General features: G+C 43.0%; 2 protein-coding genes across 4 annotated transcripts; one reads left to right on the top strand and one right to left on the bottom strand.

Annotated features, from left to right (window-relative positions):
- The first annotated feature begins 11,182 nt into the window (after positions 1 to 11,182).
- Positions 11,183 to 40,646, top strand: SMAD5 (SMAD family member 5). Of its 3 annotated transcripts, none has more exons than XM_064672178.1 (7): positions 11,183 to 11,352; positions 28,947 to 29,552; positions 30,732 to 30,983; positions 32,132 to 32,251; positions 32,829 to 33,050; positions 34,703 to 34,959; positions 35,833 to 40,646. In XM_064672178.1, exons 2-7 carry the CDS (start codon positions 29,150 to 29,152, stop codon positions 35,974 to 35,976), a joined length of 1,398 nt encoding a protein of 465 aa, XP_064528248.1. In that variant the 5' UTR covers positions 11,183 to 11,352; positions 28,947 to 29,149; the 3' UTR covers positions 35,977 to 40,646. The 3 variants fall into 3 exon arrangements, with proteins under 3 accessions (XP_064528248.1, XP_064528246.1, XP_064528247.1); XM_064672176.1 differs by lacking the exon at positions 11,183 to 11,352 and adding an exon at positions 19,503 to 19,655; XM_064672177.1 differs by lacking the exon at positions 11,183 to 11,352 and adding an exon at positions 27,331 to 27,561.
- A 5,300-nt stretch (positions 40,647 to 45,946) lies between these two features.
- SMIM32 (small integral membrane protein 32) lies at positions 45,947 to 47,967 on the bottom strand. The gene has a single exon (XM_064672175.1). It carries the CDS (start codon positions 47,965 to 47,967, stop codon positions 47,647 to 47,649), a length of 321 nt encoding a protein of 106 aa, XP_064528245.1. The 3' UTR covers positions 45,947 to 47,646.
- Between the last annotated feature and the right edge of the window lie 22,872 nt (positions 47,968 to 70,839).

Genomic DNA, 70,839 nt, shown 5'->3' with positions numbered 1-70,839 from the left:
CCTCACAGATCTTTAACACCCCCAAAATTCAGATCCAGAAAGCCCCCAGCCTGAGCTGCTGCACTTTGCTGAGTGCAGGGGTTTCCTTGGGGCTGCCAGAAGTCCCAGTTGCTGAGTGTGTTCTATCCCCCATTTTAAAACCATTTTGCAGAGGTATCAGGACATGTCTAATCCTTGAAAAAAAAAATGTGGACATCATGGTCATTTAACAAGATTCTCCCTCTTCCCCTTTCCTTTTGTTAGAGCAGAATGAGGCTGGACAGACTCTTGTTTACAGTCCCTTACAGTGGGCTCTTTTGCTGCCAATGCCACAAATGATGTCATTTGTTTAGCAGGAGACTGACTATTAGAAATGCCAAATGTAATTAGGATCTTTCCTTTCAATTGGGTTTCACAGACACTGATGGTGAGAAATGGCTCCTACCTTTTGAACTTTCAGACTAGTGGTGGGATCCCTGCCCTGAGAGGGCTCTTGGCAAAGGTTTCAACCCCGGGTGAGAAAAGATTTCACACAGTGTTTGCAGTTCTCCTCTGAATTTGGAAAGTCCATAAGCTTTCAGCTGGGAGGGCGGTGATGTCACTCAAAAAACCTCCTCTCCTGGGTGAAAAAACCCCTTCATTAACCCCTGGAGATTGCAGAGCCAAGGCTCTGCCTGCTTCAGGTCCTCCAAGTCTGGGAGAAATGGGGCTGAGCCTGGCCTGATGCTGCCAGCTGGTTTGGAGCCAGAGCACTGGGATCCTACTCCACCCATGACACTTAGAGAGAAACAAAGGGTGTAAAGGGTGTGTTAGGGACAGGAAGAGGCGTGATGCTTGTGACTGTACTCCAGCTATTCTCCACTGTCAGGAGCCCCCTGAGGGAGGAGGTGGGAGGAGGCCAGGGGAGGAAGGCCAGGAGCAGATGGCATTAATTTAGCACAGCCCAAGGCTGCTGCACAATATGCCAAAGCTTGATCCTGGTTTAGAACCAGCCTTAAAAACTGCAGCCCTGGCCTTGCAGGCTGCCCTTTTACCCATCATGCCAGGAGAAGAGCCCTGGGCATGTGAGCCAGTGCTGAAATTTTCCCCAGGAAGCTCCAGCTGACACAAGCCATGGCATTGTCACCATGCAGTGAAGCTCTGGGGGCCCATCCAGTGCCTGCTGACATCAATGGAAACCTTCCAGTGGACTTCCATAGCCTCTGGATCAGGCCCCTGGCTTGTAACTGTGGGTGTACATGGTTTCTCTTCTTCCTTCTGCTGACCAGAAATGGTAAAACAGTGTAGGAGACATCTGCTCTTCAACAACTCTGATGTTCCAGCACCTTTCTTACCCCAGTGAAAGGAGTGTGTCACCAGATTACCTTGATGCAGACACTTCCAGACTCATGGCATCTGCTTTATTGTGGTTTAATTCCAGCCCACTCAGCATGGAGAATGCCACTGGCTCTGGCAGCTGGCACTGCTGAGCACTGTGGGCTCCAGCCCTGCCCTCTGCCCTCCCCTTCTCCAGCAAGGGTCCACTCCTCAACCCGACCTTGGAAAGTTCACAGCCAAGAAAACCCAAAGGATCTATTTGCTTTATTAGGTCCTATCTGTTCTTCTGAGAAAACAGAAGCAGGTCACCCACCAACCAGAGAGCCCAGCCTGTGACTGGGCAGCTTTGTACTGATGTGAAGAAGTTTAACCCAAAACGCTTTTGCTGCCTGTGATCCTCCAGCACCATCTCCATGTTCTCCTCAGACTGTTTCCTTCATCCCCCAGAGTCCTCCCAGCACGTCTTCCAGGGGTTTTTGTGCAGGTTATTTGAGGATATGGGTACTTGAGTGAAAATATGGTGATGAAGCACCTGTGTTTTGACTGTACACCCTCTTTTGCTGCCGGTTTTAATGTTCTGCACATTCCCGTGTGATTACTTTTCCTGCATTCCCTCTCTTTCATTGAGCTTGCAAATGCAAATCAGTGCATTTGGGATGTTATTAATTTTCTTCCAACTGATAAAATGTCTGTGAGGCAGGAGGGAGCCCCAAGTCTGGTCTGTGTCCCTCAGGCACAGGCTGCATGCAGCCAGCAATTTTATCTTGGGGTTCACAGTTATATCCAGAACAAACGGATCAGAAAAGAAATGCTGATTTTATTTAGAAAAAGTGGAAAAAATGTTTTTCTCCAGATTCTCAGAAAACTGAAGGAAAGGAGAGGGATTTATCAACATTGTGGAACTAATAAAAAAACAAGCCACTGTTACCTTCATGCTGCTAAATTTACTGAATTGCTTTTGCAAAGCCCAGCCACTTTGTGGAGTTCTTTAAAAGGGCAGCCTAGACACATGGTAGAGAACTTCCCTGAAACTTCTCATTGTTTTGTGTAAAGATGCCATTTTATTTTAGGGACCTCATTATTGCTTTCTTTGGGTTTTGAGTCTAAAGCTTCCTTTCAACTCTTCCCTTTATAGTAAATTAATGATGATTCAGCTTGAGGACAGATCCAAAATGTTCTACTGCTTTTCTAAAGCTTTTTGGTATTATTTTGGTGCTAGTTTGCACATCTGTGCCACTGAATCCACACAGCCATCTATTTTAATCAGTCCTGAATCTTTTTCTCCCGGGTCAATAGGATAAATGTTGTGTTAACCAATCTTAGGATAAATTCCTAGCCAGGGGTGAAAAAAAAATTTCCCAGGTCAAGTCAAAAGAGGAATATTGTTAATGAACTTCGCTCTTAGGACTTGCAAATCAGCACAGATCTGCAGAGCTTTAGGAAGAGGCTTCTCAGTTTGCAGTTACTGAGCGGGATGCAAAAGTCCAGTTCACTGCAAACTTTTTGAAGAACAATGGAACGATCTAAATACTCCTTTTCCCCCTCCCTGTTTTTTACTTTAGGGGTAGAAGATGAGATGTGAAGCCTGCCATTGCATTGTAACTTGGTATCCACTGCCCAGACTGCAGCTGGTGCAGCACATCAGCTGGGGAGCAGAGCTTTGGTTTCAGTGGGGGGGGGTGGGGGTGAGACCACTGATTTCTGGAGGTCCACCCCGAGATGGTCGTGACTTCAAGGCACAAGCCAGTACTGCTACAGTGTCTGTGCTTCATGACCTTGTTTTTCCAGCTGCTGGCTACCAGCATCCTGGGAGTGGGGATGCTGAGTGAAATGAAGGATCTTGCATGGGGTGCTCGAACCTGGGTCAGGTCTGGATTAGTTAAGCAGAACTCTGGAGGAGCTCCGTGCTCTTGATGCTCCTGATGCTACTGCCAGGCACCAAAGTGAGTGGTGTCAGCAGGGCAGCTCTGTCCCTCCCCTGGGTGGCAGCAGGAACTGGTGGGGCTGTGTGTGCAGGGAACTCCTTTCCTCTGCAAGAGCCTCGCTCGAGATGCCGCTGTGGGGCCACTCTTTGTTCCAGGCAGAAAGCTGGTGTAGGACCCACTTCCTGGACACAGGGAGGAAGGAAACCCTAGGGAAGGAAGATTAACAACCCTCTGAGTCATGACCTAAACCTCAGCCTGCCTCCAGGCAGCACCTGTCATGCTCACCACGAGTGGGGTTTAGGGCACAGTGAGAACAGATGCTCCAGGCTCGAGCACTGTGAAGAAATTGTTCATAGGTTTCCAACTAGTATTCTAGAATTTGGTGCCTAGACTGTGTTTAAAGGTGGACATCTGGGAGAACACATAATGTTGTGGGTTATTTAAGGAATGTTAACCATGAGCACAGGTCAGAGCATAAGTCAAGATACCAAAGGCTGTACTGCTGCTCATGCATCGTGTCAGTTTGGTGGACCAGCAGAGTTGGTGGCTTTGGCCAACCCCTGAGATTCCAAAAGCAAACCCAAAAGGGGGGGGGGGGTCAGCCAGGACACTATCAGACTGAGAATACTTTGCAAACTTTTTGTGACTTGACTTCATTTTATGGGTACAAAATCCTTTGTTTGAAGGAGGTGAGGAAGAGTCAGGAATACTCCGGAATAACTTCTGGCTTGAACTGCACTGTGAGGAGCTTTGAGAGGAGGAAGATGCCCTTTCCTCTTCTCCCTGACTGATGTTCCATCCTTGACCTGTGTCACAGTCCCTTCCAGGCTAAACAACCTTCACATGTTTGATATCACAAAAGGAGGTTTGAGTGTTTCACTCATGCCCATTAATAAAAGGCTTGGTGCAGTTATTTACTGAATTTGGTAAGGAGATGAGTTCCCGTAAGAGTAAAAATGGCCTATCTGACATTTTCTTTTGTTGGAAACATAGGATTTCTTGACAGAAGTTTTAAGATTATCAGTAAAAGGGTGCCAGTGGGGCTCTGACACTGGTTTGCCCCTTGCTCTTTCCATGCAAATTCTGACACATTCATCCTTCAAAGAAATCACAGAAGAGACAAAATTGTCACAATTTGAGATGAAATCAATACCCAGGTGAGATCAATGGATTTTTTTTTTAAAAAAGGGGCAGCTCAACATCGAATGAAGGTAAAAACTCTTTCCTAAATTTGGCCTCAGACCCCTGCAAAAAGTTCAATAACTTAATACAGAGATGTTCTGGTTTGTGGCTTCTCTCCAGTCTTTCATGGTCATTTGAAAGTCAAAACAGATCCTCCAGACAGTCTAGTACAGAGAAAGCAGCTTGTTACAAAACATGGTTAAGAATGTTTAAATAAAAATATGTAGAATAAAGAAAGAACTATTCAGGATGCATCAGTCCCCTGACAGGCTGTGAAGTTATTCCACCCTTCAACACAAGTGCTAAAACATAATGGAATCCCTACTGAGTGTTTTCATGCCTACCAGAACACACAAAAAAATTTAAAAAAAAGCATAACAAAATGCCCAGTGTGCCCCTAACTATGAGCTTGGATGAGTAAGGAGGCCAAGAGAAAACAGTGGCACTATGGGAAATATTTGTGGCAAGGGAAGGAAACAATAACTGAGAGTGATAAAAATGGATGATTCCCCCACAACCACCGGGCAGGGCAGGGCTTTGTGCCCCTGCAAGGGAGGGCAATCTGCAGGCACAGCATCAGTGTAGACCAGAAGGAATTTTAAAAGCCAGATTCAGACTTTAAAAAGACCTCCAGTTGGGAGAGGAGGCCGGTGTTTTGCTTACAAAGAGGGCCATTCTGCTTATGAGCGAGATTGTACGCGAGATACTCGGAATGCACCATTTTAATCTGTTCTTTTTGGCTTCTGATTTAACTGAGAACATGAAATGGGCACAGCTGCAGCACTGCAGTGTGCAAAAGTGGGGCACTATATGGGGCATTAACACAGAGCTGAATTCTGCTGTTGTTAATCAGGCCCTGTTGAGAAGGAAAGCAGTGAGGCTTCTGCCTGCATGAAGAAACCCATATGATTGGCCTGTAATACACAAGATTTCATTTAAACTTCACTGAATTCGCTGAACTTTATGAACTCAGAGTGGTTGCTCAGGTCCACATTAGTGGTGATCAGGCTGTAAATGATGATATGCCCCAAAGAAGCTATGAACTCTCACTGCTTTTCTTGTTTTCTCTCTGATTCACAGTTCAGATGGTGAGTGCTTCTGAAGCCTGGCATGTTGTTTGATGTTTAAATGCAAGGAACCTATGAAGAATTGTCCTGAATTATTATCATTTACAACAAGGAAGTGAACTTTTATAGGGGTTCCAAAGCCTTTCTGTACTCAGAAGCTGGGATGATTTAACTTTGTTCTCCCTTCACATTGATGTAGCTTCAAAACCACCCAACGGGAAGTGATGGTTATAGTGTTGTAAAACTGGTGGAAATAACAGGATTATTTTTGACTAACCACAGGGTTTTCCATGTCAGGAATTTGAACAGCCCAAAATCATTCTGCCCTCGGATTTGTTTTTCCTTTTAGAAGAAAGGACTAAATAATATCTGTAGGGCTTATACATGGCATTATGGTGCAAAGCCTGAAAAAGTAAGTGGAAAGGACAAAAGGCAGGCAGGGGGAGCAATCTGTCAGCCAGAGAGACCTCTTCAAACCAAACCCAGTATTTCTTAAAGTTAGGAAAAGGTATTTGTCAGTCAGATGAAGGGCAGGACCTGGGGGAGCCATCCCACCCAGCATTATGCTGTCTGTAAATTTTGGAGCCACCAGCAGCACCGATATGTTGCAATTTGAGAGAAAACCCCTAAATGTTCATTGCAAACTTCTCATAGTTTCACTTCATTATCAGTCATCCTAATTTCCTGCTGCAATACTGGCCTGGAGGAGGGAAAGTCCACTCTCCTTCCACCTCTCCAGGCTGGAGCAGCTCCCTGGAGCACAGGATGGGTATCCCCAAGGTGCATGTGCAGCTCAGGTGTTGGTTGTACCCACAGCCACCCCCCAGTTCTTGCTGCTGGTGGCAGCTTCTCAGCTCTCTAAACCAGTCATGAATCACTCAAAACTCTTCAAAACACTCAGTTTGGAAGGTACCAAGTTTCCTGTCCGAAGTTCTCCCAATAGCTGTTCAGTATTGATGTAGTTTTTTTCCTGTCTGTGAAAATAATGGCAGTGTTGCTCACAATATAAAAATGGAAGTGTGCTACATGCATTCAAGGTGTTCTTTCATACTGAGCCTTTGTTAATCTCATTATTCATGGGAGTCATTGTATGGAAAAGAGAAATTCCAATTTTGCTGGGCTTGCTTTTGGTCTGGTTCCACTGTCAGAAAACACTGAATGTCTTTTATTTCACGTTAATTGAAGTAACTATGACAACGTAACACAATCTATTTCCTTTAATGTTGAACAGTGGTAAAATTGGAATTGTTTTGGGTCAGTTCACAATTTGCATCAGAAATAACCTTGCCAGTGGTCTAGGCTGGTTTATGCTCAGGGCTTTCAATTCTTCTTTCCCTTCTTTTTGAAACGGTCACTTCTCTGGTGAACAGATCAAGTGTTAGTGACGTTTGAAAGGGGTTTTTTTTTGGACCCACGTAAGACTTAATAAAACCATAATTTTGCATTTTATTGCTTCAGCGGGGAAAAACTGTTAATTAGGAGTGCCATGGTAAAGAAAACTGCTTTTTGGCTCTGCCTACCAACTGGTTTATTCTGCTTATAAACAATGGGTCCCAGTTAATGACTAGACCATGCTGTATTTACTGGCTACCGTCAGGCATTCCCAGACCTCAGAGTTTTATGTCTGTGAAACACTTGCACATTATGATCTCACCTCATGATACAGAATCTCTCTATTCAAGTTTATACATGACGTGGAAAGTCTCTGAGATGTACTCTGAGGTGCAAAATTAGTGTAATTCCCCTGGAATGAAGGAGACGTGCCAACTTATACCAAGTGGAGCTCTGGCCCACAATGTCTCAAAGACATTTGCTTTTGTCTAGAAAACAAGCAAACAAAGGTTCTTCATTTCAAGGGAAAGCAACACTTATGTCTGTCCCTGCTCCAGTAGAGAAGGAGATCAAAGATGGCACAAACTCTTCTTGCAAGGCAGTGTTTCACTTCCAGACAATTAATATGATAGTATCAGGGAAATGGAAATCTATTCCCTGCTTAGGTGGTTCCCCTCATGGACTGGAAAACTACTGGGTTTACCATTTTCTGTCTTTAGGCAAAAAAGGTAACTCATATTTGCATGTTTGTCAGTTTGTGCTTGAGAGTACAAGATTTACTTAAAAACAAGCTCAGCCAGCTAAATGAAATGCCAGTGGTATTATTATCCTGAGAGAGCAAAGCACTTAAGCCCGTGATTAAAATGAAGTTAATTGAATTTAAGCGTGTGCTTAAAGTAAAACCCAGCCATAAATACTTCACTGAATAAATGGGAGATCATTCTCATGCTTAAACGTAAGCACTAATCCCTATTTTCCTAAACCCAAAGTTTACAGCCTTCTATCAGCAGTTCCAAGTGTCCCACCAACTAAACCTGGCACCAACACCAGAATTTTTCTGAGGAATTTGTTCAACAGAAGGAAAATCAAGGTTCTGCTCATATAATAAATTACAAGGGTAGGTTTGAAACAAGAACACAAATATTAAAATCTGGGTGTGATGAATTATGTACAAGAAAGGCAGGAAAGAGCTTATTTCAAGTTGAATTGTGTGGCTTTCTCAGAAACACCTCCTTGGCAATCTAGGATGGAAACACCTCCTTGCTCTACAAAACCCCAAAATTCAGTATTTAGGGGGTAGTGGGAACTGCAGAGCAACTACAACTGCTCTGTGTTTTTACACCCAGGATTCTCTGCATCAGATTAGTCTTTGGAATTCCAAGTTTGGGGTTGAATTAGAAATCTCAGCTCTGAAGTTGCCACTGATATATCTGGCAGATTTTGGACATGTGGCATTTTCTGCTTGAACTTAATTTTCTTTGTATTTCTAATAGGAATGCAAATGCCTTTCTCTTAGAAAGTGTAGTAAACAAAAATTCATACAGTGTTTTCCTATCCTTTTTAGCTGGACCAAAGAATTTCTGGCCTAAATCTGTTCCACTGGCATAGAAAAATTTGTTTATTACCTTGTGAAATATTTTACAGCTCATTTAGAGAAGGAGAAGAATGGGCAAAAGAAAAAGTTCTGCTCATCCCATCTCTTCACAGTTAAAACTCAAGGTTTGGAAATTAATTTTCCATTAGATGTTCCTCAATGGCATTCCTGTTTCAAAAGGAATTTTTTTCCTATCGAAACACAACTCTTCAAATGCCAGATGATCCTCCTGCCTGTTACCATTTTCCCTTCACAGAAAATGTAAAAAAGCCTTTTTTTTTTTTTTTTCCCTGTTTGGCATGAAGGGAAGTTTCACATTATTATTATTATGCAGTTCTGGTATCCCTGGAAGAGACCAGATGCCCATTTCAAAACACAACATTAATTGTTGTACAGAGTGATATAAAAATGTGGATGACAAGATGCTGTAGGGTTGGTTCACTTGAGCTCTGCACAGTTGTGCTCTGCCATCCTGAAGCTTCACTGATCTGAAACTTCTCTTTTAATTATTTTTAATGTGGAATCTTTAGTAATAGTTTCTTAATGTAGATTAGAATAACTAATGCATTTTTGAGTTTAAACCCACTACTGACTTTTTGGAAGCTTTGCTTCTGAGCATATTGAGAAAGCCAGAGTGGTACATAAAAACAATTTCACAAGTTTTGAAGTTTTCTTACTATTAACAGATGTGTTTATGTGTGTAATTTATATATATGTAATGATATTTGTAGAGTGGTGGAGAGGTTGAATTGGGCTATCACACAATTTGGAAAAAATGCAGAATTTGGGATGTTATAGGCAATAAAATGGGACTGCAGGGAGAGATGAGCTCCATGAGGAAAAAGAGTTCTCCTAACAGTGTGTGAAGACCATGGGTGAGTATCCAGGTGGGATCCAAGGCCTGTCTGGCTCAGTGTCCTGTCCAACAGCCAGAAACAGGGATGCCCAGAGGAAGGATGCACACCCTGGGCACACAGGAATGGCACAGAACCCTCACCCAGCAATTTGCAACCAGGGGATTTCCAGAGCCAGAGATCCATGTGTTTGTGTTTAATGACCTCTAATGGGTTTTTCTTTTATGAATTCCCTCTGTCACCAGTTTTGGGGTTTGACTTCATGTAAACATTTAATATCACAACGTTCAGTGGCAGAAATTTGAACCCCTTATCTCACTTTGGTGAGGCTTTTTCTTCTCAAAAGCCCGTAGATAAGTTCTCTTCCACCTCCTCCAGAATAGGAAGACAAGGTTTTCTTTCACCTTCCCTTTTCAGTCTGGGCTTTGTGCAGATGTCTGTGATATCACTCCTCAGCTGTTTCTTTTCCAGATGGAAGAGACTATTTAAAAATGCTCTGCATGGGACCCATCTGATGCTTGGGATCACTCTCTGTGGCCTTGTCTGCACCTCTGCCAGATGCAGCATTTCTTTCCTGAGCTGGAGAACCAGCTCTCTGCACAGAACCTGAGGTGCACCAGGAATTCCCAGCATCAGAGAAATCTTTGCTGTGTTTGCCATTCCTTTTGTAGCAATTCCTGATATCCAGTGCACTCCTTGGTGATCAAAAATTCATTCAACACCCGCATTGAACTATCACAAAATATAGTTCCTGAGCAAGAATATGTTAGAAAATTTTTATTTCACACTCAGTATGGGGAACTTCTCCTTCAGTTCTTCACACCAAGTCCTCATGTTCACTCTCCTAGATGACTTCTTCACGAAGAGCAAGGCCTAATGATTAGACATAATCAAAATAATCTCATTATTTTAGTAAGAAATGCTTTGATTCTGCAAGCATCTAATCGCATAAATTTTATTTTCTGTTTTAAGTGGTTCCAGGGGGTGCAGCTGTCAGACTGTTCCTATTAACTGGACTTTGAAACCTCTGTGAGCTCTGTTGTCAACAAGACTAATCAGCTTTCACTCTGTTTAGCTCAGTAGACACACAGAGAATGATCTCTCTTTACCAGACTTGTACTCTCACTTACAAATGTTACTCTCCATTTCTGCCATCTTTGTTTATGCACACACAGAGTAGTGAAATGCAAACATAGAAGGCCTGGTATGAAGATCATTCACACTTTATAATCATAATTTTGACATGGAAAGGGCCATTGTCCTAATTAATATGCCCCATTTTGAGGTGTGTGTGTGTATGTGAGCATAGATATACCATGTGAATATCTTAAATATGGGTATATATATTTTATATATATATATTTATATGTGTATATATATTTATGTATATGCATTTATATATATATATTTATATGCATATTTAAATGTATATATTTATATATATTTATATGTGTGTATGTATTTATATATATATTTATATATATAAATATATATACATACATATGTATATATTATATACATATGTATATAATGTATATATATGTGTATATATATAATGTATATATATATTTATACGTGTATATATATTTATATGTATTATACATGCATATATATATATTTATATTCATTAAATGCATTCAAATTGTGAGTTTTCTTTCTGTGCAGAGAGATGCAAAGAATCAATGCCCTGTGACTGCAGTTGTTCCCATTTTGCAAACTCGAGATAAATTAATCACCGAAAGGGATCAGCCTGCTCTGGCAGAGCCGGGATTTACACCGGGAAAACCCACGGATTGTAGGAAAGGCAGAGCACAAAAGATGGCTGCGTCGCATGGGAGCGAAGGGAGCTATTCCAGGATGAAAGGAGGGAGCAAAAACAGACCCGACACACGAGTTTCGCAGAAAGTTTGCGGAGCGGGGCCGGGAATTCTCCGCGGGCGGCTCCGGGGGTGTCACCGCCCGGACCCTCCGCTGGGCTCCTCCCCGGCCGCCACCACCATGAGAGGGAGAAACGGGGATCACTTGGAAGGGAGCTAGAGGAAAAAAAAAAAAAAAAAATCCCGGGGGAGAGAACCTGGAGCTGCAGTAATTGTTGCTGGCAGGTAAAGCTCGTCCCTCGCCGCTCTGTGTCGCGTTGGTCGGTGCAGAGCCCGCCCGGCGCTGCCTCCGCTGCGCTTTGAAGCGCCTTTGGCAGCGGGGGAAGGAGATTCGCGGAGATGGCGTCACTTTGGAAAAAGTTTCCAGATTTTACTGAGCTTCTTGTTTGTTTTCTTTCTTTCCTTTCCTTTCCTTTTCTTTTCTTTTCCTTTTTTTTTTTTTTTTTGGTGTATTTTTTTAAAGGGGGAGGGGGGCTGAACTATTCGTAACGCCAAGTGGGCGATGTGGCCGGGATCTAAATATACCCCTGTGCAAACAGAACCCCTGAGAGAGCGACACCGAGAGCTCAGGCTATTGTTAACTTTTGGGATTCCAATTAAAGCCTGCAATGTTAAATATTTATTTAATTACTGCAGAGAGAGCAGGAATTCTTTCTGATTACACTAATGGAGTCAGAATAGTGTGGTAAGGGAGAGATTTTCCTCCTGCCCCCCCTTTCCAAATCTAAATAGCTGTAGACAAGCACAGGCTGGAATATGAACATTAAAGGGGGGGAAAAGAATGTTTCAGCTTTGTTTTAGGGGTTATATTTCAGTCGGGTAAGCAAACTATATTGCATGTGTTTTTCCGTATCTACAGCTCACTCCAAACATAACATTCCAGAGGATAAAATCTGTTACAAAATAAAACTGACTTTGTGACAGCTGAACTTCTACGCCGAGTCTAAAAATTATCTAAAAGTGCCTCAAGAATCCTAAATGTCATTCCCAAGATGTGGTGAATTGTAATTAGGGCTGTGAACTATTTTGGTGGCAGTGCCTTACATGGGGCCCAGCTGAGCAGCTGGAGCATTTATGATCTTGGTTTTTACCCTTTACTCTGTGACATATGAAGGTGTTTAGACAATAATAATAATAATCCTAATTTGTTTCAGATTTGAAAAAAATGAGACCAAGTTTGAAAATGTGTTGTTTGCCTTTTGATTTTTCCTTCCTGTGTTTCCTTTTAAAACATATGCCATAGGGCAGTGCTTAAACAGGGCAAGAAAACTCATTAACAACAGAATAATGAATGAGAAATACCATTATTATTACTGTATTACTATTTTGTGATTTTCTCATCTTACTGGTTTTTCCAAAAACTTTTCATTTTTGTTTTAGGAAATGACCTGGTTCCCTCTTCTCCTAACAAAAAGCAAAGAAAGGGGGGAAAAAACCCAACAACTTATGTGGAAATTTTGGGAAGAGAAAGCAAATAGCTAGCAACACACTGTCCAAAACCTGCACTCCACTATGCCCAAAAGCACTTTAATTTTACAATAGACATAATTATGCTTGTGTATACAGATCTTGATACGGGAGAGGAAATTATTAAACCCAACTATTTGGTCATGAGGGTGGGAGAAAAAAAAAAAAGTGTCCCTAAGTGTGCCACAACATTTAAATGCAAGTTCTAAAGGCCCAGCCTCCTGTAACTTGGTGAGTCTGCCAGGAATACACCCAGAAGGAGAAAGTCAGGTCCTGTGAGTTCCTGCCTGAGAAAGGCTCAGTGCTCTGCACTGCCATCTCTAATTGGTTTGTGTTGGGAAATCCTGGGGTGATAAAAGGGCTGTTAGAAAGTTGGCTTGTGAGTAATTAAGTGTAGGTCTGGCTATTAAAACCTGATTTGTTACTCAGAGGTTACACTCATCTGCTGTGTCTTCTCTCAAGATACAGATAAACTCTGTTCTTTTCACTGGTCTAAGCCAAAAGTATCTGCATAATGAATGGAGAGATGGCAGCTCTGGGAAGGTTCAGCCCTACACAGCGGGAAGAATTACCTTTATTGTAACAGGTACAATTATTGCCGTAGAGCACTTCTGTTTCAGAGCATTCCTTTTGCCTTTCCTTTTGCCTATCCTCCATAGGAAATGCTGGAGGATGTGTACCTTTCTTCATGTAAAGTTTCAAATACTGATTTTACCCATAAGCAAAGGCTTCTCTTTCTCAAAAAAATTGAATTTCTGTTTTGCAGCGTCTCTGTTTATTATACTCAACCTTCTCCATAGAGTGGGTGTAACCAGGAGAAGAATTTGGCCCATGATGTGAGCTAAATTTTCAGTGCTTCCACTATTTAGAGCTCCGTTGTGCTAAAAATAGCTTTCCTGTGGTTTTGGCCACAGAGCCACAAATGCAAGTTTTCAGAGCAGAGTTATTGTGGATGTTGGTCCCTACTGTTGCTGCAAGGAATGAAACTCCAGCTCATGACTGTCAGCAGATGGTTATGTGGAGTGTGAGGCTGAATGTTAGATCTCCTCACTGCCCCAAAGTGAGGATGTGTCCCACCCAAAGGCCTGACACATCCACAAGGGACCACGCTCAGAAGGCAGCATTTTGGCTGGGGGGTGAAGAACCCCAGGAAAAACTGGGCCTGTGCAGGAGATAACAGTGGAGAACTCACCCAGAAATCTCCATGTTTGGCTAACAGTGTGGGCTGTAGAACAAATGGAAGGGAAGGTGGAAACCTTTGAGTCAATAAGACACAAGTTTGTTCACGGCTCATTTGGAGCAGAGTTTTCATCGAAGGTAAAAAAGCTCCCAGTGCTCCCGTGGTTATGGCACCGTGATGGCAGAGTCATCCTCTTTCTGTCCTGCATTTTCTGTCCCACTTCCATGGTCCAACCTCTCTGTTGTCCACAGGAAATTGGTCTGGTTGTTGCAGACAGCTTTTAGGAGGCAGGAGGTAACGTTTTTCTGAGCTTAGTAGTGGGTGTCAGACTCCAGAAAGTGTTCTCATAATGCGAGGTCATGTTCTGGAAATAGTCAAAAACCACTGATTTAGAGGAATGAGAGCATTCCATGTTTCTGTACTGCTGATGCAATGGGGAGGGCAAGCTGGGGATGGTCCAGAAAAACAGCAAAGCTGGAGGAATATTCAAAGGCATTGTGCCATTTAAAATTATTTTCTTTATCATTTCCTCTCTGAGAGCAGTGTAATACTTCGTGTTAATCAGCTGGGACATATTTTCCATTCCTCTGAGAAGGTTTCCACTCCCTGTTCCAAGGAGCAGATCCCATTTAGCAGAACTGTGCCCTGACTGGGCTCTGTCCACAGGTGTCATGGACGATGGTTCATACTCTGATGTGGACTTTACAACAATTCTCAGGAAAAGGCTTGTCTTACTCATAACTTCATGCACATCTTACTCTTCCTGCAGTCTCTTTTCCTTTCTTAAGATTTTGCCTTTTTTATGTGCATTTCAGGCATTTTTTTCTTGAGCTGTGTGTTCAGTTTTGCATCCTTAGTTGACTCTCAGATCTGTCCAGCTGGATACAGCATCCCCAGTATATTGACAATTCTATTCTGTAGAGTGTGAAAAGACATAGTGGAGCTGAACTTACAAAACCTTTGTATAATAATGTCTTTGTTTCCAGCATCCCATAGTTGTACCATTATTTAGTTACACGTCTCATCCCATTTATTCTTCCAGTCTGGGAAGAAAAGCTTGCATCTTTAACCTTGCTGGGCATTATACCTTTGGCTTGCCTTCCCTCCCTCCCCTGGTCTAAATTTCACATTAACATCTTCTATCTGTAGCTTCAGGAAACAAGACTAATTCTTCCCTCTCTTTCTCTATACTACTCTGAGGTGCCACACAAGGTGCCCAGAAGTGTGGCTGTAGCAATAACAATTTAATTTTAATTTCAACAATTTAATTTAATTTCAACAATTTAAATTTAATTTATTCTCTGAGAATTCAAAGGCTGTCACCAGTGAGTGTGACCTCACAGGAGCCTCCACCCCCGAGGGCCTCATCCATAAGCACTCTCCATATCTTTCCTCCAGACACTAAACTTTATTTTTATTTTCTTACATATGTGATGCAAGGTACACAATGTTTGTGTTGCCTTCTTGCTGTGAGGCAGCCACTTCCCACCCAGTGCTGTTCTCAGCCTGCTGTAAATTGTGGGCTCACTGCAGAGAACCAAATGGCCAGAGCACCTCCCTCTCTGCTGAACTCTGCTCCAACACAACACTCTTTTTCTGCCTCAAAAATAAATGTAAAGGTATGTATAGTATGTTAGCCCCTCCTTAGCCTTTCCCACCCTGAAACTTTTCAAACAGGGATGGCATGTTCCTCTCTTCACTGCCAAAAAAAAAAAAATAAAATTCCTTTTGCAGCATTTCCCCCTTCCCCCATTTCTTCTCAGCTGACAGCTGTGAGAGTGGAACTTTCTTCAGCTATCCTATCCATTGCCCTCAATTCTGTTTTTAAGCTAGATTTGGTTTAAATATCCAAGCCATCTTCCACACTACAGGATTTTTTTAACATAAAGTGGCTTTGTAAATGCTTAATGTGGGTAGAGACATGACAACTGTTTTCATATATATATATATATACATATATATATATATTTCTTTTTAAAATTACATTTCCCCCTCTTCCCCCAGCAATTGAGAAAGCTGATAGGGAACTAAATTGAACAATACAGTCATTTTAGAAGTCACAGGAAGGCCAAAGTTTCATAATAAAGCAACTTTTTTTCAAAACTATCTCCTTATAACTGAAACTATCTATTCAGTTTTCAAGCTGTTCACTTCTAACCAAACAAAAAATCTCATTAAGAAATATAGGGGTCATATTCAAAACCTGGAGAGTAAAGTGAAAATAGTGGAATTTAAGATACTTGTTGAACTTCCTGTTGTCAAGCATGCAAGGCCTGATACCTTTAGGTAGTTCTTCACTTGGTTGTTCTGCACTTTGCTCAGACTGGGAGGTTTTCACTCCCTCTGACATAAACACCTACAGTACCTTTATGAGAACTTTACAGCTTTATGAGAAGGCAGTTTTCTGTCCTCATTGCCATCAGCCAGTGCACAAAGGAATGTAAGACAGGTACTTGTGCTTTAGTTGACTTTACAAGGCAGGACCCAAAGTATAAACATGTGCAGTTGCCTCTGCAGAATCCAAACACAATTTAATAATTAAAACATCCAGGGAAAAGGGGAAGGTTAGCTAGTCATTTTTCCATGGATTATCCCAGCTGCTTGTCCATGTGTTGGGAAATCTAGGTTTGATGCTGCTAAAATAGGATTGATGGTTCCATGACTTGTGAAATTTGTGCATTCACAAAATCATGTGATTTCTGGAAAATGTGTTCGGGATGCTTTGAATCTCCCTGTTCTGAACCCTTTTTTGAACCTGATATGCTATTAGAGTGGCCCCACTGGAGCGTGGCACTAGAGATCCAAGGGATGGAAATCATGTGTGAACAGGTAGTGGTGAAAGTGGTGCTCATTTTCCTGTGACCTTACGGATAAACAGACCTGAATCAGCAGACAGCAAAGTTCCTTCGTCCTTTATCTGTGTCATTGACTACAAGGAGATAACTTGACTTCAGACATTAGGGGTTTGCCCATTCAACATTAGTCTGTGACAAAATGGCATGAAAAAAAAAAAGGAAGATTATTTTTTGGCTGGTGTATCGTAGTTCTTGCTATCACACTCCAAAATAGTCTGTGTTTTGTGCTTAAGAATCAGTGGGTTCTGTGGAGGGTGTGCTGCAAGCACGTCTAAATCATTTTAAATCGAGAATGTTTTGGAAAACTTAGGTTTTTTTGGAAAACTTAGAGTTTTCCTTGTCCTCTCCCATCCTCCTGCATGCACACCTTCAGCTTTCCTCATCCCTGGAACTCCAAACCCTCTGCAGCAGGAAGCACATGGGAGCTCTGCGTTGTAGATTCACCCACAGTGCACAACTGTTTTGTAACTCCTCCATCAGAGAACATTTTGTTTTGCAGAGACATGATGGCTGGCACATGAACAACACCTAAAATGCCTGCTGCCAATTTGTTGTTTGTTACTTGGTTTATTAATTAAGTTACACAAAAGATTTGGAGAAAGGCCAATAGTTGTGTTTCTTTTTTTTTCTTCATTTTTTTTTTTTTGGTCCCATATTTTGGACTGCCTGGCCAAAGCAGAACAATTGCTGGGGCAGAGATACAGAGGAGTCTCCAAAGGTTAGCTCTGTTCTGGGACTAAATTACACCAAAGCCTTGCTCCTTCACTGCTGCCATGAACTTTAGTAGAGATATCCTGTTGGGCTATTAATTGACCTCCTAAGAACCTCTGTTTACATCAAAAATGATGAGCCACGTAGTTTTGAACCAGAAGAAAAAGCTCAGATATATTTGAAATTGAAATTTCAGCTTGGCTTACTGGATATTTTTCCATATTTCTCTCAACTCCACATTGCTTTTTCTTCATATATTTTTTTTCTTTTTGGTAGATTTTTTTACCCTTAATTTACACAAATAAAAGATGGGATTTCATGTGGTTTCTTTTTAGCTTAATTATATACGTATTTGTATATATACATATCTATATATATATAAATCACTTTCCATTATGCTTTCTTGTTTCTATTTTTTCCAAAAGGAATGTGATAGCAAGATTCAGTTGGCATTCCAGATGCAATTGGCATGCCAGATTTCTAACTGCTACAAGATGGTGTGGTAACAGAGACACAAATTTATGTAGAAATGATGATTTTTGCCCCATATATCTGTTCCTACACAATTTTTTTTTGCCAGAGGAAGAAACTCTTCTGTAGGAATTTCTGTAGTGGATCAAACTAGGACCCAGCTTAATTCAGTAGCATGTCTGAAACCAGCTCTGATCAGCCTCCCCTGAGAAAAGCAGCCTTTGGGTCATGAAGTAATCTTCCTGTAGGAAAAGTTTCCTCTTAAAATCACTTTGTGGGCTGAAGTGTGAAATACTTTCCTCTAATTGTGGATGTTCCTGTTGCCTATATAAAGCTAAATTTCTCAAAGCCAGCGGAGTTCGGGCCTCAACAATACATCGTGGTGAGCAATTCCACCTGGTCCTGAACTGAAGAGCAGAGCTGAGCGTGGTTCAGCCTTGCACATTTTGCTCTAAGGCACCTCATCTTTGTAAGGCAAACTAGACGTGGCCAGTCCTTCCTCACCAGGAGAGGCCTTTGCATGGACAACTGATTTTTATTACCGAAATTCATGTGCTTGGAATTCCAAAAGTTGGTTGGATATTGAGGGCAATTTAAAAAAATTAAAACGTCCTGACATCAAGTCATGGCGTGGAACCCAGTTCTTCTTTAATTTACCCTCGAATCAATCAATTTACTAGTTTAAAAATGAGAAGAAACCCTCCTGCCTGCACTATGCTTAACCAAGGTCAGGCACTGCTGTTGGAGGTGTTTTTGGCATGGTATTTCTCTGAAATATTTCTTCTGTGCTCTTCAGAAATAACTTTGAGGAAACAGTGCTCTCTTCCACTTCACACGACGAGGACAATGAGAGTTTGTCCCATGCTGGCATTATATACAGTACGAAAATCCTCATCCATGCAATCCTTTCTAGAGCCATTCCTAACGCTGCTGACACATTTTCTTGAAGTTTTAAATGGGGTTTTAGTAACTTATTCTGATATGCAGCCCCCTGAAGGACCTCAACTACACCAACCCAGTCTCACCAAAGAGAAGAGGGGACCTTATGACTCTTTACAATTCCATGAAAGGAGGTTGTAGCCAGATGGGGCTCAGGCTCTTCTCCCAGATAAAAGGTGACAGGATGGGAGGACATAGTCTTTAAGCTGCACCAGGGGAGGTTTAGGTTGGACATTAGGAGGAATTTCTTCACAGGAGGGTTGATTAGAGATTGGAAAAGGCTGCCCAGGGAGGTGGTGGAGTCACCATCCCCGGAGGTGTTAGAGTGCTCAGTGCCATGGTCTACTTGACATGGTGGTGTTGGGTCACAGGTTGGACTGGGTGATTTCAGTGTTCTAACCTAATTAATTCTGTGAAAACAACCCCCGAGCTGTGGGCCAGGGCCAGTCTGAGCCGCTGGTCGGGCAGCAGTGCCCGCCATCGCAGCGCGGCCTCGGGGGGCTTTTTTATCCCTCCGCTGTGTGGTACGTTACTTTCTGGACGCCGAACCCCGCACGCTCACTTGTTTATTCATTTATTTATATCCATTGATTGACTTCGCTCCCTTTCACCCCGCCCGGGTGCCCAGTTCCCCACGGCCACCCCTCACTCTCCCCACACGGGGCCCGGGCCCGGCCCTTTTCCCGCTTCCTCCTCCCGCCGCCGCCGCGGCGCGCGCGCGGCCCCGCCCCGCGCGCACATCCGGGTCCCGGCGCTGGCCCCGCCGGCCCCGCCGCCGCTCCCGGCCCCGCTCCCGGCCCGTCCCGGCCCCGCGCACAACTTCGGCCGCAGGAGCAGCGCCAGCGGCGGCCGCGGCCCAGCCCCTCACCGACACCGCGCCCGGGGAGGCCGCTGCTCCGCGCCCGGTGGGTCGAGGTGTGTGTGTGGGGGGGTGCGGGCCGCGGGGTTCCGGAGCGGGGCGGGGGGAACGGGCCGGGCCTGTGGGGACGCGGGGCCGAGGCCTCGCCGCGGGGCCGCCGGGACGGGGTGGTACCGGGGCGGGCAGGGGCAGCGAGGGGACGGTGAGCGGCGTGTGGGGGAAGGAGCAGCGCCGTGAGGGAGAGAGCGGAGCGCGGGGCCGCCCGCGGGGAGCGCGGACACGCGTGGGGACGGTGCGGGCACCGCGGGGGTTGTGCCTTAGTTTTTGCTGCTGTTTTTTGTCGTTGTTCTATTATTATTATTATTATTTTATTTTATTTTTTTGAGACGAGAGCTAGCTCTTGGCTGAAGCCAGGCCTGGCCGAACGAGAGGAGAGCAGCAATCCCGCCCGGCTGGTGAAGGGGCGGGAGGCGATGTGAGGGCACACAAACACGGACTCCTCGCACTCACACACACGCACACTTGTCCACTGTGGCCCTCCTCGCCTGACAGATGCCTGACAACAGATGCGCGGCCTCCGTGATTTAGGACGGCGATTTTTATTTATATTATTTATTTTTTTTTTTGTCTTCTGCGGGTTGTAAAATTTAATAGAGGAAATATGGTCTTGCGGTTAAAAGCACAAGACTGGAAATCAAGTGATCTGTGCCAGTTGTGGGGTTTCTGGTGTGACTTTAAGGTGATTGAATAGTATGTCACAGTAGATGAAGGGAAGAACTGGTTTAGCAGTAGTGTGGAATATATTGTTGAATAGGTTCAGTAATAGTTGTTGAATCTTTTGGTGGAATCTGTAGGGATTTAGAGATTCTACTCAGTGAGTCACTGGGGCCCACTGCTTTAACAAAACCTCCAAGGAATAACTGTCAAAATTTGCATCAGCAAAATTTTGTCTGTCATGGGAAATCAGATTGTCAGTGTGTGATGGTTCTACATGAAATCTCTTGCTGGTTTTCATTCCTGGATTAATTTCAGATAATTAACCTTCCATGGGTGGTTTTAAAATCCTGAAAACTGGAATGAGCATTGTTCTTACGTGTGTCAGTTATGGAAGTTCTGGCCAGAATGTCCTCCTTCTGAGCAATCACAGCATTTGATTGAAGAGGAGTAAAGGAAAGGGTGCAAACAGTTGCAGTCATGTGCCTGTGCTCATCAAAAGCTGTAATGCTTTATGAAGTTGGCAGCTGGTGGTAGTGGAAGTTAATAGAAGCAGCAAATAACTTAATTGACGATGTTTCATAATTAGTGTGTTGTAACTTTTGAGAGTGCCCTGTCTGTGTTGGATTTAATGTCTTAATCCCTACCGTTTGATAGTGGTTTACTCCTACCTCTGATATTAAAATATTGTTCACTTGGCCTTGAAATTGCTGCTAAGGGCCTAATGCCACTTATATCTGCAAACCAAAACCCCAGCAAACCATGTGCTTACTGGGTTTGTCTTTGTCAAACCCTTCTTTTCCTTTCAGATGTGGAGGAAATACTTTTGAGGGAGGAATGTTCTTTTTTTTTTTTTTCCTAAAGAGAACTTTCCCAGTGGAAGCCCAGATGGACAGTGGTGATGGGGCTGAGAAATGGGAAAGGAGGAAGAGAGAGGCTTCCTCTGCATTTCTTTCTCTGGATGACAAAAGCTCCCAACGGCAGGGCAGGGCCTGCTGCTGTGTACAGCTGTGGTGGGTGGGGTTTTTATTTGGAGGTTTGGAGTTTTAACCTCTTATGGAACTTGAAGGAACTGTAACTGTGGACCCTCTGCTGTTTGGTACTTGTTATGAAGTCAGGTTTTTAGTCTTGCACCTGGAGTGGGTGGTCTGTGCAGAGTTCTGGTGATCACAGAATATTATTTGAGCTGGAAGAAGTTCTGTCTCCCAAGATGAAGTGCTTGTGCTCAGTTAAGCGACTTTTGGGGTTTATGTGAATGTTCTTTGCAAATTATGTTGTGGTCTTTATAATTTCAGAGGACACTTTTAATTCCAGAAAAATGTCATGTATATTTTCTTTTTAGTTGTCTCAAGAAAATGCTGAGAACTCTTTTGTTGTTGCCCTTGGCTGAATTACATACCTGCAGAAATACTGCTGTCCTGTATCATCTTTTACTGCCAGTTAAGGCCTTGTTTTTCATTTTCTTTATGTTTGTTTGGGTTTTTTAATTAAAGGACAAGTTCTTGTAGTATCTCTGCTAGATTGGCTGAAATGAATTTTAATCTGTTAATGTTTCTTTAAAGATCTTTATATGGTTTTTTGATATGAACAGGTAAGGAGCTCACGCCCAGAACGAAAAGATTTGTTCCCTTGTGAGCTGAGAGCACTTTAGATATCCCCATGGCTAACGATAAACAGCTCATTAAAACCAAGCTGAACAGTAATTTAAGACTTTTGCAGTTGCCTTTAGTCACAGTGCAAGTTCCTGCACAGTTTTCTGGAAGCCCTTTTAGCCCTGTTCCTGTGACCACGTCGAGAAGCTTGGCTGGCCCTGGAGCGTGGGTTGGCAGGGGCAGGACGGTGCCTGCCAAGGCTGTATCCCCACTGACCTACCACCAGGGCTGAGCCTGCCAGCACTGTCATCCCTGACAGAGGATCTTTGTCAGAGTCCCTGCTACTGATACAGCAGCTATGAAGTAGTGTCTCTGAATTCTGGGTCAGTGCATGTCACAAACTGACAAATTTAGAATACTTTGCCGTTCATTCATTCTGTGCATGGGGGGAAAAAAAACCTCGCTGAGTTACTATTGTCAGAGTTCCCTCCAGTCCTGCAGCTTTTGTGAACTTGTCACAGGCTTGTTGCAATTCACTTGGAGTGGAATTGTACACACACACACATATCTTTATTTTTCTTCCTCTTTTAAAGCTTTATGAGAGTGTCCCTTCTTTCAGGTTATGCTTTTTGTTGCCAAGTTATAGTATGTAGGATCTTAGTCTTTAACAAGGGCCTTGCACACAAACATCAAAATTTATGGAAGGCTTTGTCCAGCTTATTAATTTTTTAGCATACTTTAGGGTTTGTGAAAAGTATAATTTTCCCATTTTTTTCCTCCAGCTGTAGTAGAGGTCATTCTTAATCACCCACTTGCTTGTCCATGTGCACCAACCTCCCAGTGGAGGTATAGGCTTTTGTTGCTGTGTTTGGTGAAAATTAGCAGTGCTCTTCTGTATAACTTTAATTAAGAAATGGATGCTAACTTTTAGTTAAAGTAGATCTTAAATAATCTTAAAAACATGAAGCAGTTTCAGGGCTGACTGCTGTGGATGGTGGCATTTTCCAGCATAATGCTCCTGTTGGAAAGTGCCAGTTAGCTGCAACAGAAGTGTGAGAAAATGCACAGTTGTGACAAAACACTTAAGGGAGAGGGATTTTGGTTCAAAGACAGAATTTGTAGTTTTTGAGAACTTGTACAAAAGCTAATTGCTCAGTAATTAGAGCAGCTGCACGGACCAGGGCCATGGGAGTGCTGGATCTTTGTGTTCTCAGCGGGGATGCTTGAAGAAATAGATACTAACTTTTTTTAGGCTTTGGAGGTTTTGGTGTTTTCTCCCTCCCCCTGTATCACAGTTAAACTCAAGTTTTGCCATGATGCAGAGCAAATTCAGAACTCTCTGTTCTTTGGGTATAATTTTTCTGAGCTTTTCTTGGCATCAGATGGAAGTGAGGGTGCTTTGGAAATGCAGTGGAGCTTTATTTGTGAACTCTTTGACTGGACATTGTCCTCTTTTGTGATATAAATCATTGTCACTGGGATTGGTTTTTTTAACAGTAATTTTTGAGAAGATGTTAAGAAAAACCAGAAACATCACTTTGCTATCTGAGCTACATGGCTTTTGTTTCCACTTCTTCCATGTATATTGTATCTCTTGCTGCTTTTGCTTGGCCTCAGAGTTTTGTTAGGTTTCTTGTAAGAGAGTGCTGGTTAAATACTTCTCAGCTGACAGAGCTAAATGCTTCAGGCTTTTGTTCTGTTATTTTTTTTTAAGCTGTGTTAGATGGTGGACAGATGTGGAAATGAAAAGAAAAAGTATTGTGTGAGAAAGGCCTGTCTGAAATTGTCAATATATTTTTCTGTTTGGAGGGCAGTCATGGTTAGTAAAAGTTTGGAAGATACCAGACAGTTCTTTTCTGTTCTTGTTTACATGTATTATTAGTTAGACCATATTGCCTTACAAGGCATGTTTGAAGCACAGAAATCTAGTGCTGGTATAAAAGCACTTATCATAGATTCTGGCCAACTGAATGTACATTTAGCTATGCAGGCCTAGTTCTGATGAAAATACCACAAGTTCCTTTTTGATATACTTTATAAAATCTCCTTTCATCTTTTACTTAGCCTTGAGGGGAGGAGGGAAATAAAAAAGCTGTATCATTGATGATATTCCTCATGGTCGAGATGTTGCAACTGAAGAAAACTCTTTTCTGTGGATTGGCTGTGGCATGTCGGCCCTTCAAGTTATTAACCAAGTTCTTTAACCAAAGTGTAATCTTAGGGTTTATTTTACCCTTGATGTGTTTGGAGAAACGGTGGAGTTAACTTTTCTTCTATATTTGTTCTCAAGAAAAGGCTCATTGCAGGGGACTGCAGTGTAAGAAAATGATAATAAAACCCAGGCACAGTCCTGCACAGTTCCTCTCAGGAAATCTGTAAGGAAAGAAGGATTTTTAATAAAACCAGGTGAAATTGATGTGTGAGGTTGTAGTTTTAAAGAAAGTATTTATAAGTGTATATGGCATAATGTGCTGTAACACACTGCAGTTGAGTTTCTGAGCTCTCTGGATGAATATGTAGTATGTAAATACGTGTATGGAGTCAAACGACTTGAGCATTTCTGAGCTTGATGGGGCAATAAAGTTAAGCACAAGAGCTGAGTGCAGAACAGCTTTAGCTGCAGATCTGCAGCAGCTCTAATGAACTGCCAGTTGTGTTGCTGGTTATAAGTGGTGCTTTGTTTATGGGATGAAATCGAGTCTCAAAGCAGCTTCTAATCATCAGCAGCGAAGTTCCTTATTTCAGTTGGGTATGATGCTACAGGAGGCTTCCTGAATTTGCAAACAAGTCAATTAAGCAGGAAAAGAATAGAGCCTGTCGTTGTGCAGCACAAGTTGAGTCCTGGCAGTGGGAAGGGATGAGGACCATGCAGTTGTTACCCATTTATCCTTGGGGATAAACTGTGGGAGCATTGTTCATTGCCAGGCTGTTTGGGGTGATGGTTTGCTTGGTTAGTGGTACTTCAAATTTAAATTTTGCAGGTGGGAAATTAGTTTGGAATCAAGGGCAGAACGTGTTACACAAAAAGTGCCTCTCAATAAAATAGTTACACCATATGTAATGTTACATTATTTGTTCTTGCTCTTTTAGCCAAAAGAAGATTCCTTGATACAGAATCAAATGAATCTATTAAACTTGCCAGTTTAATGGAGTAAGCTAAGAAAGTTTCACAGGAACCACCAAAAGGTCGTGGAGTTACTTAGTATTTGTGATGGCAGGTGAAAGGTGATATATTTGTCCTGTCTTCACAAATCAAATGCAACTTGTAAGTTCTGCTGTTGGCCAACTGTTTATATCTGGCTGGCTGAGGTATTAAGAAGGGGTTCAAACAATGGACTTGTTCACACAACTGGTTTCCTTCCATTTGCTGTAGTCATTAACAAGACCTTTCAATGTATAAATAATGCATGCCCCAAAGTCTCATTTTGATACAGTGATTACTTCCTTTTATACTTGCCCATTAAAAGCCCCCTCTTGCTTCTCCGTGCAATTCATTACAGTCCCTCTTTAAAGAGTGTTTGTAACTATTTTTTTTAAAGTACCAGCATGTTTTTAGTTGATGTTCTCCCCTAGCTCAGCTGAAAAGTTATTTAATAAAAGAAGGTAATGCATAATGGGCCCTCTGCTTCTTAAGGAAATTTAAGAAAGCTTTTTTTCCCCCCCTGAAAGTCGTTCCCAGCTGTGTGTAGAGGTGCAGCAATAGGAGTAATTTGTGCAGCACTGAATGAAAATGTGACTCTTTAAAGCATTTGTTTGTGTGCTCCAACCTTACAGTGATGCACTGTTGTGCTGCAATCACAGCTCATAACAGGGGCTTTTAAAGCCTCGGAAGAAATTGATTGTAAATATAGATATTCTGGGGAGGCTCTTCCTGGCAGATGGCAGGATTACTTAGAAACCTTTGGCAAATGAGATGCTGAAATTACAGCAAATGCAAGTAAATGTTCTAAATGTGGTTTGTGCCTCTCATTCAGAAATTTAAAAACCCTACATGAATTGCAGTTTCTACATCAAAATGTTAAGTTCCTACATAAATACCTGAACCTGCTGCTTTGTGGCCTTAAATAGCTCATGATTCATGAAGCTTTTTAATTCTACCTTGTTTTCTTAAGAAAAAGCAAAAGCTGGGAAGCTTCAGGATTTTTGCCTTCCAGAATGAACTTCTGAAAGGTGTGTAATGAGATAAATTCAGTGTCATTTGCGCTTCTCTAAGTATTTTGTTGCAGGGTTTCTTTTCTGCCCTTGCTTTTCATGAACAGGTAAAAATACTCTTCAGTAGAAGTCTTGAAAGCTCGTGGGGGGGCAAAATAGAGTTACAGTAAATATTACAATATTTTAAACTTCAGCAGTCTAGTTCTTCAGTGGTTACAGCCCAAGTATGTGTGTAGAAACTTTTGTTTTGAAGAAGTTGAAACAGTTTTGATCAAATCTGTTATGATGCTTCTGGAACACTTTTTGCCTTCCTTGATAGGCCCTCAGACAAATGTAAAGCTTTTAGAGTTAATTATGTTACTTACTCCAAGCAGATTGTTTGTAAAATCATAGTTTATAGGACAGAGTCATTTATCAAAATTCCCTTGACACTTGCCCTACAAATACTAGTTACTGCAAAACATCATTTTAGTAGAACTGTTCCAACTTCCTTTGCTTTGAGTTAGTTGTTTATTCCACGGACATACTTGTGGGTAAATGATGTTGAAATTATATGCAGCCACTAAAATTGCTTTCCTAGTTGATGCACTGCGTTCAGAATACTACAAAATAAAATATCCAGTTATAGATGATCATAGAACAGACTTGGAGGTCTGTAAACTTGATTGCTTGATATAGATGGGATGGGATAGATCAGGGTGGCAGCACCAGGAGGAGTTTCTTAAAATTTCCTTTGAGCTCAGCTTAACTATAGGAATTTCTAGTGCATCTTCTCCCTTGATGATGCTTTAGGTTCTTTGAAAGCATAGCTGAGAAACAAAAATAGAACTTTTGAATTGTCTTCTTTCTGCTCTGAGACTCCAGGTGGGTTCATTTCCTTTTTTAGGGCTGTGAGCAATTGCTGTTATCTTGAGATATTGAAGGTACAAGGCTTGAAAGTGAGTTGCAACTGTAAACAGCTTTTACTTTTTAGAACAGTAAACTTTTATCCTCAGTAAAAGAACAAATTTAGTCTGAGTTCTTGGCCAAGTTTCTCTCTCTTTATGTATTTCCTGTTGCTTTGAAGGGTGCAAAGGTTCTTCTGTGTAGTAGTTCTGGGGAACTAAATTAGACTTAAAGTGCAGACATGTCTGTATTTCTGAAGAAATAAGGTGATACATAATTGATTGAGACTTTTTTCTTTTTTCAGTTCCTTCCAGGGACTTACTGAAGCAGTGGGAGACTTCTATTTTCCTAATTTCTTTTTTTTTTTCCAGTTTGTTTTTGCATAGGAAGCTTAGGAAGCAAGGTCTTCAAACAGTTGTTCTATTTGTTTTGGTTTTCCCACTTTTTCTCCATCTTACTCAAACCAAGCTGAATAATCAAAGAGGTACCAATGGGATTAAGCTACAGTGTGAAATAAATGGATTTTTTCCTGTCAGGAGACACAAAGTGTCCTTAGGTTTGTTCCCTCCTTTCCTCACCTTCTAACTCCCAGAAGAAAAAATATCTGTGGTACATAAATGCCTTGCCTAGGGATGTTTGCTGTACCTTTGCTACTTAGTATATGTTTCTGTTATATAAAAGTATCTGTCCAGGTGTCTGAGCCAGCTTGTAAATGTGCCCAGACACTCGGAAAAGCCTTATCAGATGACTTTTAGTGAATCAAAGATGGGAGGAAGAAAGATCTTCTTGATTAAAGGTGGCAGCCTAAGAGAACCAGCACAGAGGTGCTTAAATCTTGCTTCCCACCACCACCACCACCCTCGTGTCTCCTGTGCAGATTTGGTGGCTGGGCATGTGGTAGGTGCTCTAATTCCCGGTGGTTTATCAAAAGCTGAGAGACAATGTTGTTTGGCAGTCTCTGTAGCAGGAGAGGAAGCATCTTTTGTTATTGACATCCTTTCTCTTAGACCAGCTCTTGCTTTTTGCCAGCTGCTCATTGTCTATACTTGCTTATTTAGTATTCACAAGGGATTTTACAAGTTCTTATCAGTTCGTTGCCACAGCACATCATTTCCTCTTGTCATCGGTAAATTGGTGGGGGGAGGATTTGCTCTGGAGCTGGGGAGTGGTAAAACACCATTCATGAGCTGCCCTGGGCTCTTCTGCTCCTCTCCTTTCTGACTTTGTAGTAAAGGTCACATTTCTAGTCCTTACTCTGTCATGCCTTCCCCCTCCCCTCTTTTTCTGGGGAAAAGAAAACAATTTTTTTTTTCTTTTGCCAAAGGCTAAAAATATCCTGCTCTTCAAATATTCTTCTTAAAAGATATAAGGAAGTGCAACATAAAAATAGCTCCAGCAAAAAAAAAAAGGGTTGACCACCTTTCTGAGTGGCTGGGGAAGGGTTGGTTGGAGCTTTTTATTGGGTTTTTCTTTTAGTTGTGTTTGGTTTTCTCTATCTACAGCTTCTTCCTAATTTTTTTCATACTCTTCAAAAACAAGAGGTAACTAATTAGGGTTAAAGCAGGAAAAAGCAGATGCTGTAGGATTTTCTCCTTTTGGGAAATAAAGGTCCATCTGAGAATGCACTACTGGCCTTGGAACTGCTGGTTCCACCCTCCCTCTTCCCTGTTCCTTCATAGCAAGTTTAGTCTTTTAGTGAGGCAGCATGACAGGGATAGACTGTTAGTTTTAAAGCATATTCCTCAAGCTTGTCTTCTAAAGGAAAGTCATGGATTTAAGGAACAGTAACATGAACTATGCTGTTGGTCCTTTTTCCCACTAATCATTAATGTAAGAATTAGAGACTGATCTTTTTTTGGGGGGTGAGGTCCTAGTACTTCTGGGTTTTTGTTTTGAGACAAAATCAGGTACAATGCTGAAACAGAGAGTCTTTTACTATCTGCCTTTTTGTTTTACTTGTTTTCTAATTCCTTGTTAACTTATCTTTTTGACAGAACTAAATTAGAGGAATCAGTCACCATTTTTGATGTGAAGACTTCATCTCTGACATCTCTATGGTCACTTGGCAGCCTCCAAGAAACAATACAGCTCAACAGTGGCAGTAACTGCCTTGGGTATACACTGACAATTATTTGGGAAAAACAAAGAAAACCCCAACAGCCCCAACCCACCAAACCTTTTGAAGACTTTGTGTCCAATGACGTCAATGGCCAGTTTGTTCTCCTTTACTAGCCCAGCTGTAAAGCGTCTGTTGGGCTGGAAACAAGGAGACGAAGAGGAAAAATGGGCAGAAAAAGCTGTTGACGCTTTGGTAAAAAAGCTGAAAAAGAAAAAGGGTGCTATGGAAGAGCTGGAGAAAGCCCTGAGCAGCCCAGGCCAGCCCAGCAAGTGTGTCACCATCCCCCGCTCCTTGGATGGGCGGCTCCAGGTGTCCCACAGGAAGGGCCTTCCCCACGTCATTTACTGCCGCGTCTGGCGCTGGCCTGATCTCCAGAGCCATCACGAGCTGAAGCCCTTGGATATTTGTGAATTTCCTTTTGGATCCAAACAGAAGGAAGTCTGCATCAATCCATACCACTACAAGAGGGTGGAGAGCCCAGGTACCTGGAAAATTACTGTCTTACAACTGCACAAAATCTTCTGTAACCGCTTACTGGTCGCTCCCTCCTCCAGTCCTGTGGAACTGATTGGAACTGGTGTATGAGGGAGTTTGGGAGAGGAAGTTCAAAGGGTACATTGCTGGTGTGGTTTTGGGGAGGTGTGTCGTCCATTCTTTGGGATTAATCTCTTCAGCCTGCTACCCTTAAAGTTAGTAGCAAAGTCCTCATTTGTAGCAAAACAGAAAGCAGTGATAAAAAGACTTCAGTTTCTTTGACAAACTTCTTTAAAAATCTCAGTTCTCACAAGGAGGTTGGTGATGTTATTTTAATATTTAATTCGTGAGTGACATGACTTGAGGAGATAAAAAAAAAGAAATAAAATTCTTGGATGGTAGAGTTCCCCACTTGAATTCCAATCAGCAGAGAGCAGAGACAAATAGAGCCAAGAGTGGTGATCAGAGCAAGGTTTGTACCAAATTTCTGTCAGGTTACAGGCCTACTGTTTAGGAATTCTGCCATGGGAGGAGGGGAGGAGGGTTGGGGTTGCAAGTGGAAGACATGAAGGATGTTGCTGTGGACAGCAGAGTGAAAAGTTGCTTCTGTTGTTCCACAAAGTGGTTGTAACTCTACTGCAAACTGCAGTGCTCAGACTGCAGCACTGGAATTCCAGACTCCAGCAGCCCTGGGTTTAAAAGTTAAAACTCCAGCTTAGCAATACTTTTATATTGCAGTATAGATTTTGTTTGTCTTCAGTGAAAGGGGCAATATGTAACTATATAGTTTGGCTGTGGTAATACAGACTGTATTTCCATTTTCACTGGTTTGCTCCTGCACACAGACAGTGAGTTTTGCACTTCTGCATCAGTACTTCAGTATGTGCCACATGGTTTGTTTTGTTGGTTTCTTGTTTTTAAAAAGAAAGGTCATATTCCAGTTGCATGAGATATATGTGTGGTTTTGTGATTTTTGCAAGAGTAAAGTTTGAGTCTTTCATGAAGCATAATTTAAAAAGTAAAGGAGAGAGGACAGGGTAAAGGCATGTCACATTAACCCCCTGCTCCTCTTTCCACCCCACTAGTGTTGAATTATCATGATGACCAGAACAGAACATCATTTGGATCTCCTTCCAGCTCAGTTTTTAATGTGAATTCACCTGGTTTTCCTCTGTGTTTTTTCCAGTTCTACCTCCAGTGTTAGTGCCTCGACATAGTGAATTCAACCCCCAGCACAGCCTCCTGGTTCAGTTCAGGAACCTCAGCCACAACGAGCCCCACATGCCACACAACGCCACGTTCCCTGACTCCTTCCAGCAGCCCAACAACACTCCATTCTCCATCTCCCCAAACAGCCCCTACCCCCCTTCTCCAGCCAGCAGCACTTACCCCAGCTCCCCAGCCAGCTCGGGGCCAGCCAGTCCCTTCCAGCTCCCAGGTAAGTCCAGCCTGAATGTCAGTTCAATAAAAAGAACTGAAATGTCCTGTGCTCTTGGGATTTATTACCTCAGGAGTTTGTCATATTTGCAATAAATTGCTTTTTCCGTTTGTATTTCGGGGAGTTTTCTTCCTAGTTTTGTCACTGGTCAGACTTAATTATTGTAGTTTTATTTTTCCAAATGGTTTTTGTCATGGATATAACAGTGGTGAGTTATTTTGCACAGCATCAGTATAGAATAATTGATACATACTTTAAAAGAATATCTAGCAATGAAATTAGATGTAAGAGGCAGAGCAAGAGGTTTATTGATGTCTTTCTCTGAATACAGTGGTGTTTAACTGGAAAAAAGTAGCAAATCTTTGTTAGAAACAGATGGGACTAAATTGATTCTCCTTAACTGATTTGGGTGAAAAAAGGGAAAAACAATTCATAGGGGCAAAGGAAAGAAGTCTTACTGATTGTCTGGCTATTGGTGTGATTATAAAGCCAAGCAGTTAATTGATTAATGATTTTAATCATGAGGCTCAGTGGCCTCATCTTTGTTGTTTCTGGTTGCTCAGTTCCTCCAAAAGAGTGTCCCAGTCAGGGGGATCTCTTGGCTGAGTACTGGGATCACTGGGATGGATGCATTAATGGGGCACAGTTGTGTGCTGCTGGAAGAACACAGAGATCCCCACTTTTATAATGACCTCAGCCTACAAAAGCAGAAAAAACCACCAAAAACTGCTATAGGCCTTCTTTCTGCTACAGCAAATAAAGTTATTTCTTCTACTACTTTATTTTTGAACATGGAGAAAAGGGGAGGCAAGAAAGCTAATGCTTGTGTGGCAAAAAGTGGGAACCACAGTCATCTTTCCCAGCTGCAGGAGTGCAGTTATTAAACTAAAAAAAAGGGGCAAAAAGAAAAAAGCACATTTTTTTAAGGTATCCCATCTTGTTGTTAGTCCTATAGGTAAAACTTCAGCTATTGAAGGAGTTTACTGTAAAGACAGCTGGCTGTTTTCAGATCACTTTGAAAATGGGTCCAAATTTTTTAACATCTCTTGTTCAAGAGGGTTTGGGGTTTTTTTTGTATGTTTACAACAGTACAATGAATAAATATTCTAAATTGTTGAGGTTTATTCTTATTTTTTCCACCTCTGTAGCTGATACTCCACCTCCTGCCTATATGCCCCCTGATGATCAAATGGGGCAGGATAATTCCCAGTCCATGGACACAAGCAATACAATGATCCCTCAAATCATGCCAAATATATCCACCAGAGGTGAGTTGTGGGGTCTGGGGTAAAATTACATAGTTTGGCTTCTTGCAGCTCACGACCAAACTGAATGAATAACTTCAAATGGGCCAGTAAACCTCACTGCTAAGTCATTCAAGGCAAACTGGGGCTGTAGCAGAGAAAACTGAGAAATAAAACTTGCCTGGCTTATTTTCATCTCTTGTTTTCAAAGCCTCAGGTGCACAGTGGGGCTTCCAACAAGTTAAACTCTTTTTCATTTCTTTTCTGCTACCTTTGACTGCTGCTGGAATTATATATGAAATATATAGTTGGGTCCCAAAATAGCCATTATAACAGATTTTTTTAAAAGTGGGCAGGAGAATCATGTTTCACCTGTTATCCCAGTGTTTTTGTGTGCGTGTAGGGGGGTTGTTTAGTTTAATATCAGACTTAAAATTGGAAAATAATTGTAAAATCAGCAGACTAGCTAAAATGCATGAAGATAAAAATCATGATGATGTTAAACAGGATAGTCCTTGCCCATCCTAAGTGTCAGCTAAGCTTTTAGTTATGTGGTGATGTTTTGGGAGGTAAAATGTTCTTTCTCTTTGCTTCTTTGCAGATGTCCAGCCCGTTGCCTACGAAGAACCCAAACACTGGTGTTCCATCGTGTATTATGAGTTAAATAATCGTGTTGGGGAGGCCTTTCATGCATCTTCCACGAGTGTCTTGGTAGATGGGTTTACAGATCCCTCCAACAACAAGAACAGGTTCTGCTTAGGGCTGCTCTCGAATGTAAATCGCAACTCGACCATCGAGAACACTCGGCGGCACATTGGCAAAGGTAAAGCTGGGCTTAGGAAACCAAGGCCTGGGCTTTGCTTCACCCTCTCTGCACTGAAGCAGGGGTTATTCTCAGATGAGAATACCAGAGGTAATCTGAGATCTGATACATTATTTACCTCTGCAGAATCAGAAGACAACTTCTTTGGGCATGGTTTAATTCTAATTAGTCAGGAATTGCAGACATTTTTCTTTGGCGCTACTTTAAAAGACTAAATTTTACCTCTTCCTTGCCAAACAAGATTATCATTTACCCTAACAAACAAGCCCCCATGACAATGTACCTAGAGCTCTTGTGTTTCAGCACCAAGAAACCTTGCAGGACTCCTGATATTCTGCATTCTCTCTCCTCCTTAAATCAAATTCTTCATCCCACTGCACAGTATATCAAAGATTGTTTTATTTTGTTGTTGCAAGGCATTACCTGCTGTCTGTGTTCAAATATCTTGGTGAGTTGGCAGCAGGACTTTGAAGTGCTAATGCAAAACTGCAAGGGCTCATTTGTCTGAGTGAATCCATGGGGTGTGTTTGTGTGTGGGAGGGATTCCTGGAGACAGCAGGTTTTGCAAGATCTTCTAGTTTTCCTGTGCTGTTTGGCTGATAGCACATAGAGATGCACAGTTTTCATCTGTGATGGAATGTGCTTGGATTATCTTAAATTGCAGTGCTCCTTTTCTTAATATCTTCTCTTTTGTGACCAAGTCAGTCCTGAGAAGAGAACCCTGTTTCTATTGCACCTGAGATCATTTGGTAAAATTGGTCTTGAGTTTTGCTTGATGAAAATTCATCCTGTCCCTTAACAGTCTTTTTAAATTAGAAACTTCTATAAATATGGCAAAATTTTGCAGATAATTTGGAGACCACAAGTTCTATTGATGTGTGTTGGAAACTTGGCTCTGCAATGCAGTTATCCAAGAAAAATTATAAATAAAGCAATGTTCTAAAGGAGAACAGCTGATTCCTGAGGTGTGAGTGGTTTGTCAGGTTCTTTTGTTTGGGCTCCCCCCTCTCAGTGGTACTGGCAGAGGAATCCTGTGCATCTTCCCAAGGTCAGGAATGTAACCAGGATCCATCAGCATGTTGTAGGGTGGTATTGGCTGCAATGAGCTTTGAAATGTCTACATCACAATTAAGACTGTTTGGGGATAAAATACCATGTTTGATTTTTAAGGTCTGTAAAGCTTGATGGTAATTAAGTCAAGCAACTAATTGGACTTGCCTCTCCTTTGGCTTGATAAGATGCTGTGAAAATCAGAGCATGGATGTACTTCCTCATTCATGTCTGACCCTTCTCCCAGGACACACTTATTTCTGTTGGAATTGCCATAGGCAGAAGCTACCAGTTGTATAAAACTGGAGTTTTAAAAGGCACATAAATTCTCTAGAAAAACAGCTTGAAATAGCAGTTGAAAGAAATGTGGCAGTAGGTTTTTCATTCTATTTTGTAACTAGTCAGAGAAGGACATCTAGTGGCTGGTGTATCATGAGCCTACTGTATTTTGAAATGGGAAAGTAAGTTACAGTGTGAGCAAAAGAGCTTTTCTGAAAAGCTCAGGCAGAAAGTTTACTTTTAAAAAAAATAGGATTTACTACAACCACCTCAAAATCAGAGACAAAAAACTAATTTGAAGTGTTTTTATCGTTGTTTTCAAGGAGTTCATCTCTACTATGTTGGTGGAGAAGTCTATGCTGAGTGTTTGAGTGATAGCAGCATATTTGTACAGAGCAGGAACTGCAACTACCACCATGGCTTTCATCCAACAACTGTGTGCAAGATTCCCAGTGGATGCAGTCTGAAAATATTTAACAATCAGGAGTTTGCTCAGCTTTTAGCTCAGTCTGTCAACCATGGATTTGAAGCAGTATATGAGCTCACCAAAATGTGCACCATTCGAATGAGTTTTGTAAAGGTAAGTTATTTTGAGGGCAATTTAAGTTAATTGTGGGTTTGGGTATTTAGGAGTAATTCCATCAGCAGTGTAGCAAAGCTGTCCTGACCTGATGTGGGTCTTTTCAATGATCAGTGTATTGAAAATGCTTAATTTGGGGAGAGGGAAATCAGTGCAAGAAAGGAAAAGCACAGATTGCTGTGTTGAATGTTGGCTGGGTATTTAATTACTTCAGTATCCAGGACAGGGATTTAATCATTGTGGTTGCTGTAATTTTATTAAAGAAGATTTGAGCTCGTGCTCTAAATTTGAAGGAACAAAGTGAATAACAGGTCCATTAAAAGGAAGTGGAATTGATTGCAGAAAATACTCAACTCCTTCCAATTGATTAATGTTATTTTAAAAAAATGATTATGGAAAAAAGGCTTGATTTGAGTTTATAAAGTCAAGCTGTGCTATTGTCTCACAGGAGTTTTCTCAGCATTGTTTAATGAAGATACTGTCATACTGTCCATCTCAGATTTACTGTGGAGTTCTAGGGGGTTTTTTGCATCTTGTCCAAAAGATGTCGTGTTGATTTTGTCAATTATGATAAATATTGCTCAGTTTGAGAGTGTGGAGGATAAGGGAGCAGGAGGTTGAAGCAGAAGAGAGATGTGGCCATACCAGGAGCCCTCCTGGAGTGGGCAGAGAGCTCCCCAGGAGCCCGTGTGGTCACTCCAGCTCTGCGGTGGGCAGTTCAGGCTCCCAGCTGCCCTTCCCTCCTGCTCCTGCCCAGCCTCAGGTTTTTTCCTTTACATAAGAAGTGTTCCTAAATTGTGAATTACCTTCAGATAAGTATCTTAGGTCCTGATTCCCTGCTTGTTCTCTGGCTAACCCTGTGTTCCCCTGCAGGGCTGGGGAGCCGAGTACCACCGCCAGGACGTCACGAGCACCCCGTGCTGGATAGAGATCCACCTCCACGGGCCCCTCCAGTGGCTGGATAAAGTACTTACCCAAATGGGTTCTCCTCTGAATCCCATCTCATCTGTCTCATAGTGCTGACATTCTATCTCCAGCCTTATTTTTAGCGAACTTATTCTAATTCTAGAGCAACTTCCAGTGGATACTGTGAGCTATATGGAGAATGGATCTTATGGTTTAATTGTGTTGGTTTTTTTTTTTTAAATCCCTCTGTGACCAATTCCATTGTGTATAGCTAATCAGTTTTACATTTCAAATTGTTCTTGTGATGCTTAAGTGACAGTTGAGCCCTAAGGGAAAAAATAGTCTATTGAGAAATTCAGAACACTTTTTCCCCTCCTTCCCCTAGAACTTAAACAGACATATGTCTTAACTGGAAAATCTTTTTGTCCTGTAGGGACAAGAATCATGGAGACTGACTTCAGAAAATAAATACATATCATAGTTTGGGATTTTTTTTTAATGTTTATGAAACTGTTTGAACATGTGCAGCTCCAGCTTGCAAGCTGTATTTTTAGCATAGTGGTTTAAACATCTTAAGGTTGACATCTGTCATAAGCAAAATTAGACTTTATTATGGCTAATTTGCCTCAGATTGAACAATGTGATTTTTTTTTTTTTAAGTGTACACATGAATATACTTTTTACAAATATTGGAGTGGTGTAAAAACACTTGTATTTTCTATTGGAAAATGCTGTCATAAACACACTGTATATTAATGCAGAATAGCAGTTCTTAGCCTTTTCCCACTTTGGTTTTGTAACATCTCTTTTAACCACCATTTAAAATAGTAATTGATACAAGGTAAACATCTTGCACGTTTCTGGAGTAGTAATTCTTGGTTTGCTTTGATTTACACTCATGCAGTTTGGATTTGGTTGCCAAGGCTGTCTCTTTTTAGGTACCCTTCTCTTTTTTAACATAAACACTACTATTTGTAAATGGCAGTGCTTACTACTTTTTGGAAGGAATAAGTTTTTTGTTTTCTTTTTGGTGTTCTAGCTGTTTATTTTACCTGTCTGGAATTGATCTGTGTAGGCCTTTTTAATCTCTCAGTAGACATTACACAGTATTAGTGATTACACTGTATTTAATTCACTTTCAGTATGAGTTTGAGTCTCTTTGAAGACTGTGAGTGGCTTAGCAAATGAGTTACTGAATGCAGAAGCTTTTACTTCCAGATAATTTAATGCAGACCTGTTGGTAATGACCAAAAGTAATCCCTTCTTTGTAGCCTACATGAAAGGATGGTCTCACTCCTGGCCCTCATGGCAGGGGTTCAATCAGAAGACTTGTAACTGTAGTTGGCAGCTTTGTGGGACTGAAGCACTGCATTAATATGATGATGAAATTCCTCCCATGTAAGGAATCACAGAATCATGGAATGCTCAGGGGTTGGAATGGCCCTCAAAGATCATCCAGTGCCAAGCCCAGGGACATCTCCCTCTAGAACAGGTCACTCAAGGCCTTACCCAGCCTGCCTTGAACACAGCTGGGGTTGGGGCAGCCACAACCTCCCTGGGCAACCTGTGCCAGTGCCTCACCACCCTCACAGGAAAAAATTTCTTCCTGATATCTGAGCTAAATTTTCCCTCTTCCAGTTTGTACCCATTACTGCCTGTCCTGTCACTGCAGTCCCTGACAACGAGTCCCTCTCTGGTTCCCTGGAGGCCCCTTCAGACACTGGGAGGTGCTGTGAGGTCCCCACACAACCTTCTCCTCTGCAGGCTGAACAGCCCCAGCTTTCTCAGCTGTTTTCACAGGGGAGGTGCTCCAGTCCTCTTGCCAACATTGTGGCCTCCTCTGCACTTGTCCTTAAGCTGGGGACTCCAGAACTGTACCCAGTGCTCCAGGTGGGCTCTCACAAGAGGAGACCCGAGGGGGAGAATCCCCTCCCTTGCCCTGCTGCCCACGAGCCTTCTGAAGCAGCCCAGGATCCTGTTGGTTTCTGGGCTGTGAACACTCACTGCTGGCTCATGGGGACTTTGTCATCAACCAGCAGCCCCAAGTCCTTCTCCCAGGGCTACTCCAAATCCCTTCTGCACTCAAGCTGTAGGTGTGTCTGGGATTGCCCTGACCCAGGTGTAAGACCTCAGTGAACTTCAGGAAGTTTGCATCAGTGAACTTTGGTGGAGAATTCAAACACTGTACTAAACACTAAAAAAAATCAGCTAAATAACTTATGCCTGTTTTCCCCCTTTTTATGATAAAAAAGGAGGCTGAAATACTCTAAGAGAATTAGAAGTGAATTATATACAAAATGTCTTTGCATGCAGAAAAAACCTCTTGTATTTTTTAACTTCTCACCTTCCTTTTTCTCTTTCCTGAATATCTCTTCAGCAAAGGGTTCAGTGTTTGGAGGAGAGGCTGAAAACTCTAATATGCAAATAATTATGGAAAGATGTGTTGCAGTTAATTACTGCAATCCTGAGACATTGATTGCTTACACAAGTTCTTGTGTCTTCTATTGAATGACATTTTCTGCTCAGATGTGGAAATCATCCATCGTATGGTACCTGCGTAACAAATGATCTTAAAGGATTCAAATTGTTTACGTGTCCTTAAAATGTTTCTTCTGAAATGCCTTAAAGGAATAAACTGTAACACTTCTGCAGAACCCTAATGTTCTCCTGTACAGGAATTTCTGTATTACTTGGTGTTTTGGGGGGGTTTTTTTGTGTTTTGGGGTTTTTTTAAACAGTTTCTCAAGTGTGTTTGAAAACCAACAAGTGCATCTTCAGGAGAAGGGGAGGAACATTATTTGCTGTTTACCTTTGGGGTCTTCTCTTTCATTCTTTGGAGCTGCAACCCACAGACAGTTCTTTTGATTGAATAAGATGCCAAGTCAGTTGGCCACAGAATCCAGCTTGTTTTCTTCTCCTCGGGGCCTGACTTTTGTCAAGTAGCTGAATATGTATATTTGACACTACAGAGTATTATTTTTCTTGACTAGCTTTTGTAATAAATGCCATGGCACGTTGAATTAAGGAAAGATTGCAATTGTAGGTACAAGATTTTACTTTATCCAAGATGTTTTTCACCTGGCTTCATCTCTGTTCACTTGTGTGCTTTTATGTGGCCAACTGAGTGACTCAAGAATGGGTGCTGAGGTGGGTGTCTGTGAGCCAGAGCTGGTGCTTAGTGCTGGTGTTGTGGTTTGATTGGCTACCCGTGCACTGAACCATAATTTCTGCAATAATATCCAGTTAACCCACTTCTGATGCTGTCATTAAGTGCTAAAGTGCTCTGGCATTTTTTTCTGCTTGTGTCCATGTTGTGGAACTGTAATATCTGCAATGCTGGGATAGCCTTGTGACTGCTGGTTTGGCAGGGCAGGAGCAGGGGCAAACCCAGGAAGATTTGTCTGCCTTCTGCTTCTCTGTTCCTTTTAAGCAGAGCTTTTTGGGTGCTTTCTAGTGAGTAAATTTTGTGTGCTGCTGGTTCATGGTGTTCCTAATCCTGTTTAGTTCATCTGTGCTGCTGATACAAAAGGAGATATCTGTGCACAGATGGATTGGATGGAGAGTTTTTTGACCCTAACGATGTGTCCAGTCCAGGGAGAGCAGGGAGTGCTGCTGCTGGGGCAGCATCCTGTCTATAAATCACTTCTTTATCCAGATGGAGGGATGGAGAAATTAAATCAGCCAGTGGTGTGGTAGTGGAAGAAGGAGCCTTTCCAGTGTAGCCCAGCTTGGACTGGGTGTTACCCTTCAGTGAAAACTGATTTGGCTTTTTTAGTGTATTTTCTTCTTTTTGGGCATCTCCTTTGCACCAACCACAGCATTGACTGGCAGCTTTGGCAACACCAGCAGAGCCTGGAGCAGGCTGACACCCATCCTTGCTGGGATTGCTCTTGCAGTCCCTGGGATAAGACCTTGGATCTTGCTCCTTGGGCACCTCAGTGCTGGCAGTCAATCAGTGCCTTGTGTTTTACACCCACTTAACTACATCAGGCTGGAAGGGCTGACATTGGCTTAGAGTATCTGTAGGACCAAACCACAATGTTCTAGTGTGCCTGATGAGAGACAAATTAACAGCCCAGTAGGCAAAACAATGATTCAACTGGTGTTACAATTCGGGGTAGAATTGTTTAAATTATTGGAATTCTTCTAGTTTTTGCTTGAAGCAAAATGATGATTTTTTTTCCCCCCACAGTATTAAAATGTGAAAGTTGTCAGTTCTTGGGTGTGAGATTAACTTGGATCCTTGCACTATAACTTTAGAGGACATTCAAATGTGTCAGGCTTCCTCTCTAGTCTGAAATAATAATTTTTTCAGGATATTGTTTTACTTGCTCAAATTGCTAATGATGGTTTCTAGAAAAACAAACAAACAAAAACCCCAAAACCAAAACATTTTCTAAATATTTTGCTTCAAACAGCAAACGTGACTAACTTTTTTTTCTGTAGTTGTGAAGTTTCTGTTTAGGAAGGTTTCCCCATTCTGAATTCAAATCAATAGACCAAACCATCAGATTTACAACAATATGTTGCTTTTTTGTGCTGCTCCATAAACCTGCTTCTGTGTTCGTTGCAAGCATAACCTTTATGCTTTTGTTTACATTGTAGGAAACACAGTTCTAGCAATGAGGTTTGTTGTTTTGTTGTTTTTTTTTTTCATTTAACTCTAAACATCTTTTTATTTTGTTAATTTTAAAATGATTAGGTTTTGCTATGTTATGTTTTTAAAGATATTTTTTGCATACTGCTGCTCGTATTTCAATAAACGAAACAGAAAACCCACAGATTTTGTTGGTCTTATTTATCTGTAACTCTGTATGTCTCAAGTGTTTTCCAAGGGTTAATTTATCACTTGTAACTCCTGCTGCTGATGCCTCTTTGTGTACATAGAACTTCTTATACTGTGATATTTTAAAATACTTTTCTGGAGCTTTTTGGTAATGCAAAAGCTGCTTGGAAGTAGAGACTGAATTATTTCATTACCTTATTTAAGAGCTGTTCTTGTAGAATGCAGCCAGCCCAAATGGTGTCAATTTCTTAGGATTTATAAAATTTTTTTTGGGAGTACACAAAAATGTTTATTGTAAGACTTCAGCAACAATTTGATAAATATATTGGGGGTGGTTGGGGGTTTTTTTAACCATAACATTTTTTTTAACAACTCATCATTTCCGAATGTGTCAAGCTTTGAACTGCTGAGCAACAGCCTTTCACTGAAATGAAGGCTTATAACAATAAGGTATAAATTTAGGAGCAGTTCAGTGAGCTGTGTATTGGCTTATTTTTTAAGATTGAGGGGAAGAAAACTTTTCCCTTGTTTGTCAGGATACTGCAGAAACAGAGGCTGAAAAGTGATTAGGGGTTTGCATTTATTAAATCTCTTTTTTTTGGCAGGATGAGTACAGAACCACTGAATCCCAATTCCACAGTGATAGATGGTTTGTTTAGTATAAAACTGAAATGGAAGTGTTGGTACAACTTCAGCTGGTCTGGGCTTCCTGCTTTGGGGTTTAATTTGGCCACCTGCAGTAATACTCTCAAATTCTTTCATACTCTCAGTAATGAGCTTTTTTCCTCTGAACATGAGGATCCAATCACTCAGGTAATAATTTATTTTCTTAATTTCTCTCTTGATGCTGTTTTGTATCAGTATCCCCTGTACTGTTTTGATGAATTTGCTTCCAAAACAATGATTGCCATGTAAAGTCCCCAGAAGATTTCCTGGGACAGTATAACCTGAATAACAGACTAATTTGTGAGCAAGACCTGAAAATAAGTCTTGCAGTGGCTTGTTGGCTTTCCAGCAACACTATATGGACTTTAATCAATAGCTTTCTATACAAGTAAAAAGCAAGGAAACAAAAACCCTTGGTTATTAAAAGTTTTAAGTCGCTGTTTTATAGAAATGAAGAGGTTTTTGCTCATCTTGCTGGGGAATGTAGAGGTTTAGTAGCAACTCTGTGAGCAGCAAAAGTAACCTCTGAAATTCTTCATTCATGGGGTTCTTTTCAGAGGAAAAAAAAAGCTTTTGGATGAAACAGCCCTCTTCCACCCCCTCTCCAACCTACATTGTTAAATGAGGCAGAGGCTACTTCTGCTCATAAAAAAAGCAGATATCCCCTGGCATTTAAAGTAATTGAACATTGGATGTTCTGTACCCTGTGCCAAGAGTCATCTTCCTTTCTTGTCCTGGAGTGCTTCCTTCTCTGATTTCCCAGGAGATCCTACTCCTCTGGGAAAACACCTTCACAGAGATTAGGAAAATTTGGGAAATTCCTTTTCCTACAGATGCTCTGGTCAGAGGCCGCTGGTGATGGGAGGGTGAAGTCAGTGCTCTAAGTCAGCCTTTTTCCAAAGGCCTCTCCCAAACTATGCACTTGGTGTGGAAATCCTGGTTCCATTTAACATGCCAAATCCAGCCTTTTGGCCTGGGTGATTTTAGGGCTTGTGTTTCAGACACTGCCAGCATTAAACAAACCATTGGTCTGCACTCAGTGATGGTGCTGGCTCTGCTTTCCCTCGGAATCCGAAATCTCTGGGCTTCCCCCTGTGCTGTGGGAACAGCAGAAGTCAAACCAGACTCTGTGCCAGCCATTTGTTATGGGGAGGCTGAAACAGGCAGTCTGGCTTTTTCTTTGTCCCATAGTTCTATATTTAGCAGGATTTTCCTCTAAAAGCATCCTGAGAGGCCTCCAAAGTCCATCCACATTGTCAAAGGACTAGATCACAGAATACTGAATAAGAGGCCTCCAGCTGATGGAATTCCAGTGGTAATTCCCATGAAAAGAGGGAGGAAACCTTAATAAAAGACAGTCAAACCCGTGCAATACCCATGACAGGTGCTTCAGGGTTTTACAATTTCCAGGTGGTTTCATCAGGTCCTTTTTGAATATCCTGTTGTTCTTACCTGCCTTATGGGGCCACAGGTTCAAGTATTTCTCTAAGCAACGTTCTTCACCTCTGGTTGAGCCCAAATCCAAGGGAAGCTCTGGTTTGGGATTCTCTTAATCCTCCTGTTCTCTAATCCTGAAGGTAAGTCTGCAGTTCCGTCAGCTGGTGAAAGTGGTTGTAGGGCATGGGGGTGGGTGCATTTAAAAGAAACCTTGCAGCCACTGGCAGCACAGAATGTTGGAGTTCCAAAAATCCCACCCAGTCTAAAAGTTCATTCCAAACATCTGGAGGTGGGAAATCTATCCCAGCAGAGAGGCCTTGCCAGGTAAGATAAATATATGTATTTTTCAGTGCTACCCCAAGTTTGTGCTGCAGTGATCATCACCTGCTTTCCTAAGGATGGCAAGAAGCCACATCCCAGCGGTGTCCCGAGTGGGACGGTCACACCTGATCCAGGACAAGCAGTTGCTCTTGGCCAATCCCACAGTGAGTGCTTCTGGGGGGACATCTCTGCTAAAAATACTGAAAGGCTTCACTTTAGTGTGAGAAACGAAGACACAAATCTATAGAAAATCATATAAACAGCGTGTTAAATTCTCTTTTATCCAGAATTTTGATTGCTAACCACGGTATTTTCCTTAAATGTACATGGCTGGGAAGGGTGGGTCATCTCCATTCTGTGTTCCTGCTCCTTGCAGGGCTCCTCCTTTTTCCCATAAGACATAGAAAAAAAAACCCCAAACTCTTTAAATTAGCAGCTCTTTTGTCCCAAGGCCAGTTTTATTTTGTTCTCTATAAACACCTTTATCCCCATTCTCTTTTTGAGAAATAACCGTGTTGTTAGCAGTGACAGAAGCTATTTCCAGGACTAAATAAGAAGTGCTTTGTAATTCAGCCACTCCTGCAAAGTCTCATTTTCTGAAGGGTTTTAGGTGGAGAATCTGCTGTCAGTAAACTCCTGAGCCTCTCCAGACAGCTTTGAGCTGTGTGGGTGACTTCAGCTTCAGACACAAAATAGACAAAATGGGCTCTTTTCTGTACAAGCCAAATGGAGACCAGTTTTTCTGAGATTTGAGGTGTCTGGTGGACAGTCTCACTCATAGATTTTTATAGAAAAAATTCTCCTTAAGTTTCCTGTAAGAAATTAGAGGTAAATACAGTATATTAAACATGAGAGTGCAAGCTTAGGAGTGAACAGGTTGTGTCCATGAAGATAATTCACCAGTGGTACTTTATGCACTGCCTGGGCAGAGGCTCAGCCCTGCAGGGAGGAATTTGGTGCTACCTGGAGGTCAAAAATGAGGAAAAGAGGAAGAAAAAAACTTGCAAAGATGTGACTGTAATTTGCTGTCTGGGAGACTTTATGGATTAATGTATTTAAACCAAACCTCTCTGCTTGTACCTGTAGTTTCTGGAAGAAACAACCTCTTAAAGACAAATGTGCTGTGAACACAAACCAGATCTCTCTTCCTTTCCTCTTCTCAATCTGATCTATCTGCCAGCATTTAAAATGTTTCAAATATCAGGTAGATAAAGCTCCTGGCTCCCTAAAGGTGTAGGAGAACAGGCCCATGGGCAGAGCATGGAGGGCACTGTGCCTTGGCACAGCAGAACTGAGCCCCTTGCCCAGCACATCCACTGGGATCAGGTCTGACCATGCTCTGCTGACGTGGAATATTTAGCTTTTAGGATTTATTCTTTTGCCTTGCTGTGCAGTTTGACTGGCTTGTGAGTCCTCCAGGTGAGTCCTTTCCAGGCATCATGTGATGGCCATGTGGTGTGGGGTGTAAAAAAAACCCCTCAGCTCTTGGTTTTTGTTTGGGGGAAAGGGAAGTGCAGGAGGAAAAATGCCAATAGAGAAGCCCAGCTAGAATAGGAAATGTAAGAAGGTGGGTCTTGCTGGGTCCCCAAAATGTTAACAAACCCAGTATTCAGGCAGAGCAATGGGATGAGTGAGCTCCTGGTTATGGGATTCTCTCTCAGAGGATCATTGTGCTGGTGGCTTCTCCTTGGTTACTCAGTGCCAGCGCTGCACTGGATGGATCCAAAACCATCCATGGACTAAGAGATTAGAGCCAACAGAATGAAATATAACAATATTAATAGTCCATTGGCATGGTGGCATCAGATGTAAAAGGTCTTAGTGCTTCCAGGTGGAAGTGATGGGTTGTTTCCCTGGCCAGGAGGAGAGTTAGGACCTTATTTACCAGGCAGGTTTACCAGAGCACTGGGTATTTTAAGTGTGCTGATGCTCCTCAAAGTGTTACAGGAACTGCTCAGCTTTTGAAAGCAAAGCAAGTCATCAAGAATTTCTCTGAACAGGCCAGCCTGCCCTGTGTCCCAAATTTCTGCTGCTTTACTCATCCCTCCTGTTTCGGTGTGTTACCCACCTCTGGGCTGCCCTGAGGAGAAGCCACCAGGAGGAGGGAGGGCTGTGAGCGTGGAGAGGCTCTTTGGGAAGGCACTTGGAGAAAGTGGGATTTGCTAAAAGACCCTGGGAATGGTGTGGTTGTGTCAGGAGCAGGGTGTGACTGGCAGAAGGGATGGAGAATCCACGTGGGACCCCGTGGGTGTCCTGCAATTCATGAACCAGCCCCAGCAAGGGAAGGAATCCCTCTGGGTTCCTCTCGTGTGCTGGGGGTTGGAAATGGGGGGGGGGTTTTTTTGGTCAGCTTGAATTCTGAGCCTGGTGAAGCAGAATTTGTTATGTTTTCTATGTGTGTGTTTCCCACATTGGTTAAAAGTTGTGGCTGCCCCATCCCTGGGAGTGTTAAAGGCCAGGTTGGAGCAACCTGGTGTAGTGGAAGGTGGGGTGAGATGGTCTCTGAGGTCCCTTCCAACCCAAACCATTCTGGGATTCTCTGATTCTGAATGTCATTAATAGAATTTCTTCTGCAATAGAAATAATTCTGGATATTGATGAGAGCAGCACAGAGAGCATAAAAGCTTTCCCAGAAAACCAGCTAACACTCTCAGCACGACAGGTTCTTCTGGAGTATTGCTCCAATCAGACTGTGGAGAAAAATGGGATTATTCCAGAGTTATTTTTGAACATTTAAATAAAGAGTGCAACACAACATGTGCTCTGTCAGGTTCTGAGGCTTTTGCCAGCAGAAATTCTTAGCCCCACCTCGTTATAGCTGAGAGATGAAAACAAGCTGTTGTTGCTTAAAAATAAATAAGAAATGCCTGATTTGATAAAACTTGATTTATTCAAAAAGGGCTGAGAGAAACACACTTGAATTTATTCTTGCTTTCTACATTAGAGTAACTGCCCGGAATTACACCAGTTAAATTTGGTTCAGAGGAAATATTGGCCACCTGTAAAGGAATAAAATATTAAACCCTGTTATTTAGTGGTTTAACTTGAGCAAAATAAACCATGGTAACCAAGACAATGACATGGAACTCTTATTAACTGTGCAATTTCTGTGTAAAAAAAAAGCTTGCAGACAGACTCCTGTATATACACATTTTGTCTCTGTGCTTGAGTGCAAGCCTTATGAGTGTGTAATTGCATTGTAAAATCTCCTCTTCTGGATGAAATAAGTTATGTACATATACATATATACACACACAGCTCCTCTGTTGCACTCTGCAGGTTAAGACTGTATTTAGGGACACAGCATCTTATACCATTTGAACCCCATTCCACTGACAGATGGAATATACCCCAAACTGGAGCTAAAATAGGGTTTAGGACTCGTTGTTTCTGAATATTTGCACTTCTGTTGTGTTTTGAGCCATTGGAATCAAAAAAAAAAGAAGGGAAAAAAAAGAAAAGCCCTTAGCCCACTGTTTGTGGGAATTACAGATGCTGTTCTGGGGTTCATGCAGCTTGACCTGGAATTGTGCTGTAACTGCAGGTTTACAGGGAATCAGCCTCTATAAAACAGCGTGTCAGCTGCCAGGGTTAAGCAGAAGCTTTTAGAACAAAATCAGGTTTTTAATAATTTAAAAATGGTGGTGTTGAATCAAGCTGTTGCCATATTGATAACTCATGCTTCTAATTTATATAAAGAACAAGGAGTGAGGATACTGTGCAGTAAAGCAAATATCTCTCTAAAGCTGTGGTTTATGGCTTTCAGAAGTTCTCCACTTCGTGTGTTGAACTCAGAGCACTTTGCTCTCCCCTTTCATTAGTTTACATGGTATTAATGATATTCATTTTCCCTCCCCACTTCTCCCCATCCTGATTATTTTGGTTTCATGCCGTGGCAAACAATTTCCTTTGTAGCTTATGAGAGTTGAAAACAAATTCCTTAAGTATTAAGTGTTTCACACAACTGGTAACTTAAAACCCGATGGATGATGCATTCAGACATTGAAAACACCCTTAACAGAATGACCATCAAAAGTCTAAATAAACGTTTTTCATTTTCTCCCCCTGCCTGGCAGGCCTCCCAGGGCATCTCCATGCAGCTCCAGCAGCAGTTGGGAGAAATGAGTCTGGAAAGTAAACTCATCTCCTCAGCGTGGGGCTGGGAGGTAAATCCACTGTGTTTGTTCCATTTGACGCTGTAGTTTCATAAACACGGGGAACAAGCTCCACCAGATGCCCAAATCAGAGATTGTTGTTAATACAATTATCCTTGTATGGCCACTCAATGGGTGGATGATGACATTTGCATACATATAGAGCTTAATCTGGAATCACGGGCGTTTGGTTTTTTTTGGTTGTTTGTTTTTGGTTTTTTTTGCCCAAAACCGTATAAATTTGCTAAAGCATTCTCTGCATAACAGAGCTTTTTATTTACAGCTACTTGGATTGGCAGACAGCTTATTTTTCAGCCGTGTCCTCCTCTGCCGGGGGTCACATCCGTTGGCTGCACATGGCACTGACTCCTCGTGTCACAGGGAGCGCGGTGCCCGCTCCTGCCGGGCTGGGAGGTGTCAGACAGCTTGTGTCCTCCACGGGCTCCTCGCTTCCCTGAGCGATCTGTCGTAAGGAAGAGTGGCAAAGAAAGAATTTTTCAGCTGGCAGTTGATGAAGAGCACAATGAATGTCACGGTCAAGAGCAGAAAGAAAAACAGAATGATGTAAGTCACCAGGTCTGGCTTATTTATTTCCCCTTCTTTCAACGCCCTGGCTGTCGACATGTAAAGAGCAGAGGAGCTCACGGGTCTCGGGGTGCTGCCCAGGTAGGGAGTGTTGGTCTGAATGATTAGATGAGCTTCAGTGGCACTGGTTGAATTTAGCAATTCACTATACATGTTCTTGCTTAAATTTCCTCCACGGCAGAAGTAAAGCAGGAGGGCAAACGCAGTCAGCCTTTGGCATGGGAAAGAGATAATGGTCCTGCTTGCAAAAGGCTGCAAACCGGCCACATGTTGTCTAAAAGCAAATTAATTCACTTGCACGCCTCGGTGGCTTTCTTTGAAATCTTCTTGGCTCATATTTACAGCATTCATCCACAAATACGAATCAAAAATCATACAGGTACCTCGTGTCCTGGCCCTGGTTCCCCCAGCACGCCTCCTTTGGGGGGGAGAGGCACTGGCTCATCTGCTGGTCAGCCGGGACGTGCTGGGAGCTCTGGGAATCTGCTGGGAGCCCCTGGGATGTGCTGGGAGCTCCTGGGATGTGCTGGGAGCCCCGTGCCACTGCTCCACCTGCATGGGGTTGGGGAGAGCCTCTTCCAGCAGAGGAGCCCCGGCTGGGGCTGGCAGCTCTCACTGTCCGTGCAGGGGAGGCACGACGGGTTTCCAGCTGATTTTCGGGAGCGGGATGCTCATAAATCCAGGGTTAAATGGCATCTGCGGGGAGAGGCAGCTGCCGCCTTGAGATCCTGCTGGATTTGCCGTCGCGGTTCCTGCCTCGGGAGGCTCCGTGCTGCTGAAATCCTGGCGCTGGGAAGCATTAGTTGACTTTCTTAATCCCGGAGCCGGCGGGAAGAGAGGCTGAGCTTTCTGCTTCAGCTTTCCAGGCACTCCTTTCAATTGCTCTGAGAAAAAGAAATTTAAAAATAGTAATAATAATAATTGAACGATGTCCCTTTGTTCAGAAAAAAAAAAGAAACACCAAAAAAAGCCTCCCTGGGAATGGGAGAGGGTCAGTTCTTTGGGAAGCTCCTCTGTGCCCTCGGCTCAGCCCAGCTCCGAGGTGGGAGCGTGCAGGGCTCTGTCCAACATGACTTTCCCCCCTCCAGGAGCTCCAGCGCAGCGTCGCTTCCCTCCGTGGGAAGGGGAGAAGTGCGTGGTGGTGCCGACCAGCTCCGCAGCCCGTGGTGCATCTGGCAGTGACACGATGCTAAAAAGGAAGAGATCCTCGGATAAATTCCCGTGAGTGCCTGAGGCTCTGGCTGGAGGTTTTGAGCTGGGGGAGGGTAGCAGAGAACGGGACAAAAAGAAGAAAATTGCCTCAAAACCTTCCTTTCTTCCTCAGACCTTTATTATTAAAATCTAGAGTAATCAATGTCTTCTTTTTTTTTTCCCCCTCCTTCTCCACGATCCCCAGCACCCTCTCCAGCCTGACAATTACCATGTTAATTCTTTTTTTTTTTTTTTTTTTTTTTTTTTGCAGCAAATTGCTTTATGCTGCTATTAACTGCTGGCTGCTTGCCAGCTCCTCTCACATCTCCCATGCATCAGATAAGCGCCGTTAATACTTTTATTTTAACTGCATTGCAACTTGAAAAAGGGGAGCTGGAGGCAAGAGGAGCGAGGGAAAGAGGAATAACTGGGCAGAGGAAAGGGTGAAACACCATCTCCAGCCCCACAGTGTGGAGGCTGATCCCAGCAAACACTAAAGCTGCTTAGGATGAGCTATTGCAGCCAACAGCCCCAGTGGTTTAACATTTCACTTAATGTAATAAAAGTTTCTGCCGGGAGAGAGGGGGAATGAAGAGAAATCTTCTGATCAGTTAGATTTGAATCAAATCAAGTCAAATCCCTGCCACACCCTCTGAGGCCCTGGCCAGTGTGTTCCTCATCTCCTGCCGAGCTCCAGGTGCTCCAGGTAAAGCCCTTGTGCCTCCAGCAGCTCTGCTGGGGTGGTTGGAAGCTGTCACATCTCTGTCACAACCCTGTTCACATCCTCCTGCATCCACCCTCAGGAAAACCATTACCTGCCTGCTTATCTCCAAGTCCTGGGGACCTTTCAATTCACAAGATTTTACTCTAAGGAAGGTTTTCCTGATTTTTGTTTCTCTCTCTCTCTCTCTCTCTTTCCCCCCTTTTTTCAGCCCAAGTGCTCTAATTCTCCCAGGATGGAAGGGGGAGCTTTTCCTGCCTTTACCCAGTGCTCCTCCTGGGGACACATCTCCTGCCTGCAGAGCCACAGTAGTTACTCTTATTTACTCTGTGTGGGTTCAAAGAACAGGATACCCAGGCAGGCAGCCATGGGGGCTGGAAAAATCAACAGAGCCATAAAAAAGCTAATAGAGTTTGCAACTATCATGTTGCAATGTCTGCTTTCATGTCTTCTTGAAGTAAGAGAGTCTATGAGCAGCAGCACCACAAGGCTGGGTGTCTTCCCAGCACCATCCCATCTTCAGCTCTCTCCTCCCTGAACTGTTTCTTGAGCATAACCAAACTTTGCATCCTTTTTTATTTATTTCCTTTATTGTTTTTATTAGCCTGTAGGGAAAAAAAGGAAACCAGAAGGCATTTGGGGCTGAATCCTACAAATGGTGTGGGTGGTCTTAATTTGCAGGTTCTCTGCAAATGTTACCAACTCTGTAACGGGGTAAAATACTACAGAAGATGCACATGAATGTCATAGTCAGTGGTGTGTTTTGTCCCTGCACAGAAATGTGTGGGTTTTGGCAGTCCCAGGGTGCTCCACTCGATGGCTTGGAGTCAAACTGGGCAGAGGTGGAGAAGGAAGGGCTCTGCCAGGGGCTCCTTGGCACCATTCACCTCCCTCCCACGCCTGTGGGGAGCATTCTCCTGAGCTGTTGGAGGTGTCCCTGCAGGTGGGTGACACAGTCACGAGCATGGGGCGGGTTCCTGGCTGCTGGGAGAGGGCAAAGGGGCTGTTTGCTCTGCCAGGGCAGTGCCCACAGACACGGGGTGCCCCCTGAGCCTCCTCTTCCCACCCCTCCTCACGGGCAGGTTGCTCACAGAACCAGAATCTTTAGGTTTCCCTTTTGCTCCTCCCAAGTGTTATCCCTCGTTCTGCCCCAGATTTCTGCCCCAAAGACACAGTGGTTCAGCTCCAGGGCCAGCACTGCAAACTGAGGATTGTTGCTGATGGTCCTGGTCCAGACACCCGACGTGGGGATAAATCCTCTGGGTGTTTTCCAGGCGCCTTGTGTGCAGCCAGGGAGCTCTGGGAGCACAGAACTCCTCCTGCTTTTTTGGCTGCCTGGCTGGCACTCACACAGAAACTGATGGGAAGCCTTGGGAGTAAATCAGATGTGTTTTCTGCAGCACTGTGTCCAGGCTTAATCTCAAAACAGCTAAATTGCCATAAATAACACCTTAATTGCAAAAATAAGAGCTGATCCTTTCCCTTTGTTCTCCTTAATTTGGAAGAACATTTAAAGTCTTCAGTTCCTTGTAATTTTTCCTCATTAACTTATTTCTTATTTAGTAGTTTTGTTGTTGTCGTTCCTTGTTTTTTTTTTAAATTCTTTCCCAAGGCTTGTTTTGGGACTTAATGGGCTTGTTTTGTTAGATTTTATGTGCACTGGCAGTAGCATTGTGAGGACAAACACAGAGCCTCTGACACTGGCTGGAGTTTAATGATAATAAACTCCAGTGTTGCAACTTCCTGGAGTGTTGGGAAGCTGGATCAGTGGGGTGGCATCTCAGGGACAATCCTGGGGCTGGAAAGGCTTCTGCTTCTGCAAACCCTGGACAATCCTGGGTTTGTCTTCTGCCTCTCTGGGTTTGTCTTCTCTCAGCTGCATTCAAGGCCAGAAAATTTTGTCTCAGCTATGTTGGACCTTAAGGAGTTTATTGATGGTTGTGGTGATTCAGTGGCAGTCCTGGTTCAGTCATAGTGTGAAATAATGACATAAACTGTCCAGAGAAGGGAGGGAGAGCAGAGCTGTGACCCTCAGCCCCATCTGCTGTCACTCTCTGGCCTGGCAGGATGATCATATTTGCTTAAAATCCTTCAGCCACCACCAAACCTGACACGAACCGGGAGTTGCTCTGTGTTCCTGCACTCTGTGAAAGGCAGGAGCCTTTCCCCATTCCAGGCTGGTAAATAATGCATGATCCCTCTCTCCTACGCTTACACAACCCCCACCACGATAAATATCAACCCAGGGAAATGAAAGTGCAAAGAAACATTATCTTTCTCAGTAATGCAACCATTTACAATCTGTGTTACGATCCTCCTGCTCTGCAGAGTGAGCAGCAGTCAGGGGGATGTTTCTATTAGCACACCAGAATGCAACAAATCACGGGCTGGAACTTTCCAGTGCCGCATAAAAGCAGCTTAAAACCTTATAAAGGAAAGAAAATGAAGATAATATACAGGGGTTATTTCCTCTTTTTAATCACTCCAAAGGAAAATACTTATTTCCAGGTGCCTGAGATTCAGTTATTAAGGGCCGTATTTTGAAGTGCAGGGCCATAAAATTTAACACCAGACACCTAATGTGGGGATCTTGCCTTTGGTGCTTAAATGTGGGGCAGGATGCCTGAAGAAATTGGCTCAAGTGCAGAGAAGTCTTGAAAATGTTTTGTTTCAGAAGAGCTTGCGTGTGCTGTTTAAAACTAACTCCTGCCATTAGGTTTCTTGGGACATGTTTGCACCAGCTGAAGCAGGAGCATTGAGGAAGTTTCCAGAGAAGTCTGAGGCAGTGGGGTTGGAACTAGATGGTCTTAAGGTCCCTTCCAACCCCAAACATCTTATGATTCTATAACAGGGAGCTTGTGTGTGTTTGATCAGTGCTGTGTCCAAATCCTTTGTTCTTCTCTCAGTGCTGAGGAACGTTGTGATTCATCGAGGAATGTTCCATTGCAGGATGGGGAACAAGCATCCCACACCTCCTGCCATCCCAGTGAGCTTTGCCACTGCTCAAGTGGATGTAGGGAAATGACTCTGGCTGTTTTTGGGAGCATCCCAGGCCCCCTGCCCTGCCATCCCTGCTCCAGCACACTGGGCAGCTCCACGCAGCTTCCAAGGGGTTTTGCAGGGAGAGGAGCTTCACCCATAGGGAAAAGTCCTTGTGTGGAGTCACGTGGATTCCCTCTGTCCTGACAAAATCTCTCACTTTGTCTTTGCAGCAGCTTTCCTGGTGTGTACAGAAGGCAAAGCACAACCTGATGGTTTCATGCAGCTGGGAGTGTGTGGGTGGGCACCCAGTGATGCTCCAGGGGAGGCAGCTTCAGCACACCCACACATGGAGAACATGAGCAGGAGGGTGTTTGGGAAGGGAAAGGAAAAGGTGTAATTGTAGAGAATGGTTGTCTTTGGTACCTCCTTTACACTTAAACTGATTTCTAGTCACACAACCCTGATTTGTGAACTGAGCTGGGAGCCAAAGGGGACACGGGTGCTGTGCTGGGCTCTGTGGCAGGAGAAGGGCTTCACCCACCCCCAGGGGTGTGTCAGCTCTTGGACAGACACCTTCTGTGCTCTGAGGGCTGCCTGGATGTGTTGGCTCAGGACTGTTAGTCCTGTCCCTGTTTCTGGCCCAGCCTGTTGCTCTCCAGGGAGGTGTGTCCAAGGACAGGTCTGTGCATTAACCAGGCTGTGTGTGCTGTTCACAGTGTCTGTGTTCCCACTGTTTAACCCCAATTGTTGGGGGTTGAATATGAGTTAAGAAAAGAAAGGATGAAGTGTTCCAGCTCACTATGAGGTTTCAGTCTTGAATACATTTTGCTTTTGGTGCCAGCAGTCCCTTACCAACCTGCAACATGAATAAAAGGTAATGTCTGTCCTGTCCTGAACAGACTCTCTGGGGTTCAGAAGCGGATGTGGGAAGGCTGTGAAAAACTGTGCTTTTCATTTGCCTCCTATTCCTGTCTCTTCTCAAAGGGAATGAAGTGAGTTTGTCTCCAGGCTGCTGCACAAAACCCATCCCACCTGCACGTGTAGCCCTCTTCCTGTTTCACTGGTGTGCTGTACAACTTCATGTTTAACCACAGTATTGGCTTCATTGTAGGGAATTCAGAACAGAAGGGGCCTGGGGGTCCCTGTCATCTTTTGAAGTGTTGAACTCTCAGGTAGGAACCCCTTGGCACTGCCCTCCTTCTCCCCACCTTAACTTTGCTGGTGTTTGGGATAAGCCAAGGATTGCTCGTGAAGCTTCACAGGGTTCTTTTATTGTCAGTCTGTCTTTATTTAGGGCTTCTTGCTTGTCCAACTCACCTGTCTGGTGTCAGAAATTTTCCTCCCCCCTTGCTGGACTCTGGGAATGATCTGTCAGTGGTGGGAAGTCGTGGCTGTGTCTGTCAGACAGCAGATGACAGGCTGGGGAGATGGGATTCCTCTTGCTTCTCTGGTTATCGATTTTTGTTTCATTTTTCTCAGGGCTGACATTAATTGTAAGTTTTGAGGGTAATCAACACGAAGCAATAAGGTGAGTTATTAAACCAGGGTGATCCCCTGGAAATTTCTTTCATAGCCCAGGGGTGCTCCTGCCTCCTTGCAGACCTGGGTATCTCTGATCATGTTCTGAGCAACAAGATGTTTATCCTGCAACCTCCTTCTTGGTTTGAAAAACAGATCTGATAATATTTCCTTACCCTGCAGGGATCCAGAGGATTAATTAGGGGAGGTGGCAAGATGCTCTGATGTGCTTAAAAAATTAAAAAAAAAAAAAAAAAAAAGACTAAAGAACCATCTAAAACAGGGTGGAAGAGGGAGATGAAACCTGGGAGCGATGGAGCTGAAATAAGGCATTGACACTCTCTGGACAGTTGAACCTTCATCCATTGAAGTGCCAGTCTCTCAGAGTGACTGGCTACTGCATCAAAATATATTTCCACCTATGACTGTGACAAAAATTAGAGGAAAACTGAACATAGTGTTCCCCAGCAGGGCCAGGGAACTGGGGAGTTTAATTGTTTGTGTGCTGCTTGATAAAGAAAAAGCAGTTTTGTGATTTCTAATTTGACATTCAGAACAGTCTGACTTGACAAATCAGGTTGTTTGTTTTTAACTCAAAGGTCTTTTGTGTGTTAAGGTAAAAACCTTCTCTAAAACACACAGAGCATCTCTGGAAGCAGGTGGTCTGCCCACGGCAGGGGATGGTCAGTCCTCAGCAAAGCCAAAGTTTCCATCAGCTGAACTCTTGTTTTTCTCATTAACTGAAGAAAGACATCTGTAAGATGGCAGAACAAAAGAATTTGTTTCTTTTTTTTTTTTTATTAAATCCTCAATTGAGAAAAGCAACATCATCCCTGTTTTTCTGCTCTCCAAAATCACCTGCAGGTGCACAAGGATGGGGTAAAGTTGCCGTTTCCGTTCTTACAGCAGAGCTCATCTGAAAGATTTTCACTGTTCACCGAAGATATTCACCCAAAAATTGAGGAAAAAGGCTCCTAGACCTGTACATCAGATTTTTGTCTGGTTATTCCTTGTTCTGTGGCGGAGTCTGAATCCTGGAGAACAATTTGATATATATTATCAGCACTCTATATTTTGGATCCATTTAATTACATGAGTGACAACACCACATCCCTGCCTGGAGCAGACCCAGCCTTGAGCCAGGTGAAATCAGTCCATTTTTCTGGTGATCCAGATTTCTGAGTCTTCTCCCCACAAAACCAGGAGCACCCTCTCCTTGTTTCTGTAGGAGGTTGCTGGTCGGACCTTTGTGGAAAACCAGAAGAAGGGAGAAAGTCCAGGGAGAGATGGGAAAAGAGATCCATGGGTGGCAAGCCTGGCTGGAATGTCTGCCAGAGGGGAATCCACTCTTCCTCATCTCCTTGGTTGGCAAAGCTTAACCTTGAGAGTCTCCTTCATCCTCTTCAGTAGCTCCAACAGCTCCGTGTCCTTGGCTCTCACTGCCTGAGAGATAATTGTAATTAGTGTTAATCAAGGCGAGGTGTCCTCCCACAGTTGTCACACGGGATGGGAGTGCAGCCTCCTGGAGCAGCCCTTGCTCTGGGAAGCCTTGGAGAAGTGCTCCATCACAGGGTTTTGGCTCATCCATGAGCACGTGGCCATGGATTCTCACTGGGCACCCCCAGGGAAGCTGCAAAATGCCCTTGGCAAAGGTGGTCTGAGACTTGTGCTTGTTGAATCTACCTGGGAAGAAAATCCATCAGCACGTGACAAGGGTAAGTTTAATAACCTAAAATCTTGTTGCTCATGGAGCAGCTGCTCTTCCATGGAGCAAACAAGTTGGTTTTAATTTCATTGCCACAACTTCATGGAAAAAAACTTGGAAAACCCAGTACCAGCTAGAGAAACAGCATCATATTTTTTACATCTGTACCAGTGCTCATAAAAGGCAAAATGCATGAAATAGAAAGAGAATAGAAATATTTGCAACTAATTTGCCCCCTTAGTAAAGTAAAACTTCAGCTGACTTTTAACTTTGCAGAGGAAAGCCGGGTTAGCAAATGATGGTTCTTCTGAGATAATGGAAGAAGATGTTGTTACTCAGTCGTGTTCCTTGCCTAGATGGAGGCAAATACATCCCTGCTGTATTTTAATTAGTTCCCAGCCTATGCTGCTGAGGAGTACAGTACAGTATTGTTATTAAAATTCATGCTTTACGACCAGAACAGTTCTGAGAACAGCAAAGTAAAGAGCTTTAAACTTTGGTTAATAGTGGAATTATCTAATTCCTGCTATCACTTAATCCATTGCTAAGTTTTTAAGTAGAAAGGTGGTGATCATTAAGTGAAATTGTTGCATTAAGATCGTAAAGAAAAAGGCTCTGATCCTTCTCAAAGGTTACATCAGGCCACCCATTAATTATGAATGCTCATTAATTATAATGGATTTTCTGCCACAAAATCCCTTTAAACTGAACTTTTGAACGGAATTTCAGTAGGGCAAGTGTGACAAATATGGGAGGATTGCCCCTTTTAACAGGCTGGGGCTTTCTCTCTGGTGGAATCTGCATTGAAACTAAAGCAAAATGACTAATGAAGTTAAGAAACTCATTCTTCAGAAGATCAAAGTCATAAAATTCTGTTAATTCCCTTTGAGACAAGGCTATCAATTATAGCAAAGAGATTTTTCCCCTGTATCTTTTTGTTGCATTTTAAAACTCCCTAATTGTTCCCCAAGACAATCTTCCTCTGTGTTTTGCTGTAAACTAATTTGCTGAAGTGTCAGGAACCTAAAAAATGTATCTCTGGGATAAACCCTGTCATATATTCTTCTTATGAACTGAAGTAACACCCTATTCCTCCTCAATAGAACCCAGCACAGGCTGTTTGGTTTGACAAAGAGTTCTGCTGGCATCCAGTTACACAAGATCCATGTTCATAGAAAGAGGGGGATAAATTTGGTATTTTTGTTCAGCCTTTAAACTTCTCCTCCTCTCTGAGCTGCCTCCATCTTCTCTTCTTGTGGTTCAGGCCTCTTTGCTGAATTTTTATGGGGTAAAATTTCAGCTGAATGTGTTAAAATCACCCTTCCCAAGTGTATTTTTGTGTCCCCATCCAGTTTTGGGAAGCCCTGGAAAGGAGGGAGTGCCAGAGACATTTAACCACGTGGTTGCAATACAACTAAATTTGGCTGGAGTTTTTATCTCCTTTCAACTGCAGATTTTAACTCCTCCAGTGCCAGGTTATTCCTAGACCTGCTGCCAGCCCTTTTCACTGTCTTGAGCTGCATTTGGCTCCAATATCCCAGATCTGTGGGGTCCCCACTCTGGAGCCTAGAAAGGGCTCATCTCTTCAGTTACTGAAGTATTTTTTTTACCTTCGATATTTTAGAAAAAAAAAAAAATCATAGGATGAAATTTTCCATCAATATTTTTTAATGGTTATTTAGAGAATGAAGTGTTTGGACGTGCTTGAAAATACTGCTGGGCACCTCTTTGCATGTGTAGGTGCCTAAATATCTGAGAAAAGCAGCCATCTGGTGTCTCTGGACTTGGATCCTCAGAAAACATGGAGGCTACTGAAACAAAGAGAATTTAGGCACATGCATTTCTTTTGATGATTTGCTCAACTCTTAATGCCTCTGTCTCTAATGTGTAGAGGAAGAATTCACAAAAGGCTTTGAAAGGCTCTGATACCTTTGTACTATGTGTCTTACAGATAATGTTATGGGAAATTAGCAGGAAAACCCATATGTTTTATACAAGTACTCTGCCCTCCACTTTCAACATCCCTTAGAGCTCTTACTTTATAAAATAAATAATTCCCTACCTGGTGCCTGAATGGCATTGCTGATTACTTCAAAGTCAATTAATTTCTGAAATAATTTTGAGCTGCCTCAAATTGCTTCTCCTCTTTAAATATTTATTTCCTTCCATCTTTTTTTTTAGTAGATTTGAACTTTTAATTTCCGTGAAACTCCTGGGTTGGCTGTAAGGGAGGATTTGGCCTCAGCATGTGGAATACAAACCATTCTGGTGTTGGAAATCCTGATTTGTGCACCCCTTATCCTGGTGCAAAGCTTTATATTTTCTGGACTGTGCATGGTGTCAGTGCTGCAAAGCAACACAAAATCCTGTCATTCAGGGCAGGAGACCTTATTTTGCCAGATTTTGGAGGAAGTTGTCCCTGAGATCCAGGTAACTCCCAGTGGGTGGCTGCCAGCAGCGTTTTGGGGTTCTGTGTGTTTGGTCACTACATTAAATGGACACTGAGAAATGCTGGCAGAAAAACACCCCCAGAATTTGTTCCAGCATCTACAGGGGAAAGTGTGGGATAGGGAATTAAAAAATTTCTATTAATTTGAATGCTGAATCTTTAAATATAGGGCAATGTCTTGATTCTGAATCTGTTACATGACTTTCTTCCTGCAGTGTTGACAGTCTTTAATGCCAAAATTAATGAGATCCTCATTGATGCTGAGCCAATTCCCTGACTTGCATGTTGTCAATCAGGTAGAAATCCAAAATCACCCACTCCCTAAACCATTTCATGTCTCTAACCCCATCAGGAGCACATGACACATCTTGTGGATCATGTAGAATAAAATCAGATATTCTCTCCTTTTCACTCTGATGGGGAAAAAAAAAAGCCCCACAGTTCTCAACTGTGTAATAGTTTCCTATAAAATAAATTACTTTATCTGTCTGAATACTGTCACACTTCTGTTCTCCAGTGATCTACTTCTCCCATCTGTGTGCATAACTGTAATCTTCCCTACACCTACTCTATGTATGCTCAAGTGTCAAAATCCAGCCTCAATCATTCCTGTCATTAGTCTCTTGTTCCTGGTGGGATAATGGGCAAAACACCTCAGCTCCTCAGGCTTCTTGGCATGATTTCTGGGCTCACCGTGCAGAGTTTACATGAGCCGTCAGAGACACGACATGGCTGAGTTTTGGGCTGGTTTTTGTCACCCGAAGTTTTCCCCCTGTGAGCCGTCAGGGTGTTTTCCTTGCTGATGTCTCGTTCCCATCCTGACTGACGCTGTAACTTCGGGAGACATCCACATTCCCCAATCCTCTGAAAGTTGACTCGCTGTTTCTTATTGAGTAATTCTCCGTGACTCATCCTTTGTTCCCCGATACAATTTTCCTCACTCATTGGCAGAGCATTGTTCAGACAATTGAGCTCACTCAAATCCCCGTCTTTAGTAGCGAGGCGGTGCAATCGCTTCCCTCTTCCACTGAGCCCTTGCAGGAACAATGAGCTGACCCATAAGTTACCACGATCTTGTTTGCCTTAAAATACAGATTATCCTTGGCTAAACAAAATAACTGCAGGCAAAAAAAAAAAAAAGAAAAAAGAAACCCTCTTGGAAGCTCTGCATCTTCGTGGTCTGACGTGACAACGTGCCTCTCCTGCTGAGCCGTGACCTACTTTGCTCACAAAATGCTCTCATTACCTTCCCCCAAGCGAGAGGCTGTGGGAGCCTCAGGAATTCTGCACCTCGGGACCCGCGGTGTCAATCACTCACTAACAGCCCTGCGATGGTTTCCTTGTGAATCAGAGTGTCAGGGATGCTCTGCTTGTCCTGTCTCATGTAAATAACCTCTCTTCTCCTACAGCTCTTTGTATCACTCCTTGTCTCTGCTCCAGATTCCAGGCTGCCCTCAGCATCCAGCCCTCAAATTCACAGCTGGGTAAATTTTGCCTTCTCGTGAGAGATTCTGATAATTTTTGGACTGATTTATGTGTCAGCTCAATTAAAATGTTTTGCTCTGGTAGTTCAAAACATCCCACTCTCTCTCTTTTTTTTTTTCTTCTTTCCTTTTTTTTTATTTAAAAGGAATCCTTTTTCTCTACCCAATCTATTATGTGCATCAAAACTTGGTAGGATGCCTGCTCATGGGGAAAGAGGAAACAAGAGTTTAAGCATCAACAGCTGTGGGAATGACCCACAACATATGGAACATTTGGTGATTATCCAGTCTATATTGTGTAAGGCATAAAATCATGCAGTTCTACTAAAACATGTAAGTAGAGAGGAGGAAAATGATGGCAAATGACTGGTTGCAAAGATGAAGATCCTTAACTGCATGTTCATATTTTCTGGATCTTCAACAAACGCCTAAAAATTTGCTTGTTGAATTCGAGTTTGTTCCACAGCAGAGACTTGGCTTTGAAGGGTGTTTATTGATAAAAGAGGAGATGTTTTCATCATAAATATTCACAGCTGAGAGTGATTTGCAAACGTGTGAGTGCAGGGATTGGCTGTCAAAGGAAGCCTGTGCTGGGATTTCTGTGCTCCTGTTGGAGTCAGGGGAAGGTTTCTGATGCACGTCAGGAGACAGAAGGGTGAGCTGTGGACTTTCCAAACTCTCCCACCCTCCCTGCCTGGTGTTGGATGTCCAAATGAGGCAGGTATTTATTCTTCCAGAGGGGTGAAGTCGTCAGAGCTGAGGGAACTTGCAGCAGGGAGATCTGTAGAGTTATGAACTGAAGAGATCTCAGCAAAAAAGAATTAGGTCAGTCTGTCCTACCAGTGATGGGTGTTGAGTTGGACACTACAGTGCAGGGAGTGGGATGGGACAAGTGTGCAGAAGATTTAACACGGACCTGTTTCCACTCTCACAGTTTTGGTGAGGATTTCTATTATTTAAAGCACCTGAAGGTTTCTTGACCTGTCTTAGAAACCTGCTCTGCAGCCACAAACACGTGTTCCAATTCTCATGACTCACGTGACTCGAGTTCATCCACCAGGTTGTGCATTTGCAGCTCACAAAAGCCTTGAAAGGCCCCTTCTAACCCAAAGCATTCTATGTAATGCTTGTACTGTAGTTAAATAAGATGTGTACAGAGGTGAAGGTGTTTATAGACCCTGTGTTTCACAACCCAGCCCAAATGGTGAATCCTGGAGTGTTCTGCTCCAATAAAGCACAGCCTCCCATGTCTGAAATGATTAGAAGTCAATAATTCTCAAACTCTTTACTTAGTACTTGTGAATTCATTTTGTGTTATGCTTTTTGCCTGCTTGTGGTATTGCTATACTGGGATTTACAGAACTCATCCTTGTGCAGAGAAAGAAGCTGTCTGGGCTGTGTCTTCTAGGAATAAAAGGCTGTACTTGGGTTAATACATATTTTATTATTCACAGTTGCAAACATTCTCCTGCTGAAGCTCAGCAGCTGTGCTTTCTGAAATTAATGCCTGAATCAATGATGAAAATTGTCTTTCAAATTATGAGGAAAAACACCTAACCCAGCACTGCCCTTCCCCAAGGAACCCCCAAACAACTGCAAGGGGTGGGAGACAGTGTAGGAGGAGGAGGGTGTGTGGGAGGGGAGAAACTTCTTCCCATCATCATCCAGGGCCATCTTGACCTTCAAGAAAAATCGTTCCTCCAGCAGCCAGTAAAAACAAAAAAATCATTTGCATCAAAAACTTTGGGCTTAGATAAAAGGTTTTAGTTGCTCTTTAAAAAAAAGATATGTGAAATTACCTCTCAAAATGCTGTGGATTTGCTTTTCAGGGATACAATTTTGATTCTATTGAATTTTTTGACATATGGTTATGTAAAGCATCTAAGAGCAAACTATCCATTTACACCTTTCAGGAGGCAGTGACTTGAGGAGTTAATGTGGGATTATTTTTAGTGTGTATTCAAGTTTATTCATGCTGAAAGGTGGTACTTATCTTTTGTAATTTTAGAGTAGCTATTTGAATAAAAACATGAGTGTAGTTCTATTTTAACTGTCATGTGACATCTGGGAGCTGGTTCAAACCTCTCCCTCTTGGCGAGGTGAAAATCTCAGCAGCTTTTTTCTTTCCAACATCTCAAGGGTACACACAGTACCTGTGCATGTGTTTGGACATATGTAAATGCATCAAATATGAGTAATCTCCTCTGCACTGAGAAAATATTATACCAGAAACAACAAAAGCATCCGTTGGCCAGAAGAAAGTGCAATTTTCGGTGTTCTTTGTAGGAAAAAGCTTGTTGAAGTTAAATTACCCCTTTGAGTACAAATATTCCATGTTAAACTGTCACTAGAGACACTGTTAGATAAAAATCTGTGGCTGAGTGTTTTCCCTAGAGCCGGGTAAATATTTCTCTTAGCCAACTAACTGAGCCCTTTTTCAAGTTCAGAGATGATCTGTGCAGAGGTTGCAAGTTTCTCATGTTTTGGGGTCACTCTTTTATATAAACCTTCTGCTGCTTCTTCTCTCTAAAGGAACAGTGAAAAACAAGGGCTCTGTGAATTTAGTGTGGCATTTTGGTGGAAGGAGTTTAAGTGTTTGCCCAAGAGGAGGTGCAGGGCTTGGGCTGGGACAGGGCTGAGGCAAAGGCAAAGGCAGAAAGGTCAGCAAAATGTTATTTTGGCAAAATTTTATTTGTTCCAAGTTTGATTTACAGGAAGGGGAATATAAAGCTCTTCCTTAGAAATAGCTGTGGGTCTGACACACGGGAGAGCTTTGCAGTAAAAACACTAATTGAGTCACGATGATAATGAGTTATGCAATGCCAAGGGATCCTTGCTGCCTTTGTGGTATTCAGGATAATCTGGGTTGCTCCTATCCATTGATAGGTCTGTGCTGTACCATCTTGCAGAAGATAATATATAGAAATATTCACAGAATAATGCCTTTCATAGTCTCTTTCACAAGCAAACACACCATGAAAGTATTTGTATTACTGGGTTTGTTGACAATGATGTTCAAAGAGTCGTTTTATGGTCTATTTCTTCTCCTGATCTATATTTCTATTCAGTGCATTTTGAAAGTATTTTGCAGCTCTGAGTCGTAATGAACCAGCCCTGGATGTGCCTGTTTCCTTGATGAAAAGCTCTCCAAACTCTCACACAGCCCTGGGCAGTTGATGGCACGGAGCTGTGTCCATCAGTGCAGAGCAGATTCCTGGCACTGCCTCAGGATGGGACCGACTCACAGGAGCAAGAGAGAGTGTTTGACTCTCCCCTCACAGCAGGGAAGTGTAACAGCCTTGTTGCTGTGGGATCACACTGTTTTGGTTGTGTTTTGGTGTTGGAGCAGCCACGGCAGAACTGGGGGCTCTGATGGAGGAGATTGGACCCCACGTCTGCCCGGCTCCTTCCCAAGGGCTGTACCCACCTCCCAGTGGGATCCCAGTCCCTACACCTGCCTTGAGGTCTTCCCAGCACCTGGTCTGACCCCCAGCAGAGTGGGTGTCTCCTTCAGCATTCCTAAAACCTGAAACATCCCTCAATTCCAGCTGGGATATCCAGGCTGAACCCACTGCTGGCTGCAGTTTTGGTGGCAGGGCAGAGAGGAGCTTTGGATTTTGCTTGTATGTGCTGCTGATTTTCACACTGAGAGTGTAAATCTTCTCCTAATCCTTTGCCTGAATGGAATATTTCCATGTTGCTCTGTATTGTGCCTGTTTTCCTCAGGAAGGTGTCAGTGCCATCCCTCCTGCCCCTTCACTGTCCAAAGGTGACATTTCATCCTCAGGCAGAAAGTTTGAACAAAAGGGTTCCTTATCCTGCAGCCTCTGTCACTCAGCCCAGTGGTTTGTATACACCAAGAGCCAGAGAAAGATCCCAGTAATCTGAGTAGCTGCACCTTTCATCCCTCTTCTCCTTTCCAGCCATCCCATCCCATCCCACCCCGTGTACCCACCTGTGTCCTTGCCGAGAGCCTATTCCTGACCTGCTGTGCTGCCACTTGATTCTCAGCAGGGACAGCAGAGCTCAGCACCAGCCAGAGCATTATTATTTACCCCTGGGCCCTCCTTATTTTGTTAATCTGTTCACTGCCTTAGTAAATGATGAATTGGGGCAATCTCCTCTCTTCCCTTCCCACCTGCATCCTTCCTTTCCCTCAAGGGCTGCGTCGCTGCTCCTGCATCACCACTCACAGGAACTGCTCTGCTCCCACTGCTGGGCTCTGCAGTCAGTTCTTCTGCATTTCTGAGCCAGAGTTTTGAGTGGAATTGCTCAAATCTGGAGAAACACCCCCCCTGAATCAGCCCTGTTTGTTCCCTGGTGTTTTATTCTTTTGTTCGACTTATCTTTAAATCTGTTTGGTGACAAGTGACGTGGTGACACGGGTCCAAAAAGCCAATATCAACGTGTCCCCAGCTGCAGCCCTGTTGCAGCATGTGAATTATGCACACACTGGGAAACAGGCCCCCACTGGCCCCTCTGCTCCTTGCTGCTGGCAATTTTCAGTCTATCAGCAGTGAAAGCAAGGCAGGAGCTTGTGCCTGACCCTGTTACAAAAGTCTTAATACAAAAATTCATGTTTTTATCCTGGGTGGCCTCCAAGGACGTGGCACTTGGCAGGAGCTGCTGGCAGCAGGTGGATGGCAGCTCTGGAGCCTTGGAGAGCTGTGTTGCTTTGTTTTTGAGCTTCAAGAAAGCAGGAGAACAGCCCAACTTCTGCTTTTGCAGTGAGAATGATAGGAAGTTCCTGGCAGTGCCTGGATGTTTCTAAATTGATTCTTACTCCCTCTGCCTTTTAAGTCTCATGTAAAATAAATTGGTATAACTTGTTTGTGAATTAACATAAGGTGGCTTTAGAGATATGAAAGGCATTTGCCAGGCTTAATCCATTTACAGCTTGTGAGCAAATAATTTAATTAGTGGGAAATAGTTATACTAAGTGCATGCAAAGACTGTTAGCCAGGATCTTACTCCAAGCTGTGTGGCAGCCCTGGAAAGCCTGGAGTGGCCTGATACAGGATGAAGGCCCATGATGGGTGATGGGTTGGATTCTTCCTTGGATGCTTTCACTCCTCTATGAAAAACCCAAACACCTGAGAAGTTTTAGGGCAAACAGAACTGATGGCTTTATTCACATGCCTCCTTGGTAAACTAATTAAAATGAGGAAAAAAACCCAGCTCTCCTTTTTGTTTTTTTAATCTCTGTATCTGGCTTTATTTATACAATCCATCAGGAGGTATCTCACCACTGACATTATTTAAGCTGAAACGGGAGACTCGCTATGAGTCTTAAAAATTCACGAGATAAACAGATTTTGACGTTTCATTTGTTGTAGCCGGTGAAAGAATAAATCACCGAGCAAACACCACGCAGAAAACAGTTAAGCAAAGAAGAAATCAGCGTTCTTTCTATGGGAACTTAAACCAGGACCATATATTTTGCGTGCTGTGTTTATTTTTGTGCTGGCTGAGATGAAGTGTGCAGTTTGTATTGTTTGCTCAGGGAATAATTTAAGCAGAGCTAAGGACGGAGCATCTGTCGGTCAGTAAACAACATAAGATATTTTTTATTAAACACAGCCCAGCCCTCCCCCTTTGCATCCCCTTTGCTGCTGAGAACAGGAATTATGGCCAGGAGAAGGCCCAGGCTGAGCTGTGCAGGGAGAAATGGCTGCTTTGTTTTGGAGCTGAGGTGGCACCAGAATGATTTGCGCTGTGAGGAGGAGAAATGAGGGGTAGAGCAAACACAGCTGGGCTCCAGAAAAAGTAATGAATGTCAAATAAGCCAATGCCTGAGGTACCATCCTCCAAAAGAAAGCAGGAGTGGGATTGGGCTGGTGGATAATAGGTTTTCCATCGGTTTCCTCGGGCTCGTCGCTTGGCTGAGCTGATGTTGGTGCAAAAAGGACAATCACGTTCAGAGATCTGCCCTCACCTGCTGAAATCCAGGAATGGCCAGTGCAAAGGTGTGGGAAAAGGTATTCCCCAGGGGGAAACACGTGGACAGCACCCAGGACACATGGCTGGATGTGCTATCAAAGGGCAGTTTGGGGCTGTTGGGACTTCAGCCTCTTCATCAGACAGTGCTTGGGGCTGCCTCCTCCTGCCCTGACCTCCTTGTGCCAGAAAAGACCTTGGCCTCAGTGTTTGTGACAAATCAAACACTGTGGTTAAGATTTTAAAAGCACTTTCTGTAAAATCTACTAAGTGTTGAGAGATGCTGTTACAAAAAATGAGTAAGCCTGATAAATAATCACATACTGTGATTATTTATTTCTCTTTAAATTTGAAGCTTTTTAAGTGTTAATAGTGAAAACCACACTCATGTAAGTGTTATTCAAAGGAATGCTTGGTATAAACCGTGGAATTTTTCCTGTCTTTCCCTGTTTTGCTCTCCTGCCTCTCCATTTATTCATCTGCATCTCTCACCTGCTTCTGACCTGCAGAGAGGAGCTCCCAGGGTGAGCTGGGGGTCCTGTTTGCTGCTGCCCTGCAAATAACAACTGTGATGAGCTGACACAGTCAGCAGATGTTCCCACACAGAGCAGAGATATTTTGATTATTCCTAACGATGCACACGGAACTCTCCAGTTCGGGTACAAATTAATTAATTGAGCCCTTCATTTGATCTAATGGGAGCTGTGGCACAAACAAGGGGGATGAGGCTGGGACTGAGCAGCCTGTGCTGGGATCCAAATATGGAACAGCAAATGCTGGAGATTGTGCTGAGAGATTGGATTTGATTAACTCTTCTGCACTGAGTGCTGTGAATTTGGGGGCTGGGTGGGCCAGACCGAAGCAAAGAGGTGGCAGATGGACAAGGGGAACATGATTAATTGAAATATAAGCCTTGTATTAAGTCTTGCTGTGTGTTTTGAAACATAGGACTGAAGGTGGAAGGAGCAGGAGGTGGTGCAGATGCAGCACTTCTCATTTAGGGTGTGTCAGTGTGGAAGGAATATCCCAAATGGAGCCTGAGTGGGGGCTGAGGAAGGTTCAGGAAGACTTGGCAGTGATGTGCTTTGAGAAGGGTTCAGTTTTTAGGGGGTGGGGGAAGCAGGAGGGCTGTTGTGAGGATCAGCTCTGGTTTAGGGGTAAATCTGCTTCTCTCTGGTTGCCTGTCCTTGCTGGCCTTCAGAAGCACTTGACTGTCCACACTGCTTACCAAGCTGGGAAGTGAAGCAGGAAAGGAAAGGGGAAACCAAACAAAAGGATAAACAGGATCACAGTCCCCCAGTCCCTGGAACAGGCTGAGAAAGAGGGACAGGAAAAGAGGAGCTACAGCAGAAAAGCATTAAATAGAGACCCAGAGGGGCATAATGATAGAGAGAAACTTTTAGATCTGTAAGAAACTGTGAGGACAAGCCTGTTCAATAAAAAGCTGATGACAGGGAACCACAGGGAGAGTATCCACTAAACTACATCATTTACCACTCTGCTTGTTATCACTCATTATGCTGTAGATCCTATTATGTGCTGCTTAATGCGAATCTGGCCCCTGCTGTGTCAGGCACAACACACAAAAAGAGGGAAAAATCATTCCTTGCCCCAAGGAGTTCGTGATGGAGAGTAAGGAGTATTTCTGTGGAAGATTCAATCACCAGATCAGTGTTGGAGGCTGTGGAAGACAGTGATATGTGGACAGTGTGTTTCTCGGGGTTCACGGTTTTATAACAAAAGAAAATTATATATATAAAAAGCAGAAATTACAGCTGGCTGAGTACACTACAATAAAATCTCAGAGGTACAGCAATTTCAGTTTGTTGAAGGGAAATGAATCATTTTAGAGAAGCTGGATTTTTCGTTTGATCTTGGATTTTAGTAGGCTACAAATCTTCACCCCTTCTAACTCCTGTGGGATTTGGTGGGATTTGGGCTTTTGTTTGGAACTCAACAAGCCTTGGTAACCACTCTTGCTTTGACGTGGTTGCTACTTCTACTGAAGAACCCAAAAATTCAGCAGGTGATAAATGTCAGAAAAGAGAAGAATTCAGGCAAAGTCTTGTGATTCCAAATGATCTCTTTTTTTTAAACAGCTTCAGGAAGTCTGTGTAACACCATGGCAGCCTGAGGGTAAGGGAGGGTCAAGAAGGATTGGCCAGGAGGGGGCTGTGCCCAGCCCAGGAGTATCCACAGGTTAGTTGAATTTAGGATAAATAAGAGACTTTACTTACAACCCTTGGTAGGGGGAAGCTAGAAGGTGAGGTGTTGGTTTTAAGCAAAAATTGTTTGGTTTGGCTGGCAGGGATCATTGTTTCCTAGTTGTTAATTGGGATATATTTGATGCTGGCGGGGAAGTGAATTTGTGAGGGAATGATTGCTGCCAACTGGCATGTAGCTAGAGAAAGATGCATCCCAAGCTTGAGGTGCCCTTAACTACCCCAAACAACTCTGTACAGCACAAAATTATCCTGAGACCCGAGAGAGAGGAACTTCTAAATTCATCTCCTGGCGAGTGGGGTTGGGTGCTCTTTGCAAGAATGGCAGAGTAAGAGAGAAAGCTCAACAAATTTCAGGGTGTAAATTAAACTCCACAAAGCCTTGTCAAGCTTTTCCACGTGTAAATGTCTGTTTAGTTCATATGTTTAATTGGGCAGATTCAGGAATGTGTGACAGCACAGGAAAATATTCTGCCCTGGCCTCTGTAGGGACTCTGCTACAAACTCCTGGAGGGAAATCCAAGCCTTAGGCTCTGCCATTTGTATTTAAAATGTATGTTGGAGTTCAACTACTGAATGGGTGTAGAAAAGGTGCAAAAAAAAGACTTTTATGGGAACTTCAAACCACCCCTCTTGGGCCTGGTTAGAAGAAAATACCTGTTCAGGAGGTACAGGCTGAGGTCAAACTAAACCCCAGAGCTTAATTCAGTCACAGGGATGTTGCTCTGACTCAGTTCCCTCAGTTTAGGGTTAACTGGTTTCATTTTGAAGAACAGACCTTATTCCATAGAACTTACCATATTCCATTTATTTCCAGAAATCCCCATCAGCTGCAGAAATTTCCTCCTTTGTTTCACTGCCTTTGACAATAGAAGAGAATTTTCCTCTCTCAGCTGGCAGATTAACCATTATAGTTAGTGCAAAATACTGTCCAACAGGGTTAAGCCATTCCACTTCGATGGCTTTGACTTTGCCATGCCAATTACTAATTTCCATTAAATTCAAAATATGTTTTATGCTGATAAAGCTTCTTAAAGCATTCTCTCTAAAGCTGTATTAAGGAAAGTGATGCTTACATAAGTCCTTTGGAATACCTAATGTGCCGTGGCTTTTGCTATAAATATGTGCCAGTTCATTATCTCCACTGAAGTTCACAAGTGGGTAGGTATTGATTACTTTACAGTTCCAAGGGAGAAAACTTGGATACTTGCATACAGCCTGGATAAGATTGCAGAGCAATCTGCTGCTTTCAGCCTGGCCAAGTGGGCGATTATTTTCCTGGATTTCCTACCTTCTGTTTCCTCTTGAGTTTTCGTATTTTTCTGCTTTCATGCTGGGCATTAATTTGCTGCCTGTAAAAGGCACTTTCCTGATAGGATTCGACTGGAAAACTCTCTCCCCCAAGTCTAGAAAGATTTTTAACACCGGGGAAGAACCTTATAAAATGTGAGGGTGGGAAGAATCTTAGAAAAATGGGAAGATGAGGGAGGGGGAACATGACTCCTGGCAGCTGGGTGTGGGTGAGCTGCCCCAGAACGAATCCCTCCTCTGTGGGATAGACTGGATTTAATGGCTTCATCTGCACAATGGAGCAGCTCCTCACAAAATTTGCCCAGATTTGTACTTGTTGATTGTTGTCTCTGCCTTCTCCCTGACAGTGCCTGAAGCCTCAGGGTGAAGAGTTGCTGGTCCAGCATCCACAGTGGGCTGAGAATTGCCAGGCACGCTGCTCTGGGGACACGCCATCAGCTCTGGGGCACTTTGCTGCTTGGCTTTTCCCTGTCATTTTTATTTTTCCACACAGAAGTAATTTCCAAAGTCCCATGTTCTGTTATGAAAGCCTATACAATCATCTTTCCCTGACAAAAACGATCCAACAGTGTGCACAGCCTTCTCACTTCCTCCATGGTCAAGGAGGTTCACATCCAGCCATCCTGGATGTGACCTCCAGTTAATCCTGAAATTTCAGAGTGTAAGGTGTCCCTCATTTCTGAATATCAGAAAGGAATTTGCTCAGTAGGAAAAAATCAAGGTCTAGCACACGGGGAACATTTTAAGAAATCAGAAGTGTCATTTTTCTATGCCAAATGACACTTGGCAGTGATAAAATAACATTTCACAGCAGCAGATGTTGTTTGCTGCTGGTGTTGCAAAAGTCTGGAACTTTGAAGGACTAGAAGAACTTGATGTGTGTTTTCAGCTTCATAAGAGAGAAAGAGGAAAAAGTAAAACCTGTGATTCATTACTTAAAATAAGAGAGTGGGTAGGAAGTGAAGGAAGATGACACTCCTGCCTTCAAAAGGAAATATGTCCAAGGACCCATCTGGAATGTCTGAAAGAGCAGGCAGAGTTGATACTGCCAGGTTGCAGCTTTTTGCACTAATTTCCATCAGCACACCTTCATCTGCTTTGAATTTACCTCATGTCCCTGGGCCCAGTTCACTGTGGGAACTGGGTTAGGCTGAACTGGGAGCAATTAATTGTAACGGGAGCAGGAGGACTGAACACAAACAGTGATGGCACTGAAAACTCACATCCTGATCATTCACATCCCGACTGGTTTCTCAGGGGAGACAAGCCCTGGGGAGCTGACTTTGGTTGTGTGAATCAGGCAGTTGCTGAAATCCTGGGAAATTGCCTGGTCTGGTACAGAACTGCCCCAGAGCAGACTGGAGCAGCAACATTTGCTCGTGATGGATGAGCCTTAATTCATTTCTGCTGTGAGAGATTTTAGTGACAAGGTTGCCCTATAAATAATGTTTAAATTGTAATTTTGTTAAATACCCATCTCCTGGAGGAAAAATTATATTGTTGCC

The sequence above is a fragment of the Pseudopipra pipra genome, chromosome 15, assembly GCF_036250125.1.
Source record: "Pseudopipra pipra isolate bDixPip1 chromosome 15, bDixPip1.hap1, whole genome shotgun sequence".
NCBI lineage: Eukaryota > Metazoa > Chordata > Aves > Passeriformes > Pipridae > Pseudopipra > Pseudopipra pipra.
This window is presented reverse-complemented; position numbering and strand designations above follow the sequence as displayed.

Excerpts from the sequence above, each read along its gene's own strand:
- SMAD5 (XM_064672178.1), top strand. The coding sequence starts at position 29,150 with ATGACGTCAATGGCCAGTTTGTTCTCCTTTACTAGCCCAGCTGTAAAG. Across the intron at positions 30,984-32,131 it reads CAGTCCCTTCCAGCTCCCAG|CTGATACTCCACCTCCTGCC; the intron begins GTAAGTCCAGCC and ends CCACCTCTGTAG. Across the intron at positions 33,051-34,702 it reads TCGGCGGCACATTGGCAAAG|GAGTTCATCTCTACTATGTT; the intron begins GTAAAGCTGGGC and ends GTTGTTTTCAAG.
- SMIM32 (XM_064672175.1), bottom strand. The coding sequence starts at position 47,967 with ATGTATAGTGAATTGCTAAATTCAACCAGTGCCACTGAAGCTCATCTA.